Source organism: Trachurus trachurus (genome assembly GCF_905171665.1).
Source record: "Trachurus trachurus genome assembly, chromosome: 10".
NCBI classification, from domain to species: Eukaryota; Metazoa; Chordata; class Actinopteri; order Carangiformes; family Carangidae; genus Trachurus; species Trachurus trachurus.
Window position 1 is genome coordinate 12668622 of NC_139894.1, and position 72089 is coordinate 12740710.

General features: G+C 40.2%; 1 protein-coding gene across 1 annotated transcript; it reads left to right on the forward strand.

The window, feature by feature from the left end:
• Positions 1-14995: 14995 nt before the first annotated feature.
• On the forward strand, positions 14996-35171 carry LOC310993056 (solute carrier family 4 member 11-like). Its single transcript, XM_083981322.1, has 20 exons — positions 14996-15174; positions 20526-20576; positions 21386-21472; positions 21934-21977; positions 22371-22590; positions 22689-22770; positions 23017-23140; positions 23524-23733; positions 27101-27185; positions 27344-27469; positions 27622-27735; positions 28409-28541; positions 28841-28914; positions 29590-29833; positions 31343-31449; positions 31776-31941; positions 32189-32362; positions 33069-33264; positions 33647-33816; positions 34856-35171. The coding sequence occupies exons 1-20, from the start codon at positions 15138-15140 to the stop codon at positions 34920-34922; spliced, it is 2511 nt and encodes an 836-aa protein (XP_083837448.1). The 5' UTR covers positions 14996-15137; the 3' UTR covers positions 34923-35171.
• Positions 35172-72089: the final 36918 nt, after the last annotated feature.

The following is a 72089-nucleotide window of genomic DNA, read 5'->3' on the forward strand; positions in this document are numbered from 1 at the left end:
TGCCGTCTTGCTGCTGGATAAAAAAAAAGCAGTGCTACTTTTATCTAAACGTGCAATTACGCCTCAAACAAAGGCTCAGTTTCTCTGACATTCTTCATTGTTTTCCCAACAGCAGCAGCAGGAAGCACTCACACCACTATCCCCTTGAACAAACCCATGAAATGAAATCTATATCCCTGATAGTGTGATACTACAGTACAGGGACTAACTACAGATAAGCCAGTTGGCAGCTCTGCACTTCTCACCCCTTTTGACATTTCAAAAATGCCATCCCCAATCATCCCTTGGCTTAAATCATGTCCCACTACCATGAAGTCACTGCCGCCCTCTAATCTCCACAGGACAGCTGTTTTACATAAGAGAATTATTGTGTAAGAACTGAATTTCAAAAATGTGTAAAAAATTTAATATATGGGCACTACAGGTTGCATTTAAACCATACATACATGATAAAAGCATCAGAAACAGCAGCTGACAATTCAAAATATGCAGCTGAGAAAATGGTGAGAGAGAGCCCTGAATGAATCTAAGATTTAACAACAATTAAATAGCTAATAATCAATTAAGATGCAAGTAAATAACCTAAAAAGCATCACTTATTTAAATGCAAAGTAAATTAAGGCAAATAGAGACTATGGGGATTACATTTTATCATTAATTGCTGCTTCTGTCTTCAACCACAGGGGCTTACAGTGAGTCACACAGTGTGTGCGCTGCTGGTGACGTCAAGACAGGAAATTGAGTCTAAGATATCAAGAAGTGAATATCAGGGGCTTCTACAAAACCAACCACATGCATCTTATGAGAAATAAAAACATTTTATATAATTGGCCTCATACTTTTCCCTTCGCGATTTAAGTGGAGCTATATTATCACATGCTCCTAAAAAATCTGTTCAGCAGAGATTGTTTTCTCTGAAGTAGCCTACCTGTACTCCTATGTTCAGTACGTGCAATTTCCTTGTCAGACTGAACTGTCCCACCCTTTCAGTATTAGTTAAGAGGATAATGGAGAGCAAAACATGTAAAGGCTGTGTTGGTACAGCTCGGTATGTTCACACAGACCAACAAAGTACATCCAGATTTTCTCCCTTTTACACTGAAAACGTAGAAAGGGGCTGTCAATTAAAATAAAAACAACACAATGTCAAGTTTAACAACAATAATTAAAACTTTCAGCCATGGTTATTTCTGTTCCTAGTGAATTTAATTAGTGGGTACTACGTTTTCAGCTGACAGAAAACAGAAGCACCAGAGGCAAAGCCGCTAGTGCAATTAGGTGGATTTGTGGAAAACGTACTCATGAGTGGAAATGTGTCGATTCCACGGCTGTTATCAGTTAAAGTACGTTATTGTACAAACATTTGCATGTGTTTTAACTCTTTTGCGACCACACAAATTTCTCATCACATCCGCTCAGGACCATATGTTTTTGGCTATTTTTTACCTTTTTTCTCACGTCGAACTGAACTCTGTACATCACCTAGAAACAAACGGTTTTCACGTGGTTGAAGAGTGACTTTACAACGTGCTCCTCGAAAAAACTGCAAGTTTTTCCGCCGTTTCGTTCGTGAGTACCAAGGAGAAGAAGAGAGCTCGGTTTCTCCAAAAACGGAGCTCCCGCTCTAGTTTCAGAGAAAAATGCACTTTTGTGTCAAGTGGCAATCGGCTCATTTTACCGGTACTCTGCAGTGTGGCATGTCTCCCAAATCATTTCTATGGCTAAATAAATATATTCAGAGGCAAATCTGGGGGGTGTGGCAGCGTGGAGTGCAGCGGTGCGGGTCTCTGGCCGCAGCGGAGCAGCTCCGTGACACTCCTGTGTGACTGGCCGGTCACAGCACCCGCTGCACGGGGAAAACAGCAGTGATAACGAGCTTTCAGATCCGAATCTCCAAACCAGAAATGTTTGTAACAGCACCGGAGAAAGTCACTAGATCTGTCGCTAGTCGCTTGACAAAAAAAGTCGCCAAGAGGGTTTGGAAAGTCGCCAGATTCAGCGAGAAAGTCGCAACACTGTAGCAGACAGATTACTCAAACAAAACCAAGATCACACAGTTTATAAAAAACATTATGTTTTGATTTTAGTTTAAAACAGTTTTTACATATCAGAGGACTACCATATTCACACACAGGGTACCTCAGAGTGTCTATTATCGTAATCTGTAAAAAAAAAACGGTTTTGACGAGTTAACTCGTCGATGGTCGTGAACGTTCGGCAGGCTGTGACGAGTTTACTCGTCAATGGTCGCGAAAGAGTTAATGGCTAGCCCATTGCTCGACATAACAGATGTAACTTGTTGAGACATTATACACCATACTACCCATATGCACACTAAAGATACCTCGACAATTGCACATTCAAATTTGCAAAACAACAACAATAACAAAAACATATTCCATAGTCTCGCCCTTGGACCAATTTGCTGACAGTAATCTCACAGAGCATTTCTGTCTATTTCTGCTCTACTGCTAAATGAGACGTTCTGGAGGCAACAGGCTGGTGGGTTGAGTGTATGGGGATGTCAGTTCACATCCACCTCTTAAACCAGCCATGTCCTCACTCAGTCACTATCATTGTACAAAAGCCGTTCAGACTAGACCAAGCAGCAATTCGCCCTCAAGAAAAGTCTCTGCATGGGCAAAGATATGGGCTAGAGGTTGGTGTGTTCTCCTTCTGTCTCCGTCTTTCTTGCAGACATCCACCAACTGCTGAACACCTTTTCCACGGGTTTAGTTCCAGATGTAAGTCAAGCCAGCACCTGCCCATTAGCCCCATATCACCTAATGCAGTCAGCCTTGATAAAACCACCTTTGCCTTCTTTCTCTCCTGAACATCAAAGGCTTTTTATGTACAAATTTTTGGATATGTTGTTGCCTTCACTCCTAGGTATTTTCCGTGTAACATTTTACACATGTAGGAAGAGGAAAAATGACAACGTTGGGGCTGCAATGATGATTATTTTCAATTTTCATTGCTGATTATTTTGACGCTTTTCCTCAATGAGTCAAAATGTCAGATAGCAGCTAACATTATCATTTCCAAGGGTCTATAAGGTGACATATTTAAATGTCTTGTTTGTCCAACCATCAGTCGATTACCACAAAAAAAAACAAGGCACGGAGAAAACGACTGCTCCTGCATAAAAAAAATAAAAAAAATTCAGTATATTTTTGGGGCTTTATCATGCCTTGAATGGATAGTACAGTTGAGATAGACAGGAAATGGGGGAGGCAGAGAGAGGAGGAATGACATGCAGTAAAGGGCCACCCGATGTGGGATTCGAACCGGGGCCGACTGCAGTGGGGTCTATAGCTTCTACATATGAGGTGCCCGCTCAACCTACCGCTCCTGCATTTTTGAGAATTGTGGAAAAATGAAACATGTCGAATTTTACTTGTAAAAGTGACTAAAATAAAACGAAAACAGTCACCAATTAATGTTTTCTCTGGATTAACTAATCATTCCAGGTCTAATAAGTGTCACTAATTATGAGACAATTTTCTTTTCTTGTTGTTTTTTTTTTTTTTGTTCCACGGAAAATTCAGTTCTCATGATATTCTACAATAATGATTGAGCGTGGCCGAAGCACACTCAGGTTAAGTGGAGGTATGCAAGACATGAAAACCAATGTGAAGCCAGCAATAAGCAATCAAATCACAAAGCATTGCAATCAGTGGAGGACCTGACACAATCAACCACACTTACTAGTCATTATGTGCCGGGCAAAGATGTTCAGTACCACTTGAGACCACGGCCTGTATTACCACAACAACCTTATTTGCACATGTTCTTATTCAGCTCAAAAATATTAATTATCTTCTGAACACAAAACAGTCATTTCTAGTTTGGAGCGCTTATGGGGGAACAGCCTGTTCTCAGAGACTCTGAGCTGAGGTTACACTGCCCCCTAATGTTTTACACAGGCAGTACAACACTTCTCCTGAGTTGAAAGCATGACTGCTTCATCACACTTTACACAAATAGCGTTTACAATATATCATCCACATCAATGTTGTTGTTCTCAAGGAAATCAAACTATTGCTCTTAGTGCACCGAGAGTAACTCAATGTCATTTGCACTGACATTTTTTTTAGCAGCCGTCTTCAGCTGGAGTCTGATATTCAGAGCTCTTGGAGCAACTTGCACTAACTGAAGCTCTCTGGAGTCATGGCAACCTCAGGGGACACACACCGAGTGTCTACACAAGTGCTCCTGCACACTTATAAAGGAAATGTCAAGCTTCATAGAGACCGAGGAGGAATGGCATTTATGGAGTTATCCAAACACACACACTATAACATTTTACAGACTGCAATCAAAAGTAAATGAACCTATAAAGCAGGGAGTTTCCTTCTCACAATTAAAGAAGAGCTGACACAGACTCAGACTGACTCTTCTTTGTTAAGCTTAATGTTAAATATTTTTGCTTTTATGGTATTTACAAACACAGCATATGCCAGTCTTGTCTATGCTTATTCATGCAAAATGTCACTGGTTGTCATTTTATTTAGGAGATTATTGATGTTTATAGATTAAAATGAATACAATTATATTTAATCACACTTTCGGCTCAGATTTAGTGCAGTTATATAAACAGACTTACATAACATCTTGCACGCTGTGTCTTATCTTGTGTCTCTTTGCCAGAAACTGTTAAAAAAGAAACCAAGGCACTAAATATAAAAATATAAAGCAAAAAATAATTAATGAAAGCCCAAAAGAGAGAAGCTGATGTACTTTACTTTGTTCTTTATAGACAAAATATCCAGGTGTCATGAAGCTGACAGGAACAACTTCTCAACTTCCCTGTGCCACAGAAATATTCACAGCCAAACTACCTTGATTCAAGTTTTCCCTGTCACCTTGTTAGTGCAGCTTCACTGCCTCAGGCCCGCTCAACCAGAAAATGTGTCATCTATCTGTATCATTATGCCCCCATTTTTGTGGAGCTCGCAGTTCACGCCTGTTCCAACTAGACGGCCCGAGACAGAGCGCTAACATCTCTGGCAGGGTCAACGGTGTCCAGGGTCACTGATTACCTAATTGTTGCTCATTAACTCCAAAGTACCAGTGACCTCTTCATAACACCCGTCCTTATCAGAATGCCCACATCCAACGTGATCCAAAAGATGCACACAGGCTGACTAATTAACACATCCAATTGGTCTGAGACTCATGGAAGAAAAGTATATGTATTTCCCCTGCAGGAACCTTTGCAGGGGAAGAGGAACCTGAGGAAACAGGGTCTGAATAAAGTTCAAGACAGATAGTTTTTATCTCAAGAGAAGTTCCTGCTGTGGGTAAAGTACTTAATGAAAGTTCAGGAACTTCCTGGGCGGAGTTTGCCAGCAGTGCCTGTTTTATCAACCAACAAGCAAGATCCTCAGTAGATCAGTATACAAACACTCAGGGAGAAGCTAAAACTGTATTGTGCTTTATCATAATATAGGCATTTGCAATTCAGAAACTAAAACTGGAGAATTCAAGTAATTTGCATCACTTAAAGCAACATAGCTACACAGAGTGCTTTCAAAGGAGCTGCAATAACTTTTAAGGCCTTTTAGGGCAAACACTTTTGTTTCCACAGCTTTTTCTAGTCCTGACAACCTGTCTTCTTTTTGTTTTGTTTTTCTCCCAAAACATCGCTGCTGCTGCTGCTGCAGCGTTCTCGCAGACTCAGACACATGATTGACCAAATGTATCTGCACACACAGTCTTGGATAACAGCTGACAGTTGCCACAGATAGTATAAAACAATGTTTGTGATATAACAACATAGATGAGTTTGATAAGAAGTTATTGCCTCTGGATTCATTTTGTGTTATGGAAACTGTTTGATTTGATCGTCACAACCACAGAAAAAAGTAAATGAGTAAAGATGGACATAGCCTACATGACATCACCCATAAGTTTCTAGAAAGCAGTAATGAAGCTCAGAGTGGGCTGTGCCATCATTGATATTCGCTATTATGCCAGTAACCTGGCTCGTCCACAAATGGGAAAAGAGGAGGGGCAGGCAGGAGCATAGGCTCAATTATGCAGGACTTTAAGCCTTAATAAAATCTTAACAAGTGAGTTATATGGAGCCTTTGAGTTATCAACAGCTGTCATGAAGGAGAAAGTAGGTCATAGACTGTTTTTTGGACCAGGCTGTAGACACGTTTCTGCTGTAAAGTTTGAATTTTTCCATTAACTAAACTGTACAGTGAAGACATTTAAAAAAAAAACAGATTACATAGCTACATAATCCAGGATTCTTAGCATGCACAAACCAACCAAGACAGTCCAAAGATCAGAGTCATCAAATGAATATCAGCTGAGTTCCTCAGTCTCAGTTCTGAGACAGAAAGCCAGTATTGAGTCCTGCTGCTTCAGAGCCCATACAAAATACCAGTTATGTTCCTATAGACTTAGTGTATGTTAGGTTTTCATAAATCACTACTTCTTTGCTGCTAGTCTGAGTACTGTGAAAGATCAGCAAGCATGACACTTTGTGGTCAGGTGCCACTAATCTGCCAATCTCAAATTGCCCCCTTCAACCCTCAGGGAATTATATTGTAATTTAGCCGCCCTGGGTGATTATTTTAGGCTATAACCTAGTCTAGATCATGTCAAACCACAAACTAAGACTAGACCCTAATGGGAAATCACTGCAGAGAAAGCTCTAATACATATCACATGCAGACTAACTTTTGTTTTGTAACCCAGGTGAGTTGAGCGAGTCCATCTGCCCACTTCAGCACTCAAAACAACTCCAGTTCACTCACAACGCTCAAACAGGAGTAACAGACTGTCAAGTAGAAGCCATACAAACCCACTACCAAGCAACAAGATGATATGTGACCAGTTACACTGATAAGTAACAGAACAAACAAAACTCGGATAGGCTACATGCAACACCTGTACTGTATCATCACACTCAAACACTCATCATAGCTCTTACCTTTAGGAGAGGATCCTCTGGGTAGTGGACTCAAACTTATCACTCAAGTCAATGGTAGTTTCCATGATAGCAATTTGCCAAAATGTCCGAAAAATGTTGATAGGATACAGTCTATCAATCTCAAATCTTCTTTGGATTACATAGAAGAGTCGCTGATGGAAAAATCAACACCAAAGCCCAGAAAAAACTAATCAGTGATTGTAGCCTCCATCTGAACGCCCGACATTTTTGTCCGGAGCTTCCACTTGTCGTGTTCCTCTCGGAAAACCGATTTGTCCGGTGCCAAGTAAATTGAACGTGGCCAAGTGTTTTCATCGATTTAAAAAAAGGCATATGGTGCGCATATCCCCATTGAATAGTCACAACCAAGCTTATATTGGGCTCGCCAGGGCAGCAACCCAACCTGTGCAAATTAAAGTTGCCAATTGGATAAACAAGTAGGCCTAAATTGCACACCAATCTACCAGAGAACAGGTGAGCATTTTAGCAACACTTCAGGGTATTTGATTTCCACGTCTGGCATGTGTAAGGTGAAAGAAACATGGTCCATTATGTGTTATGTGAAAAATCCCAGCCATGTAGGCTATGGCAAATTCCATGTGATTTTCTTCCTCTGCTTATACTTTGGACTGGTTGAGCTCAGTGCTGCCGCCTGTGGCCGAAAACCATACAGCAACGTGCATAGAATATTTTGGTAGCATTTAATAAGTGCCATTGTTTTTTTTGTTTTTTTTTTTTAATAAAGATGAATCATTTTTGAAATGCAAAAATAATCTGAAACACCAAATGATTTAAGAGTTAAAATTAAAGGGCACTCACAGGTCCATGCACCATACAAATCATCATGTTTTAACAGGAATTCCATTTATTCAGCTTGCTTATTGATTAAAAACCACAAGCTGATACTGGTGTTGAGTTTTGATACAATAACTTACCACTGCTCGAAAATTTACAATAAATGGGAAAGATGGTAGATGTGGTTTAAACCCCTCGCTGACAATTTCCTGTGCATCCAAAAGAAAAAACTGACATGCAGTTAAAAATTGCAATGTATCAAAACAGTGAATTAAAGCAATTCAATTAGAGAGAAAATCTGGCTCTATTCTTTTAAATCAGGTATTGCTGGTGTTCTATGATAACAAGGGTTGAAGAAAGTTTGTAGATGAATAAGTCAGTGCTTATCCTGGAACAATTAGATACAGATTAACTATTTTAGGCACCTGGTCTACTGTCTTGGCAGCTTGTCAAAAAGATATATTTTGTAAGGTGAAATACTGAAATTCACTGAAGTAATGTAAGTGTGTCTATGGATTAAAGGTACCAAAGGCCACCTCGATATGTGGAATTTCACTCATGGGAGGCAATTTGGAAGAAAAAAAGAAAAAGAATAATTTATGGTTTTGGAAACACTGTGTGGAAATCGCTGAATCTCTGTTGAGTTAGTAACAGAATAAAGTCAAAGTGAAATAGAATTATTTAATCCTATATGCGTCCATTGCAAATTAATCAAATAACAAGTTTGCTCATTATTATCTGACAGGCCAAGTCATTTGAAGCCAGGTTATTTCAATACCTAGAGACAGATTAAATGGATATCTGGTACAGTTGTCTGATTGTATTCCTGGGAGTCAATTGAGAAGGAAAACTCACTGTGACAGTTTTGAGCTAAGTAGGGATTGAAAGTTTGAAATGTATTGTAATAATTAGACATATGCAATTATACAATCAGAACTGACTGTATAATTGTAATAAAGGTCTTTATTAGTGTTAAAACTGTTTTACACTATATGTCATGATATGATACAAGATTTTGTAGAAGAGTGGTACAGATGGATATTCAGATTCTTAAACTTATGTGATGTGATGTGATATAATGTGTTTCTATTTTATGCATTCTTGCATGTCTTGCACTTTATTTCCTTTGGGGGATGCACTTTTAATATCTCCATTGGTATTCATATTATTTGTTTTTTGTTTCTTTGTTTTAAAGGTCTCTATTCCTGCTGCAACTCCTTTCACTAGTCCATGGTCAGGTTTCCCTAAACCCTTTTTTTCATTGTACTGGTAGTTTATATCTCTTGAGTGTCAGAGTCTTGGTGTGGTCCTCAACTTGAATGTGCAAATGTGATGGATGAAAGCCGGTGTCTGGGTGCAAAGAGGAAATTCACCAAACATAGTTCACTAGCATCTTAATTAGGGTTGACGCTGTTACTATTGCAATCAAAGCTGTTTTGGTAATTCATAAAATGGTCTGTGCCATGAACAGCCTGAGAGCTTTGTAAGATCTTGGATTTCTCTAAATGTCACTTGAACAATGTATATGTGTAGGTAAACTCTGTTTAAACTCTGGTAAATTTGTACTAAATATGAGGTGAGGCGAAGTAAAACAGTTCAGGGACAATAACGAGACAAAATATTCCCTGACACAATTTATTTCACAAGCGTCTACAGTGTATGTAGGATTTCAAATGAGCGGAAAAGATAAATTGTGCAATAGGTATACACTTACACTGATACATATGATGTTTGTCTGTGATACAATAAGCTGACAAAATAAGTGACAGATTACACGTGAAGGTAGATGATTGCTGTAAATTCCTGTGGACAGAATATGGGAGGAGCATCTGTAGACATGATCCATCTCATCTGCTGAAATCCTATTACCGATGTGAGCAGATGTTACCTCGCAGTAAAGCAAAGTGATGTTAAAATTAATAAGTGTAATAAAAGTGATCGCTCATTCATCACTGTTTCACTTGCTGTTTTAATAAGCGTGGAGGCTCCTCATCTGCCACTTCAATGTTGTCTGTCTCTCCCTCGCCTCCCTAACATTTACTCTGGAGTTGCCATTTAAAGAGCAGTTGAGGCAGCAGGGCAGTCTTGTAGATAGATACCCCTCGCACTTTCCTGACATTGGAATTGGGGGTCGCTGCATGTATTTCTGCATATTTTAGAGATTAACATCCAAGCATTCACACCCACTTCACACTTACACAGTTATTTCTAATGCTTTTGATATGTGTGAGTGTAACTTTATGAATGTGCCCCAATGGAAGTTGACTTTTGACCCCAAGACAATCAGGAAAGCTATAATGACTTCCAATGGAAAAGGACAACATGTCATAGAAAATAGTTCTTTTTGAGCATAATAAGAGTTTACGTGTATACAGTGTACTGTCCGTAATGTCACATTGTGTCCTTGTATTGTGATAAAAACAAAACAAGACTTCTGATCAGTGCTGGGGGACATACCTTTGAATAGAGATTGTTGTATGCAGCCATTCACATGAATAATCCAGCAAACAGCCAGGCACTTCTCTGGGAGATACATGGTGTATTCATGATTTAGCATCACAGTAAAGCGGCAAATGTCTACAAGACAATGACATTAAAATATCAATGAGCCCCAGCATGGGTTAAAAGCAGTTTCCTCACACCTTCCTCCCCCTTCCATATCGTCTCCTCATTCTCCAAAGCCGTCCTAAAGTCAGCTTCACTGTGATTGGCAGAGAGGACATTAAAGTGTTATTCATTGGCAGTGACCCAGTCCCATCTACCTGTGGGCCTGCCTGACTGCAAGGCCACTCATGCTGCAACTCACACACAGGAACCACATTATCCAGTCATATCCGAAATAGCACAGAGTCTTGGTTACATTACCAGAATCCTAATGAAAACTAAAACGGAAACCGAGGAGACATCAGGGGTCACTGTGAATCACTTTGCTGAAGGTAAGTAGTAAAAGCAAAATCTATCTGATCGTTAATGCCTGTTCTTTGCTTTGTGGGAGCCTCAGATGAAAGGGTTGTACCTTATCAGGAAAAGTTGGGCTTGTTTTACTGCCTTGTAACTGTTGCCTGTGACTGACAATATCTTCCAATCTCACACTGAAAAAAAAAACTGTAGCAAAGTTACGCATTTATTCACAAATATTTTATCAGAATATCATTAGTGGAGAATAAAATGTGAAATAAGTGGCCCTGTAATCTAGTCTGTGTATGTATTTGCATGCATTTTCATTATGCATGATGATATGCATTGAAAGCTATTGGTTGAAGATGTGATGACCTTCAAGGAGATAGGTCAAGAATATGGACATGATGGGCAGCAGATCAGTAAGAACAGTGAAACATGTAGATTCAGTGGTTAAATGAACCAGCATAGACAGCTGTAATACAATGGTGTCTAATTGTTTATTTTAGAATAAACAGAGAGATAAAAAATAGAGTGCTGTATATAAGAAATAACCATAAGATGCAATTTCTCCTGACTCTTCAGTAAGTATAATAATCACACTGAATGGTCTGTCTGCATATGTGCCCGTATTTAATGTTTGACTGCCATCCTTGACATGCACTCTGTTACACATTTATAGCTCCCAGGCAGTAAAATATTGTCAACAAATCCATTCAGTAGCTCCTGGAACTCATCTAACACTGAATTATGTAGCTACTGCTGAGTGATGAATATAATATTTATCATAAAGAGGCCTTATGTTTGTTGCTTTTATAACCAATAATGCAAACATCATGTGTGTGCTGTGCTTTCCCCTGATAAAGCCCCACAGTTTGTTCTTATGTTTGTGTTTCCCTCAGTTATGCCCCTCAGGCGCTCATGGAGTTAGATTAATGTTTCACAGCAGACTAAACCAAGCTCACCGTGCTCTTGCAGTGAACCCCTCGACCACAGAACATTAGTTTATTAATGTAACTTTTTATTGCTTTCCAGGCCTCTTTGTTAGCGATTGTGTGGTCACTGTTTCACTTACTGTTTTACTGACTATGAAAGTCTACAGCACATATCTATATTTCTGCTGATGAAAACAATCGATTACTCAAGAGAACAATGTGCTGACTATCTATGTCAGTTGATGAGACTTACTAGAAGATATAATCTTACTATAAGTGTCTGTAGGTGACTGTTGCAATGCTTTGTGTTAAAAAATAGCAACAAATCACTCAAAATATTAAACATCTGTTCTAGTGTATTAAAAAAAATACTGAGGTCATTAGACTTGCGATATATTTGGCTTAAATAAAGAAGGAAATAGCCAGTTTACAGTCACATATGATCTCCAAATACATATTTCAGACAATCAAAAAAAAGAAAAGAAAAAAAGAACATAACATCATGTTCACTACAAGTGGCACACTGGAGCAGAGGCCTACATTTCAACATAAAACTTGCTCAGTGATTAATTCCCTGACAGATCTGGCAGAAAATGTGTTTGTAACTGGCTGCAAAACATTTTCAATAAAACACTGAGGCCAGAGGATTGACACTTTTCCCACAAGTGTTGTTTTTGTCTCCATCAGCTCTTAAGCATTGAACAGGGACATAAAAATAGAAAAATAGGCTACAACCTGCTCTGACAAACCAGTGCAGACAGAAAAAAAAACATCTCAATTATGTGCAGTTTCACTGTCAAGTGTCAAGTATGAGAAACAAAGGGAGAAATACAGTTTTTCATTATTACACCCTCAACAGAGGCAGACTCATGGGGGCTGCCATGCTGCTTTTGAACAATAGACTGCGCTGCCATCTCATGGCAGCCGAGGGAACAGTCATGCCCACACTTCTTTTTGTTTGCTTTTTGTTTTTTGTTTGTTTTTTTGCCTTAGGCCAAGTAGTGATTGTTTTGGAAGTTGCCAGCTCACCCAGTGTCCCAGTTCTCATTTTGTTTGCATCCACCCACCCGTCACAACCAATGCTGCCCTGTTTGATAAAGAAATGTACCGAACACAGAAGGTTCACTGTACTTTCCTTTGAAGTCAATTAAAAAGAACCTGCAAAGTTGGTTCACAACTTTTTAGAAAAATAACAAGCAGGTACATTGTGAGCCTCTGTGTCTTGCATTTAGGAATTCAATGGAAGGAATCCACAGGGAGAAAGTCACTGGCTTATACAAGGACTATTTGTTGGATTCAAAATTACTCCTCTGCGGAAAGTCACACAGTCTTACATAGGTCATTTCTTTGTTCATATTAATATTCCACAGTAGCGATGAAGTTTGTCTCCCGAACTGTCAGATAAAAACACTGCATTACAATTCTTCCTCCATGTGCCTGCCAAAACAAACAAGTGGAGTTTGTTACTTCGGGCTAAACTGAGCATTCCTCTGGAGTCAGACTCCATCAAAAACATCACAGTCTGCATAAGCAAGTGATAGTTGGGTCACATTGCCTCCATCAGTCGAGTTTTATTCAGACAAATAAACTCTTGGGAGGATTTTTCAGGACATCTGTTGTTTGTCTGCCCACATGTGTGTGTGTGTGTGTGTGTGTATGTGTGAGAGAGAGGGAAAATCAAACAAACATTACATTTGTGATGTTTCATTTCTTGTTTTATCTTTGTTTAAATATTTCATTGTTATGATCACACTGTCTGGTTGTTATTTCTCTTCCTTATGGGAAAACACAATGTGCTTCTAATTAGTCACAACATAGAAACACGTATTATTATTATTGTTATATTTGTTATTATTATACCTGGAGCGGATATAAAATATGAAAGAGTGAGAGAAGAAGCTGGATTGAATAATAACTGAATCAAGGACTCTATAAGGCAGTGAGTGTGGGGTGTAATTATTGAGAAATATCCACAAATCTGTATACTGATCAGTTGATTGATCAATTGTTGTTATTGTTGTTGTTTTGAACAGTACACAACCAGCAACCAATTATTAGGCTACTTAACTGTGTTATTACTGTCTCAATTGACATTGAGTTGTGTCCAAAAATCGAAATCGTCAAAATCGAGTCATGTTATCTTCCTCCACCTTTGCAACAACTTAGCACCGTTAGCTCGGATGAAGGACACATGACAGAGATGCACATTCCCACTCAGCAGAGAGTCGCTGTCACCAGTGGAGTGAATTTATAGCTTCTCCAGTTTCCCTGCGCAGCGGTCTCACAGTGAGTTCACAGTCTAACTGCTGGGGGCAGTGTGTCTTCAGTTTGATCCTTGAACCAGGCTTCTGTTTCATGCACTGCTCTCACTAGAGCTGTTTTTTTTTGTGTCATTGCACCTGGTTTGCATCAGGCTATACTTCCTTGTAGTCTATCCTTGACAAAGTCTGACAGGGTAGAGCGATGCGTGCTCCTCACACAGAGCGCCTATCTGGCTTTAGGCGTTGTAGCAGTTATTAGGATTCCACAGATCTCTGCCTACATGGTATCAAAGGGAAGAGAGAATTACTGAACTAAATATCTATGTACGCAGACAAGAGGCAAGGAGTGACCTTTGCCCCCCTCAGACTCAACCTTGAAAATCACTGAGCTGATATTTATAGTTATGAGTATTCTTGTGGAGTTTTTGACCACTAGTTGTGCTACTGAGCAACATTTTACATTCACATTTTAAGACTTGGTTGCTGTTTTTTCTTAGTATCTTGATGCTTTATGCTATTCCACTGAACAACAACGTTTCAGTGACATGCAGGAGCTCTAGGAACAAAAGCAAGAAAGGAGAACGTTATAGAGAAATTGTTGTACATGCAATTCATTTAGCATGGAGAATGAACTGAAAGCATCCGAGTGCAAAAAAAAAGAATAGAAAAGAAAAACACCATTGCCGAAGCACAACACCTTAATCTCAGTGGGTTTAGGACTGATATCTGGTTGTTTTGATAGATTTTCTTCTATGAAATAAAGCAGTGAGATGCAGAACTTTTATCCACCTGTGAAACAACATGTGCACTGCAGAAACAAAACACTCCCATACACATACAGTACTGTTGTAGAATAAACACTGTGCAAAGTTTCACAAAAAAGAAAAAGAAAAACTTTCCAACAAAACCAAACTTTTTACATTTTTTCATTACATTAAGAGAGGAAGTGCCAACAAGTTTAAAACCTAATCCACAATTCCTATTTACTTATTCAATTACTTTAAGTTACTTCCAGTCTACTCTGGTTCATAGGCACAAGGACCCAGCAGAAACAAAAACCCCTCTCACCCTCCACGCCTCCTTTTCCTGCCCTCCCTCTTCCCTCCCCCCAAACCCATGTGCTTTCTGGAGGAGGTGCAGGGAGGTAATTCAACCTCTACCATGAGTGTGTGTGAAAGTATATTGAGAAGGGATCACCAGTGAGTACAGGGTGTTAGGGAACAGAGAGCGAATGATGATGGGTTGAACTTTGGAAAGTGTCTCTCACCTATAAAACAAAACCAAAACAACTAACTGGAGAACATGGAAGACAAAAAGGTCCTCCATTTTGTGCCATCTGGTAAGTTTTACAGGGGTGGAGTGGGGGTGAGAAGGTCTTTCATGGTGCAACCTGAGCCAAATGTGTCAAGCATGTGGAGAGACCCTGTGTGAAGAGTGTGTGTGAGTGTGTACTGATACAATAGTTACAAGATGTTGATAGCATATGTATTGCTGGCATTTGTCTTTAGGCGTGCAATAACTTCGTAATGTTATCGTTTTCTTTTATTTGGTCGCCTCTGTGGGTGCTATTTGAATGTTTAATCTCTTTATATCATTGAAAATGGAAACCACAGAATGTGAGCAAGATGCTTTTATTGCCAGGAGAGCCAGAAAGTTGGTCAATATTTACAATATGGCAGTAAATGGTAGCAGTCATTGCCTGTTTTTACAACAGATCTGAGTTTCTGCATCTGTTTGAAAGCTGTTATAGTAGGTACAGCATCAGTATTGTTGTATTAAATAGGAAAGTTAATCATTTTAAAAACCGTAATGTGTCATGTTAATTCTAAAAGCCTAGTTTGCGCTATGAAACTTATTCTTTTATTGCTGCAAAGTAATCTCCATGTCTTTCCAACACAGAAACTAAATGAAAATGAATTTATACAAATTAACTGTCAAACACTTTAACCCTAATCCTACAGGGCAGTCTTTGTGTTCAGTTTCTCAGTTGTGAGGATTTTTCTTTGTCTCAGTTTCTGACAGTAAATTGAATGTGTTGAACTGTTGGTTTAACCCAAACTATCAATCAATCATTTTAATCGGCAGTTAAGCCATCGCAGCCTCATAATACAAAATACAAATGTATTTCTCTACACTCAGTGCCTTTAAAGGGTTAAAACAGTTCTGCTTGAATTTTCTCAGGTCAGAGATTAAGAAGATTATCTTGCAGAAAAATGTCCAATGTTCTAATCTGGCAAATTTCAAAGCTTCTCACTCTTGTTAAATACATTTTTCTGGTTGAAGTTGATGATAATGAGATTTCAGTAACAACGCTCTCATCACAGATGCTGCATCAAACCTAAAATTTCTCTGTTTGTTGTTACTATTTTCTTCACATTAAGAACTGATTTTTATCCACTAAGGCCTTAATATGATTAACAAGAATTAAACTATTTGAGCCTCTGAAGGATCTTTGTATAGCGACCAAGCACAACAATGTAATTACGAAACCAGATCACCGTTTTTCAGAAACATTATTGATAACAACTCAACTAAAAATGATTTAAAATGTACAGTAGCTGATCTCTACACCCCTGAAAATTGTGAATAATTTGCAGTGTTTTTCCACAACAGAACTTAACACATACAATATTTCTACACTTAATTCAGATCATTGCCCCAATGCCCCACAGCTGGTCTGGTCAACCTCAGCAGATCATAAACCCACATCTTTTGCACTCTGGCATCTTTCTTTGGCCCCCAATTAGTGGCCGATCTTCAAGTATCCATTTTTTATTGACCAACCGACTCTGAACAACCTCCATGATTGACTCAGACCTACTGAAGGTAGTTTATGAACTATGAGCTGACAATGACAATGCTGTTTCTAGGTTAGATAGCACTAACCACCATGATGTGTTTTGAGAAGTAGCTTGGGCTTGGTTGGTTTGCATTTTAATAAAAGGAACAGAAGTTTCTGGTGTCTATAATAATGTCGACACTGTATGTGTGACCTCCTCAGGGATCACTCTCATGTCCATTGCTCTTTAGACTGTGTGTGCCGTCTCACACAAAGCTATCATCATTATACTGATGACACACAGTTGCACCTTTCCCCAGGAGACTTCAGCTCAGTTAAATCACTGCCTGAGGGACATAAACACTTGGATGCCCCCCAATGTCCTCCAGCTTAATTATAATAAGTCAGGTCCTTGCTTTTCATCACTTCAAGACTACCCAGAATAAGCGGTGCCTTGTCTCAGACATGCATTTATAACTTGTTGGTTGGTCTATAAGACCTGGGCAGAGAATAGCTAATCAAATTAAAGGTTTCAGAGCTGACAACTAAATTTTACCGCCAGCTACTCTCTGACATTGTCATTCAGTATGAACCCTTGGTCCTCAGGCTCAGGCCTTTTGCTATGGCAGATAATAGTGCCTCTTTCCTGTTTTCATTAGTCATACCATTTTAAAGACACATTTATTCTCCACTAGAATGAAATGTGCTACAGGAATAGATGTGGCAGTGCTTTCTTTTTTCAAAACATGACTGGTTCTCAGAGGATTAGAGCCATGTCACAGAAATGTCTTTAACGTCTGAATGAAAAGATGTGTACTTTAGCTAGTAAAACACAAGTTGTGTGACTGTGGTTACTGTTGGTCCGGTAATCATATCCACCATGGTGGATAAACAAACACCAGGCCGTCTTTGAGGTCTTGAAGTGGAATGAGCTGTGGTTCCTCCTTCCTGTTATTTGCTTTATTTCGATACATGAATGTGTACATTGTGACCTACAGTGTATACACTGTTCATGGTACAGCTGTGCACACCCTGCAAATTAGGTCTTGATAAGACTGACTGAGCTTAAACGTTAGATACAAGTGAAACGTATTTCATATCAAAGAACACAACAGGCACAAACATGAAATGCAGGCCTTAGTATTTAAAAGAAAAACTTCAGTGACCCTTGACTATTATGGACACCATGTCCCTTTCTCCTGTCTGCCAGTTTGACCTTGTACAGTTCAACAGTTTAACAAAGTTTCAGATTTGTAGCTCAGAGCAGTTGTTTCCAAAGACCCAACAAGGATTCTTCTGTTTCCTATTGCTCAAGGACATCCTCTGCCAACAGATAGCAGGATGGCAGGGATTAATAAAACATCCCTTAGGCTTAAAGTCAGCTCAAGAGGAGGATAATGGGAAAATGAATACATTTAAAATATGACCGTGCTCTTTTGGAAATGTAAACAGATACATTTTTGCCAACTGATATCCAAACACACACATTTGACAAACTAGATTGCTACTATAACCCAAGCTGACAGTGAAGAGCTGCTATATAGGTAGAGTGGGCTCAGCTTGTGACTGATGTTCAACATGAGGCATCACAATCTTATAGAGAAGAGAAAAAAGACGGATATTGGTATAAAAATCCCAAATGTATGTCCTATAAATTCGATGATAACTTGTCTAGAACTGCATCAGAAATTCAACAAAGCACGTAGAGGGAAATTAGAGTATTTTGAGGGGTAGCTTCAGTGTCAAAGTTTCCGGTGTGGGGAAACCTGAGGCATGACTTACACCGCTGTAACTGTCAACACCATCAGACTGCACTGTAAGCACGAGGAAGTGAGGAAACAGGAAACCCACCAGGAGCCATGGTAACCATACTGGCCTGCAAAAAAGACTATAAAATATGATGTCTGACAGATTTCACTGTAACTCTCAGTAGTGAGTGAACAGTGATGGCTGGAGAAGAGCAGGTGAATGCTGGCAGACTGACTCTCCTGTCAGATTTCGAAGCACATGTGTCAGTTATCTCTTCACGCAACTTCACATCTGGAACTGATGAGAAAAGTGTGTGGTGTTCAGAGGCATCCAGGGTATGATATCATCGATCCTGTTCATGATAAGATACAGTCGAAAGGATTCACAGTAAACTTGACATTTGTCTTTATGAGACAGGACTGTTAAGCAGACTAAATCATCCTCCTCACACCCGGCTCTGGCACAAACAGCTCGCTGCACAAGCTGCGCGGCACCCTGTTGTCTGTACTGACTCTTGCAAAGAGGGGGAGGCCTGGGAATGTTTCGTTTAATCTGCTTTGAGATATATCCTTGCCCAGGAGCCCCTGGAGCCAAACTCTGCCTGAGGCAAGGAAAAGCTCATCCGTATAGCCACAGCAGTGTCTCAGAGATACATGACCGCCTATACAAACATCAGACACAGCTGGTGTCAGATTTTTGTCTCAACTGAGCGTGAAGGGGGTTGTTATATTTTACTGTCTACTTCAGTATCTCCATATGGCATCTGCGCTCTTAGTTTTACGCCACACAGTGTGTCACATCACTTTAAAAAGGTCTTTAAAGTCTAATGAGAGTCAACAAACTGTTATGGATGATTATTCTACTTTTTAGCATTTTATTTCTGTTTACACAATCTCCGTTTGTGACAGGAGGAGTGGATATTTTTCCTGCAGGCTACAAACCTGCTGCTGAAAGCTCCCTGGCTTTGTCGTGTGAAGCTGTTAAGTAGAGAAGAAGAAACAGGGTCATACTGTGTCGGTCCTCATGGAGTCCAGTTTCACACAGTTTTATCGCCATGTGCTGGCCAATTTAACTGTGTCAAACATATCCATGCAAACATATTATTAAACAGCAGTTCTGCAATGGAGGAACTTGTGCTCTTTCATTCATGTGCTAATATTTAAGATGGATGGTGTAAGTGTGCCAAGGTGGACTAAGGGTCTGAAGCACGGGAATATGTCTGATTTAACTTGACATTCGCTGCGTTTCTTTTCCCATCTCTTTACTCTTTACTCTACAATGGACACAAAATCAATCAGTCAGTTAAACACTCACCATATGTATGGTTTTACGTCCAGAACAAACACTTTGAGTCACTCACTGTTGAGGACGACAAGGACAGAAAAAAAAGCATTAGCATCCTGAATTAAATCTCAAAATTAAAGCTGCAACTACCAACATTTTCATATTAAAAATGGGTTGACGAGAGGGGCGGTGCGTGGCGCAGTGGTTAGAGCAGCCGCCCCATGTTGAGGCTACAGTCCTCACCGCAGGCGGCCCCGGTTCGAATCCCGCGTCGGGCAGACCTTTCCTGCGTGTCATTCCCCCTCTCTCTGCCTCCCCCTTTCCTGTCTATCTCTACTGTGTACTATCAAAAAAAGCCAAAAAATATACTTAAAAAAAATGGGTTGACGTGACAGAAGTACAAATAAATATCACCAGCTCTGTGGAGCATTTTAACATCTTTAAGTAGATTGTTTTGGTTTTATTTCCCCTCTGCAAATGAACTGTCCTGATCTGTGTTGCTTCAGTGTTACAGATGTTCAGCAGCACATATCTCAAAACTCACCGCCCAGCATGGAACAGCAGACACAGTTATCAACGAGCAATGACTACAGATGCTAATGTTGCCCCAAATCTGCTCCATGTGTAAATAAGCCAGTGTTTGCCAACATGTCCTGCCATGTCTGCTTTAGACAGTGATACTATATTAGCATGTTTTTTTTTTTTTACCACTCTTACTGCATCCTCCATGTGGTGAGGTGTTCATGAATACTGCTTAGAAAGTTTTCTTTCCTGTTCAGTCCTAATTTGCTTTTAAGATGCTAACCTTTCTGTAAAGTGATTGATAATTTAGCAAGTCAATAAATCTGAGTTAATCTGTCTTTTCTCCTCGCCCACAGAAGATCCATCTAAAGGGAGGTCCAAGAATGGATATGTTTTCCAGGAGATGGGTGCGTAGCTGCAAAAACACATATATAATTTACTTGCTTTTTCTCAGCATAGATCTTTTACTCTTTCATGTACTTGATATGATCAGTGTTGGAAAACATGAATCAGTTTTATTTCCCTTCAGGAATCTGGAGATAACGCACGTTAATTTATTACTGCAGTTATTTATGCTAATGCCAATGTTTCTTGCAGCTCACTGATGACCCATTTCACATGCTGGTGAGCACAGCCAGTCCCATCGCTGTGTGTTGAGAGGTTAATTAATGGGTAAATAACGAACCAGATGATCTCAGAGTCAATGATGGGGAGAGGGAATATTCATAGCTCAAAGCTTCGCTCATGAAGGGTTAAGGTTAATTCTCCGATTCCACGGGCTGGTTCCTCTCAGTTCATAAAACTCATACTCAAGGTGGCATATTTATCTTTTATACAATGAAGGAATTTACGAGGGGCTGCTATTGTTATATTGCTGCATGTCTGGTTTAAGGTTTTTTTTTATTGCGCATCTCTCCCTCCCTCTTGCTGTGTTCTTGTCAACAGATGGCCTCCCTTACTGGAGACACTGTTAATGTGGCTAGCATCGCATCATAACCTTGACACAAAGAACAGTTTTATCTCAGTGTGCCTTATCGCTATCAGGCCATAACTGAGGCTGCGAAATGGTCTTTATTATTTTCTGTTTATGTTATGTGGTTCGCTTGGCTGTAAGTGAATTTGAACAAAGCACAGAGCGGTTTCTCCAACACGGAAAGTTCTCGGTTGAATTCAGAGTGCTGTATGTTGTAGAAAAACACTTGTGTTTTCTCCACAGAGCTGCAGGATGGGGAGCAGGAGAACTGTGGCCCAGAGCCGGCTGCCACTCACATCTATGAGACCCCGATCCAGATCAGTCTGTCTGGTATGTAGTGTGTGTTGTTAAGTATTATGCTTAAACATGTGTGGGACTTGTTCTGAGAATAAATATAAGTCTCGGTCTTTCATCTGTTGAAATTAACAACTCATCACATTGGTTTGCTGTTTGGTAATATCCTCCTCTAGTGACTTTCATCGTCTGAGTGTAATTTAAAGCCTCTGCAATTAGGAAACCCTGAGTGCCAGCTCTGATTCACTGAGCCAGGATAACTGAGACATGAACTTCATGGAAATGAACTGGCAGCCAGTGCTCCCTATTAACCGTTAATACTCGAGAGAACTACTACTGTGTTTTACTTAGCGCCGGTGCTAACATTAGAAATGCTAAGAAATTAGGGGAGTAGGGATTAGGGTGAAAGATTTGGTGTTGAAAATTTAAGCAGTGTGTGCGAGTAAATATTTACTTAGCTGAGTTCATTGTGTTTCTCTCTCTCTCTTTATTTGCAGATCCTGAGGGCTCTGGATTTGGGCTTTTAAACACAACAAGAAAAGTGAGGCACCGTTATGTGTTATGCCACAATCATCCTTGAAGAAAACCTGCATTTTTATTGCTTCCTTTGCATTTTATTGAACCACTGATTATGCAGCCTAGAAAATATTATACTTGCCGTCTACTTTATGTTAAAGAAACCACCTCCTGGTTTAGTTATAGCTCCCAGCAGTGCCTCATATCCCTATAATTACGAGCCAGACCTCAGTTGCTAGATGAGACCTGTGCTACATTTCAAAGCATCAGTTTTGCAATGAGAAGGATGCAGAGGTTTTGAGCAACTGCTGGGCACTGGACTAAATCAGAAGGCGAGCCTTTAACATTTCACCTATTATTTGCACCAGGACGTAATTACACCATCAATCATATTCACTTTGTTCTTGGCTCCTACCAGTATGTGAAGCCAATGAACTTCCAGGAGGAAGTGCGCGCCCACAGAGACCTGGACAGCTTCCTGGCCCAGGCGAGCATCCTTCTGGACGAGAGGGCTGCCACACTAGACGAGGTCCTGAGGCGAATGTTAACCCATGTGGTAGAGGACGGTCTCGGGAGCTGCGACGTAGACGAAGTCATGAACTCATTGTTCACAGATGCTGGGGGAAAGGAGTTTAATGGTGAGCAAAAGACTGTAGAAATACATTTAAAGTCACCTTTACATAAAATGTGTGTTACTTGATGTAACACACACAGTCTACATTTTTATGCTTCACAGTTCACCTTCTGTCTGAGACCATTCAGGGTGTGACTGCTACTTCCACTGGCATTCGATACCAGCAGTCCTGGCTTTGTATTCTGTGAGTTTACCTCCAATAATATTGATGTGAAAGGAGCTACTTTAACCAGTTCTTTAAGCTTCTGCATCAGTGCCTCCCGATGAGTTCATTTGACTGTGCAGGGACAAAACACGAAAACTATTTTCATTGGAAAAGTAATTTTGTCAAAGGGAGTCTCTAACATACACCTGCCAATACAAAAATGCTGCAGAATCAATCATTTATGCAACATCGATGAAAAAATGAACAGATTTACTTTCAATTCAGCTCCAACGTGAGGTCCCTGCAGAGGCGTCATGTCTGTGTCGCCCGCCTGGACAGACCGCAAAACTGGGGGGTCAACTGCTGCGAGGCTCGCTACGTCATCCTCATCCTGGCTCCTCCCAGAACGGTAACTCTGTTCAAAACATTTAAACCAATCTGCAGAAAATTAAGTAGCATTTATTCTGACAAACTAATTTTTAAAAACTAAAAACGAGAAGTTCACTGTTTCCAGACTGTCAAATATAAATATGAGCTTGTTTGTTGATCCTTCTATAATATATTGTGTTTGCATTTTACTCTTTTTCTAAGTTAGAACAAACTATAAGCAGTTAATCAGAACAATAACTGAGAATTAAAATAATCAGGTCTTCTGAAGTGTATTCTGGGAGACTGAATGACTGTTTGGGGTTTGGATCTGGCTCCATCAGCTTTAACCATAAGCTTTCTGTAGGATCAAATGTGACTGAGACTGGTGAAAAATACGTCAACCTTTTCTTCATTTGTGTTTAGAAAAGCACCAAGACGGCCATCGAGCTGGGTAGAACATTTGCCACGATGTTCTCAGACATTTCCTTCAGACAGAAACTCCTGGAGGCCAAGACCCAGGAGGAGTTCAAACAGGAGCTGGTCTACCAGCGACAGCAGCTCTCCGTTGTCAGCGAGAAGCCGGTCGAGGAGGAAGTGGACAATTCAGATCCACGCAAAGGCAAATCACTTGAGGTGTGAAAGTAGAGCAAAGTTGCAGATGTAAAACAGACACAGGCTCTGGGTCGTGATCAGAGCTGAATTCATTCATTCAAGCTGCCATAAAACACGGGTTATTAGTCACATATAAGAACATCGGTGATGCCAAAAAGCATTAACCTAGAAAAGTGAACATAACACAATACACAAACGTAACAAAGCATACCTACTTATAAAACAAGCATTTATACTCTCTACTGACTGCTAAGCACATGTGGAGACCACCCTTGTGTTTTCCCACTCCATCCAGGCACATAAAGACGCGGTGCAGTAAAGTAAAAGTAGTTGAGCATTATTATCCTGTTTCCACACTTTATCAGTCAGGCCGGAGGAATGAGAAGCAGGTGGGCAACAGATGACACGCTGCCAAGGCTGCCATGGTTCTTCTGGCGGCAGAATGTGCGCAGCTCCATGTAATGATAAAAGTACTTCATTATGTGCAGTGTTTAAATAAAGGGGAGATGTGTGTGTTCTGCAGGGGGGGGGGGCAGACAAATACTGCCTGACACAGAGAGCGTCATGTATCAGGGCTGTAAAAGACTCAAGTTAACAACAGGTTGTGGCTACACCTGATATTTAAAAACAACATTCAAGTGTAATTGACTGCAGCCTTAAAGAGATAGTTCAACATTTTGGCAAATTGGCCCACTGCCATAATCCCTATATAGTCCAGTAATTTTAGGCCAAAAAAGGGGTCAACGTTAAACAAACTGCAACAGAAGCAAACTCAACTTATTTTGTATCCTCAACATGTCCTGATTGAGGGAAAAAAAAGCCCCGAAGAATCCCATTAGGGGAAAGTTTTGAAAAACACCCAAACATATCCCATTTATACGCATATAAAAAAAAATTTCACATGAATAGGGTAAAATTTTTAACCTTTAGATATCTCCATGAAAATGACTGTTTTTTTGAAGTTTTTTGAAATTCTTTGTTAACATGAGCAAATTTGCATAAATCTGCATACATTTGCATAAATTGCACCGTTTTGACGGCGCATGTATATATGAAGTTGCTGTGGTGGTACCGGCATGGAAATTGGAGTGAGTTGACTCCATCGGTCAACCGACAAGTTGACCACTTTAAATTTCAAGATGACTGTAATTTTTCAAGACAGCCACATCCTTAGTAGAGCAGGTATGACATGCTCCATCTCTATTAATGCTCATGGGCCTAAATTGGTTCCATTCCTTAAGCTTTTTAACTGTAATATTAACAAGATTGAACAAGACATTTTCACCTGCTCTACCCAATGTTTAGATCAGGTGCTGTATATGCAAATTATCCATACGTAATTGGATTATGCACTGTTGGCTCATGTCATACCTGCTCTACTAAGGATGTGGCTGTCTTGAAAAATCAACCAAAACCCGGCCATAGCAGCGTATTTCAGTTTGTGCGAATCAGGGGATTTTACAGTCATCTTGAAATTTAAAGTGGTCAACTTGTCGGTTGACCGATGGAGTCAACTCACTCCAATTTTCATGCCGGTACCACCACAGCAACTTCATATATACATGTGCCGTTAAAACGGTGCGATTTATGCAAATTTATGCAGATTTATGCAAATTTGCTCATGTTAACAAAGAATTTCATAAAACTTGTAATACATTTTTTGTTTGTCTTAATGTAAGTAATCAACTCAGTAATTTTCATGGAGATATCTAAAGGTTAAAAAATTTACCCTACTCATGTGAAAAAAATGTTTTATATGCGTATAAATGGGATATGTTTGGGTGTTTTTCAAAACTTTCCCCTAATAGGATTCTTCGGGGCTTTTTTTCCCTCAATCAGGACATGCTGAGGATACAAAATCAGTTGAGTTTGCTTCTGTTGCAATTTGTTTAACCTTTTCTCATAAAATGACTGGACTAATAGTCATAGCAGTAGGTTTGTTACCTTTAATTGTCGGTGCAAGCTATTTTTAGAACGGCGGAGCAGAGCTACGAGCTAATGGGATTTCTTGGTTTCCCTCATCACATCAAATACACAATCCAACAACTCCAAAACGCTCTGGTGGACAAGTTGTGATCTGCACATTCACCACGCTATGAGATAATAACGGAACGTCATGAGACAGAGTTGTTTTTGAGGTAAATTCATGCAAAACCGCTGATGCGTGTTCCTGTCGGGGACAGTTTTTCAGCAAGCAGTCTTTGCATTTACTTCTAAAACAACTCTGTCTCGTAACGTTCTGTTATCTCATAGCGTGGTGAATGTGCAGGTCACAACTTGTCCACCAGAGCGTTTTGGAGTTGTTGGATTGTGTATTTGATGAGTTTGATGAGTGAAACCAAAAAATCCCATGAGCCTCCGTAGCGTAGCTCTGAGCAGCTCGTGGCTCTGCTCCGCCGTTCTAAAAATAGCTTGCACTGACAATTAAAGGTAACAAACCTACTGCTAAAACTATAGGGATTATGGCAATGGGCCAATTTGCTAAAATGTTGCACTATCCCTTTAACTTTTAGTCTATGCTGCTGGTTCAAAATTGTATAATATGAAAAAAAGTGAATATAGGCCAGTTTCTTTAATTTAAAAAAAGAATTATTAAATGCATTCAAATGTATGAAAATGAATGCATTTTCTCAGGTTGTGGAGTCTTTTCCCAACTTTTTCTTACTCTCAAAAGTTTTGAGTCAGATGAATATTTCAACACAAGGTTGCGCTCAGACCACCTTCAGCACCGTGGGAGGAAAAAGGTCCCACAGTCACTTCAACGGGGGCCGCTGCGTCAGCACAGCGGGGGTCTTAAGGCTGATTCCAGCAGACTCTCTACTCCAGCAAAAAAGTTGGAAGCTCCCTCGACTTAGTGTCAGCTCAGCTGCTCTTAACTTTGATGTTTTCATTACCACAAATTAAAAAAAAAAAATTGTGTGGTGTATGAAAATCAGGATGAGAATGTTAAGTGGAGCTGTTTTGTAATGGACCAGTTTGGATTTGAAGGTTTGGCTGATGCGCTGTGAGACTTAGGTCTGCTGCAGTGCACTTTGAGAGCACATAACAACCGTCTGAGGGTGTTTTATTACTCTGATTAAATCTTGTACAGTAAGGACAAAGCCGAGTCGTCTGCTTTGTTGAAACATTGGCTCTCTGGCAATGAGAAGAGGCCTCTGTCACTTCTGTTGCTCTTTAGCTCATCCTGACACAGATTTATGCAAATTCATGTGCACAGACAAAAGACGGAAATGTTTTTGATTCCATGCTTGCACTGCAGAGCTCTCCAACCAGTCACAGTGACACCACTTGAGTTTTTAGTATTGTGACTCCCAGAGCTAAGTACAGTCCTTCCCACTGACTGACACATCCCAGTGGCCCTGACTAAATTCTGTCTTTTCCCTCTCAGTGCAAAGATTTCTTCAAAGCCGGTAAAGGTGTTTATGATGACCTCCGCCGCAGACTCCCCCTCTACCCGTCAGACTTCACAGATGGTATTAACAATATCTTGTAATCCTGCTTCCTAAGTGAACATATGTCTCTTTGGCTGATTTTTTTTTTACTGCTACAAAATCATGAAATGTCTTATTTAAAGCCTTACACTTTATGTTGGTTGTTAAATCTTTAATAACCCTTTAAATAATCCATCAAGGTATAACTGGGAAGGATCGCTGCCTGCTGAAGTACACCACCACCGCTATTTTCCTCTACATTGCCATTCTGCTGCCTGCTATTGCCTTTGGCTCATTGAACGATGAAAGCACAAGAGGGGAGATAGGTATGAAAGTATAGAAGTCTGTCTTCATTGTTTTAATCTGTAACAGCCATCCTACGGCTGCAGGATCACACAACCACTTCACACAAGTATGTGGAATAGGTTGGCGATAGAGAAAAACAAATATCAATAACACTTAATATATTTCTTGACAGATGTTCAGAAGACCATTGTTGGCCAGAGCATCGGAGGAGTTATCTACTCTTTGTTTGCTGGCTCGCCGCTCGTCATCCCACTGACCACTGCGCCACTGGCCATCTTCATAAGTGGTGTGTATTGCGTGCTATTATTTAATAAGGAGAGAATGGAAGCTGCATTATAAAAGTGTTTTCTATTTGCTAATGGGAATTAGTTTCCAAAGAATGTGAATGGAAACATTACAGTACATGCAACTCAACTCAAATCTTAATGATAGTCATTAGGCAACATCAACTCACTCAAGGGAGATCAGGCAACAGGTCACTCTACCTCTGCAACCCTCCCCTGGTTTTCTGATGGCGCCTAATAAGATCTGAATTAACATTTAATCAAATTTCTCTCATTAAGACAGAACTGAGAAGTTTCTCAGCAGCTTTTTTCTTGTTTTTGTTTGGTTTAGCAACATGAAGTATTTACTCGCTGGAAGTGAATAATGGATTTGCATTGATCACAACGCAGCCTTTAAATGAATGATGCAGCTTTGTGTCTACCGCTGTTGTGTATTAAGGCAACAGTCTGTTGACGTTGTACATGATAGCTGGTAATGTTATATAAACTTATATCTGAAAAGAGTTAAGATTTCATTGTAAAAACGTAGGTGTGATTTGGTTCTTTTCTTCTGCCTGTGAGAAGATATTTACAATAGCGCCCTGAAGAATGATTCATCAGTCATTGGCAGCACTTAAGAAGTAAATTTACTGCGAAACTGTTATTGGTGATGATATGGGTGTGTATATTTTAAAGTCATCAGGGGCATCTGTGACGACTACGACCTTGACTTCGACGCTTTCTACGCCTGCATCGGTTTATGGAACAGTTTGTTCCTCATCCTCGGAGGCTTATTCAATGTCAGTCTGCTGATGAAGCTCTTTAAACGGTGAATACACAACACGCACATTCATTACCGTGACATATCACAGACAGAATACTACGTACTGCATTATATATGAAACGAAATACTGAGCTGTGTGGCTGGGCACTGAGGTGAGGTCACTGATAAGACACATGTTATCCTCCTGTGTTCAGCCATAATCATCAATATTGTTTGTATGTACTCCACTGCTATTGTATCCGTCTCTTTGCCTTGAATGAAATGTTATGTCTGTGGCTATTTTTACCAAACACATAACACATGAGTGATCACGCCATGCTTGTTTTCTTGCCATTATCTCCCAGCTCAACAGAAGAAGTCATTGCATTGTTCATCTCCATAGCATTTGTCGGGGATGCAGTGAAAGGCACCGTTAAAAGTAAGTAAAGCCAAGGTCAGACTGCATGAGACGGGTTTTAAACGCTCCTGCAGCAAAGCCATCCCTCCACACTGCAGGGGAAACATCCTGTCTGTCAGTTGTTATTGTTAATGCAGCCCTGCAAACACACATATCCATCACAGGGTCTTTAGAGAGAAGGCAAGCATGAATTCAAACTACCCCTCCCTCCGCTCCCTGTGTGTTGCATTGTAATTTTAATATGGTTCACTCTGTTTAGAGCTTTTTTCACCAGGGCTTATCAGCAGAGAGTAAATTAATGAATGAGCATATGGTGGATTCTTTAGAGCTTTCTGCCTTTCTCTCTTTCCGCCTCAGGCTATTGTAGTTTTCTGCCAAACTACAGCAAACTGAGTAAAGCTTGAATACCGTGCACTGCTCGCCATGCATGACTGCCTGGAAATACACAGTGTAAGAGGGAATTATATTGATGAGGCGCTATAATATGTATGAAGATACCCAGTGTAGTGTGAAATGGACATAAAAGTGTTTTTATATTATATTCGTAAGACCTGATTGTAGTGTAGGTTATGCTAAATGTGCCAAAGGCAAGAATTAATAATAATATGTATATAATAATTCATTAATGAATATATATGGCATATTGAGCTTTCTAGTTTGTGCCTGGTGTCATCTCCTTTTCTTCCCCCTTTCCAGTTTTTGAGCACTTCTACTACGGGCCCGTACTGGCGACAACAAACAGCACGGCGGTGCTTCAGCAGATAAATGAAATTCTAGAGAAGGCAAAGAACCAGACGAATCAAAATGAGACCGAAGGACACATGTCGGTCTTCCTGCCCGAGTCTTTGGTGATATGCACAAGAGAAAGGCCCATCCTCTGCCTGCTGCTCATGTTGGGGACTCTGTGGTTGGGTTACGCCCTCTACCTTATTAAAAGGAGGTATGCTCATTTATTACACCTCACAGGAACAGTTTGTCATTTTTGGAAATATGCATGCTCCATCTACTGCCAAAAGTTAATGAGAATATTGATGACACTAATATCAGTTGTTGGAGAGGTCGTTGCCCCTGGATGAGGAGTCTTTGTGCTACACTGAGCTGAACAGCTGCTGACTGTGGCTGCACATTTACCATGAACAATTACAACAGGAGCGTCCATCTTCTCATCTAATTCTCTGCAAGAAAGCAATCACCGTTTTCTTTACTTTTACTTAAGAGGAAAGTAGCAATACCACAGTGTAAAATTACCTCATTACCGCCAGCAGAAAGTCAGCCTTTGAGAGCAGCATTATCGAGAAACTTATCAAGAAACTCATTCTGTGAATTTCAAACATGATGGAAAACCCTCAAAACTTCAGAGAACTGTGAATAAAGTTCAATTTATAGGAACAGAGCATATATAGAAAACCGGCATTATTAAAGCACTGAAGAACATTAAATGTCAATGTCTAATTATTCTAAATGGACGATGAATTAGGCATTTTTACTGATCACACTGTTGGGACTGTTCACCACATACATATCAAAATGCATATTTTCTTAACTACTCATTTGTTTTGAATATAAAATCATAATCTGCAACGGAGCTAGCAACTGTCAGAGATGACTAGAAGAATAAAGATTATAATATTTCCCTTTGAAATGCATTGCAATCACTGCTGAAAAATAACATTTTACTCCAGTTGAACTGAATGTGCTTGTACTTGTAGTTTAATTTTGTGCTACTTTATACTAGTACTCATCTGGAAGATTGTTATTACAATTCATTCACATTTACATCTGATGTGTATACAACAAATTCAAAGACTACACAGTGAATAAACAAATTACAATCAGTTCCAGCTCAGCCAGCTACATCTAAATGCTGCTGACATGTTGATGCAACAATGCAACAGTAATGTAAGGACCAGTTTTGCTTAATGAGAACAAGCAATGAAAACATTTATAGTCTTTTCCTCATGTAAACATCTCAAAGAAATACTTACATTACATTGTAGAGCTGCTTCTTTAACTACAGTTAAGGATCTGAGTATTTCACCCAACAGTGAGTTTTATTATAAAGTATACTATTAGATGAAAGTGATTTGATATTAGTAGTACTCCCCATCTGTGCCTATTACCTACATATTTACTCATATGAAGGTAGGAGAAAAAAAAAAATCACATCCCAGGAGTCAGAGTGAAGGTTACAAATCACGCACAATGATTTCCCCCCTTAAGGTATAATAATGTAATACACGAGGTAGATAAATGTGACTATGTGTATTCCCATGTCTGACTCCTTCGATGTCATTGCTCTTTCCCCCTCAGTGGCAAACCTTCAGTGCCAGACATGGATAATTTTCAAAAAGAGAGAAAACCCACTGTAAATACTGTAGTTGAACTTGCAGAATTTATTACATCAGAGTTGCAAAAGAGAGGAAATAAGCGTCTCTCTGTTTTCCCACAGCCCGTATCTGAATGACAAGATCAGAGAGGTGGTGTCTGACTGTGCTCTACCCATCTCGGTGGTGATATTCTCCTTCATTGGCTCCTACCTTTTCCTTGACATACAGCGTGAGTACAGAGCTTTCAAAATAAAACAATTGACAGAAGACTACCCTTGAGACTCAAAGTCACAACCTTGGTGGGGAACAACTTACATTGTTCATAAAATCCTTTCTTAAAGTGGAAATATTTGTTTCCAGTGTGTGCTGTTGTTTAGAGTGGGTCAAGGACAAAGAGTTGAAATACTTTGAAAAACTTAGCTTCCTAGCAGGGGTGATTATGATTCAAGGATTTATTTTATCATTGTAGGTGCATCTGTTTCTTTCTTTTGCAAAAGGTATTAAAAAACAATGTTTTAAATGTTTACATTCTTCTGTGTTGTATGTTCCTATTAGTGCCTGTGTTCAGTGTCCACAATGGCCCAATCTTCAGATTCCCTCCATTTGACAAGCTGTCTGGGATGAACACACTGAGTGCGGTCGGTCTGGGTTTCCTACTTGCTTTGCTCATCTTTATCGACCAGAACATCGTCATCTCACTCACACATGTACCAGAACACAAGTAAGACTCGATGATTTTATTTTTGCCGGTCGATAACAATACATTTAACCTGAATTGTGCCGTAACAAGTTTCATTCACAGCAATTCTTGTTTATCTGACAACTGTCTAAGTGGTTCTATTGTATCTTTGTGTCCACTTTTATTGGCAAACACATCCAGTCGTAGCTCATGATTAAGAATAGAAGTGCTGCTGCAGTCTTTCATCGACAAACCACTTGACGCTCGTGTCTGTGAACGTCTGTACCAGGTTGCTAAAAGGCACAGCGTTCCACTGGGACTTAATGCTGACTGGATTCATCAACATCCTCATGTCCTGTCTGGGGTTGCCATGGATGCATGCTGCCTTCCCACATTCCTCCCTGCACGCCCGTCAGCTGGCCAAAGTGGAACAGCACGTAGAGAACGGACACCTCTACACGACGTGAGTAAAGTTAACAAGGACAAAAGGCGAGCAGGGCACTGAAAGGCAGCAGTGAGTCTACACAGCCTTTTTAGCCTCCGTTTAAAAGTTTGGTAAAGATACTGGGCAAGTAAAGTAAAGTGACCTTATCAGAAACACAAGTGTAGTCCACAAAACCTCATCATAAAACAATTTCAGTGTAATCTGTAAGACACTTTACATTCATATAACAAAACAACTTTAACTCAAGGCCCTTTGACAATATCACATACTTTAACTTCGTCTGTATCAAGTCCAATACATACATATATTTATAAGAATGTGAAAAGTTTGACTTAGTTGCTAACTATTCAAATATACTCAAGAGCAGGGTTAATAAATCCTTCATGGATGCGGTTCCTAACCTACAGGTTGTGATTCTGCAGTGCAGTGGCTCCCAAGCCACATCTATGGGGTCAAATTCTTACAGGGATAAGAAAGAATACATTTCTGTCTTTCCTTTGAAGAACTGACCCCCGAACAAATCCTTCAACAGACCATTAAAAGACGGGGGGGGAGGGGATACAGTTGGGTTGTCAGTCATGTCCACACTGAGGCCATTATCTCTGATTAGGGGGTACAAATAGCCATCGCTTCATTTTAAGTGGGTTCTAACCTCTGCAGTGATGAAACACACGCCCTCTCTTACCACATAACAAGTGTACTTTCATCCGCCCGCCTGCCGCAGAATCGTGAGTGTGAAGGAAACGCGACTGACCTCGCTGGTGGCCAACATCCTGATCGGCCTGTCTGCCTTCATGCTGCCCGTTCCTCTGCAGTGGATCCCCAAGCCCGTCCTCTACGGCCTCTTCCTCTACATCGCAGCCACGTCGCTCGATGGGAACCAGATGGTGGACCGCATGGCCCTGCTGCTTAAGGAACAGGTGAGCAGAGAAGAAATACAGACACTGTTGTATGATTGGTCGCTCAGTCTGCTAATAGTAAATGCTCCTGTTTGTATCTTGTTCAATAGTTGTGGGTTAAACTTCAAATTTTAGCAGCAACATCAATGGCAACCAGAGGCAGTTTGAAAGTCAATTTCTTATTAAAACTTTTCTCATAGAAATTTCAAATTTTACCTAGAAAAAAAACAACAAAAAAACAGCTGTTGGACACATTCTTCATCTTGTAATGACCCATTGAGCTAGTGAATTAAGTAGAAAATACACACAATAACAATATATTATGAAAATGAGCTGATTAAAAAACAATGTACATTTTATTTGCAAGTCTTCTTACAACCAAGTGTCCCACCTCTCTGTCTAGACGTCGTATCCTCCCACCCACTACGTCCGCCGTGTGCCTCAGAGGAAGGTCCACTACTTCACAGCGCTGCAGATGATCCAGCTCATCATCCTGTGTGCGTTTGGGATGTATCCTCTTCCCTACATGAAGATGGTCTTCCCCCTTCTCATGATCCTGCTCGTCCCTATCAGGTGAGTTGACCCACACCAACAGGGGGCAGAGTGGGACCAGGGAAAAACCAGCACAGCGCTACAACGTCTGACATTAATCTGACATTCATGCTGAGCTGTTTTTAGAGGGCCACTCCACTGCTCTAGTCACAGGAGGGGCTCTCAGCGTGAACCCCGCTGAATAATGCACTATGAGGCTTTGGTAGGAGCCTTCTGACGTCTGAGAAAATAACCCAAGTAATATCATCAGTGTTACCTCAGATCCAGCTCAGAGAAATGTTCAAATGGAAAGAACGTGTCTCAAAGTGTGAGAGTGGAGTTTGAAACGGGTCGCTGTGGAGAGATACTGTCAGGCTGCATTAACCTGATGTGAGCCAGGGCCTCAGACTTTAATGCATCAACCTTTCATTATAAACAAATGTGTGTCTTTCAAGTCCCCGAATCTATAGATGTGAAATAATAAATGGCTAGCTGACCACTTCATTGAATATAGTCCAGTAATTGTCTCCATGGGGATTTACATTGTTGAGCACAGACATGAAGTACTTTTTCAGTACGGGATATTTTCATATGTATATTTCTACATTCATTCAGCTGCTCTATAGGATTGTACAACATGTTGCATTGTTAAGGATAAAAGAATCCAACAGGATATTAAATATTTAAATGATTAACTCCACCCCAGCAACTTTAAAATGTTAATTAGACATTACTGCATTACCATTAATGATCAAATAGTTTTATATAATACTATAACACTCACACGGCTCATTATTCTGCATGGGGCACTTTAACTTTTAATCATTTAATCATTTTACGTTCACTTGGGGAAACTTTCAGTGCAGGACTTCAAGTATTTTTAGAGCTGCTGAATAAACAATCTGAACATTGGGAGGATCTTCTGTGTGGTCGTTTTGCGGTTGCTTAAAAACTGCCTAAACTGCTGTTTTGTTTTGGGTTTTTCTTATTTTTTTCCAAGGAGATTTATCCTTTTAGCTTCTGTTTCCATGTAAATAATGCATGTGACTTTATCATGTATTATCTCTGTGTTTTATCTCAGGACCAGCTTGCTTCCCAGAGTAATCGACGCCAAGTATCTGGATATCATGGATGCGCAGCACATGTAGAACAACACAAACCGCAGCGACAGGGAAACAGACTCAGAACTCAAAGATGGTGTTAACAACTGAATGAAATGCATTTGGACTGCAAGACTTCAATGCAAGCACTCTGCTGGTAACCAGACCACCATGTACACTGCTCGTTTCCGTTCTCACTGTTGAACACAAATGCACCATCTGATTTTAATATGTTACATTCCAACATCTTGTATGGTATTGAGTGATTTCCACTGTTTAGCTTCTCTTTTTCACACACACACACACACACACACACACACACACACACACACACACACACACACACACACACACACACACACACACACACACACACACACACACACACACACACACACACACACACACACACACACACACACACACACACACACACACACAGAGAGAGGTCTGTGGTAACTGAAAGGTGCAGGACGTAATGTCAAAGAGTTTTTTGTATATTAAAAAAATGTTAATCATTTCATTTAATTTAAGCAACATCTTGTTTATTATCTGAGAGCTGCTTGGCTGGTGTCCGACCTGAGTTTAAAGTGGGTTTGAACAGGGATGCGAAAATCAGTGTAAGTAATTTTTACCACTGTAGAGAATCCACTTATCACTTAACTGAGAGAAAATAACTTCTCACTGTTGACAAGATGCCAAGTGAAGTGTCACCTCACACTGGAAAGGTTTTATGAATTAATTACATATTGTAAATAAACAAATATCAATATCAATTAATGACACTAAAGCCAGATGTAATAAAGATACATGTTACAATAGGTCAGAGAAAGACATACAACATGATGTATGTCATTATAAATATAACTGGTTTTGTGCATTGCAGTGTTGGGATTGAATCAAACTTGTGAAACAAATAAACGCCATTTAAAGGAAACAATGAATGAAGAATTATCATTAAGTCAAGTGAATCTCTTAGATATGACAGTGGTTTCAGTGAGTATATGGAGGCACATTTAGTTTTTGTTGTTTTGTAAACTTGAATGTGTATGGATGAAGTTGCTGTGCAGTGATTAGTAGAAGCCCCTTTGGAAGCAATTACAACTCTGAGCCTCTTTCGGCGAGTCTCTAGAAGCTCTGCACACCTGGATTTGTGCAGTTTATCTGTTCCTTCCTGGCACATTCTCTGAAGCGTCATCAAATTGATTAGGAAACGACATCGAACGGCCTCGTTTAAGTCTCTCCATCAATCAATATTCAATGGAGTTTAGGTCAGGACAGTCAGAGGCCGCTCCAGCTTTATCTTGGTTCTGTGCTTGGGGTCACTGCATCTCATAGCATCATGCTGCTACACTGCTTCACTGTAGGGATGGCATTATCCAGGTAATGATGAGCAGTGTCTGACTTCACCTCCCTAAACCCCTTCTTGCCCAGTTACTCAGTTTTGGCCGGATCGCCCTCTGTAGAAAAGTCGTAAGTCTTCATTTCTTCCACTGTGATCATGGAAACACTCAAAACTTTAGAAATGGTTGTATGTGTGTCCTTGTCCTGGCCTACACCTCACCACAATGAACATGAAGTCAACATGAAGGCCTCCAGAGAGTTCCTTAGACTTCAAGGTTTAGCTTTTGCCCTGACATGCAGTGTGAATTGAGGGACGTTGCTTTTCAAGGCGACGTCCAACAAGTTGAATCTGCCACATATCCACTAGAGAAACCGTCGGGGTGAACGAAGCAAACTGGACTGTATCATTTTTGTTTTAGTGAGTTATTGAGCACAGATATAAATGCCAGTTTGATCAATTTTATCCATTCAACTCATCTGCAAAAATACTTTAACATGCAAATCAAAATATTGAACATGCACTAATAGTGTTAACTTCATTGATACTGTAGGTAACAATGCAGCACCTCACACACAGCATCAGCACAGTGTCGTCCGCCGAGGGTGAGGAGGAATGGCAGCTGTGTTGGAGTCCTTCAGTAGATGGCAGTAGAGGCTCATCTTCTGCTGTGAGACAGGGCTTGGCTGATGATAGAGGTGCACTCACCCCAGATTTCTGTCATTTTGTAGAAGAAACAAGGTAGATGGACCGAAGGAGATTAGATAGTTATAAAACAAAGGTCGTCACCTTTAGACGTTTTGTCTTGTAATGTTGTTTCACTTGTTACTTCCAGGAAAGCCTCTTTTCTCTGAGCCATCAAAAACAACCAGACTCACAGATTTCAGATAACATTTTACCTTTTCTCCTGTATTCATGATTGTTTTTTTCTGTTATTAATGTATCAACTAGTATGGCCGAGTGTTTTCCAGGCTTGCACTGAATGTCTGTATCGAGTGGCTTGAACATATTTCCAGGAAACAAAGACACTTTGTTTCTAGCCCAGTGAGAAACAAAAGTAAGTTCCACTTTTCGCATAGTGCTCCAATAAAGTGGTGAACATGTTTATTGTCTGCAGATGGTTGACTGAAAATATAATCATTAACACAGCAGAAGAGAAGCTTTTGTTCACATTCAATCATTTAGAATTAGTTTGCACAAAGAAATATGCTGTTTGTAAAATTAACCAGACCTGGAAGGCACTCTGTAAATTTCCCCTGATAGGCAAATATGCGCTGTTTTTTAATTTTCAATACACAGAAACAACAGAAAAACACACTGGTATCATGAGATTGAAATTAAAAAAACATTAAAAACAAGCATTTCAGGTTCCCACTCTGGTCTGATCATTTCATACAATTTCTGTGCACATGAAAAAAGAAGGACATTTAATTTAAGAGGTTGGCCTTTCAAGTTATGACCTTCAAGTTATATAGACCTTGATGATGTTGACATGAAGCCCTTACAATCAACCTAATGTATAAAAATGAATCCAATCCCTTGACTCTGCTAAATGTGTCTCACTGAAGAGACTTTTTGTTGAATCCCATGGGTAAAAAAAAGAATGAGAAATGATGCAACAGTCACCATAGAGATGCATCCACCTCTTGGTCACCATAGAGATGCTGCCAATTAATTTCCCATGACAAAAACCTGCATATTTATCTCTCTGCCACCTACACAGCTTTCTTGATCTGAGATCTGTGGTGAATAATTTGTGCCTTTTCTGGACAGGTGGAGCCCCGACTCTCCGTTGAGCTGTGGGCTACTTCCACATCTTTACACCAGGGCATTTGTTATAACCTGTGTTGCCTTGTCATACCTCTTTGTTTCTTTCGCGTCCCAGAAGTGTCACCAGCAGAGTTTATGTTTCTCTTGACGCCCTAGCGATTCTCCAGACTCGCTCCGACCCCAGTCCGCCTCTGTCTGAAGGTGCAGGACAGCCGAGAAAATAGAGCATCCACCTCTGCAGGTTAAACTATAGATAACAAGAAACACAAACAAACACACAGGCAGGAGTTAGATGCCACACAAAACTACTTTCACACACAAATTGACCCGGACACTGTCACACCTCCAGTGTTCACAACTCTTTCGGTATGCTCACACTCAGCTCTCCCACCTTTGCTTAAACCCCATCAACAGGCCAATCATCAAGACAACGCGGGCTACAGTACATGACAGGATTTGCGCCATGCAGCTCACACCAACTGGGTGGGCTGAGGAGAAGCACAAAGGCTAAGGTGACAGTGGCGCGACAGAAATCCAATGTACGAGCCACCGTAGACAACCCACAATGTCTTGCATTAATGTCTGGGATGTTGAAGCCCTGCGCTGATGTCGGGATGCATTAAGGTCCATCATGGAGATAGGACTGGTGTGTCATCACGGACAATGGAGCCGCGTGAGTGTGGGGCCGCCAGATAAGCAGAGAGGATTGAGCTTGTTGTTGAAGAGTCCAGCCGGCGGTATTGACAAAACTCTGTGGGCTGCTTGATGTGCAGAGTCAGTGTTGAAACAACAGATAGACGGGCAAACAGCCGCATGCGGACATTGACAAAAAACTCACACACAAAAGTCTTACACACATGTGAGCTAAACATAAACAAAACAGACACATGCATGACACACACAAGTTTGAAGCAGTAGGAGAAGATGAATAGATGGATGGAGTCTGAGCAGTAAACATGGAGCTTGAGTCAAAACCTGCCAAAAACAGCTTTAAAGCTCATTAATTAACACAGTACATAATTTGCTTAATATGTAGAAAACTTTAGCATAAAGCTGGGGAGATGTTGATGGAAAGCTGGAATTATTTGTCCATTCATAAATTCATTGATTAAATCTAATGAATTATTGTATGAAAGGTTGCTCTACTGTCTTAAGTCGTTCAGCGTACACAGGTGAGAAATCAAATGCTCAAACCAAATATTGCTGTTTAGTCATTCTTTTGAGACGTCAAAGATTTGCTGGTTACGGCTTTTCAAATGTAGGATTTTCTGATTTTGTTTGATATGACTATGAATAAAATACCGTCAGATTTTGAAATGTTGGTTGGACAAAACAAGCAATTTGGTTCTGAGGGGATTGGGGTAAAGACTGGCAACCTGTACTACCCCACACTCGCTCTATGACAGCTGGGACTAGTGGATAAGCGGTATAGACAATGGATGGATGGATGGAAGAGTGAGGAAATACTGCAACAAAGAAAAACTATGTAAATAAACAGGCTGACCCCAGTCTGCTACAGAGTGATAAAAATGAGGTCTTTGCAAGTTCAATTCCTGTATTTAAATCAGACCAGTTTGTTTGTACAGTAAATAAGAGGGCAGTAGAGCTATCAGATCCAACACAATGACAGTGAGTGTCTTTAATACCACACAATGCTGGTCGAGTGTCTGACTGTGATTAGTTACATCAATAGAAACAAGAATCTTGCAGATCAGCACTTTGACAAAATCATATCAGCTGGACGCTCTCGTCATGGACGTGTCAGATTTAGTTTGATGTGATAGAAAGAGTGACAGGAGGAGAAAAATCAAAAACCTGTCTTGGAGGGACGGTGATGACAAAACCCGGCTCATTCATGAACCATGAATCAGGTCAGACATGTTGCCTTGTTCACAGAAATGGAGTTGACAAACAGCTTTAGACTGGAAGTGGCAGGCAGCAGCAGAACATGCATTTATTTATCAAAAAGCTGAACACGTGGGGAGGTGTGATAAAATGACAAAGCCATGACTGTAACAGGACAGAAAGAGAGAGAATCTGATGGAGCAAAGACAAAGATGCTCTATAAGTGTTGAGATGCATTATATTCTGTTTATTTATTTTTTCCTCACGGTGAGGATGTGGTAATTGGTATAGTGTGTGTGGGACATGTGCCAGAGAGGGCAGTAGTGGGTCTGAATGTTCACTTTCACAGAGCGAGTGAGAAGCACCAGGGTGATAAGGCTTGGGTGGTGTGAATAGAAGAAGCACAGAGACGCTGTTGGTATGTATGGTTATTTCATTCACATTAAAGCAGAAGTAAGCGATCCGGTCATTTTGGCTAATGCTGCGTTCCAGGCAGGCTTTTGAAGCCGTAAATTACAGCTTCAAGTCACGACTTACGACTTTGTAGCGTTCCAGGCAACCCGTAGCTCGTGTTTTTCCGGCCTGTTTTACCTGTGAAAGTCACTATAACGGCCACTCGTAACTTCCGACCCGTGAACTCGTACCAGATCGAACTGGTACGACTTCACAGGTCGGAAAAACACGAGTTACGGGCTGCCTTGAACGCACCATAACGTCTTGTCAGCCGATGGAGTTAGCAGCCCCCGCCCTCGTCATGGATCTATTGGTCCTCGTCCCTACGTCACCACATTCTCTCTCCTCATTGGATAAAACTTGTAGGATACGAGAAAAGTTTTCTCCTCGGCTCAGAGCAGAGCAGAGTGACTGACTGACCCGTGTTTCGGTCCAAACACTCTATGTAAGTGATTGCTGTCGGAAGATATAACTATTTAAGACTTATATTAACACAAAAATATCGCTTACTTCTGCTTTAAGTATATGTTAGGTCACTTCTTACTTTATTTCTCTCTTAAGATATGAAATTGTAAGATTAATTTGATTGAATTCAATTCAGTTCAATTCAAACAACTTTATTAATCGCACAAGGGGCAATTAGTTTTGAGCACAGGTTGTCGCGGTTCATATACTGTAGCCTACATGGCCCACAATAAATAGTCAATAAATAAATAGTCAATACAACACATCAGACAACATGGATCTTAGAATGGATAATAAATATAAAAGCTTGTGATGACCTACTGTATAAGTAGAAATAATTTACAAACCATATTGCTTTAAGAATTAAGAAATAAAGAATAATAAAACCTTATGTAGAAATTAAAGAAGATCTAAATGTATTTAAAACAGAACTGATGGTGTGTATGATCCTGATTATGATTTACAATGTTGAAACTAATTTCTATTTTTCTCTTTTGAGGTTATTAACCTGACTGATTCAACAACAAACAAAAATCAAATAAATGGAAATAAGTTCAATTGAGTTGACTCCTGAGTCCTCTGTGTCAAGCCTGGTCGAGTTCAGACAGATGAAGTCGAAATAACTCGACAATAAGTTTCATTCTCACCATTAACAAGTCAACACTTAAAGGTATATCCATACATTTAGCAGCAAAGTGAATAAATCAAATAAAGTCATGACTGGTATATGGACCCCAAGAAAACCCAAACCATCACACTGTGTCGAGGAAAAAAAAACTGTTATTGGTTTTGGTGTAAATCAATAGGTTGGTGAAAAATACATGTCCGGAGAGCTGCACTGAGCCAGATGTTTTGATTTTCTTCCAAACCTAAAGGATGTGGGCTCAGATGAATGCCGGTCTCAAGTGTCCATGAAAAAAAAAAAGAAGAGAGAATGCTATTGACGAAAAAAAAAAACAGGCCATAACAGCTCTTCAGGCCTTATTCCACCTTTTTTTTCTCTTTTTGAGGAAAAAACGAGATTGTGAGCAGTGCAATGAGAGGAGGTTCAGATGAAAATCAATCCTGCTGAAAATGTCTGTTTGAGACCTGCTTCAGCCCGTCAGCTTCCTGTCTGCTGTGAAGTCAGGCTCATGGCTCATGATGTAAAAAATTACACCTGTTGAACGTTAAGTCGAGCTTTACACCGCACCGAACGCCTAATCTGATTTATTGAGGATGAGCTTTACTAAACGCGGCTGGCTGGGTAATGGAGCTTAGCATAAGTTCAGCCAGGAACACTATCAATATTCCTCCCCCATTCACAATTCTCCCGTTTTCTCCCTCCGTCAGCCGACTCCTCGTAATCAACTGGCTCCATCAGATTTATCCAGTAGCTCAACCAGCCAGTCATACTGTCCATATCACACTTCAAAACCTGTTCTCCTCTCTCCAGTCCCCATATCTACAGCGACTTGCCGCGACCCCCCTCCACTTCATCCACCTCCAACCTTCACATCCAGTCGGGCCGAGCTCATCATGACCACTCATCACATTCAGGTCTCCTGTTTGTCCTCTTCCAACATCCTCATCCACTTCTCAGATATGATGACACCAATAACTCACATCTCTCACCTTGTTTCATACAAGGCAATGATAGTTCATCCCTTTATGCAAATGAAGTGTCTCCTGACTGAATTGAGGGCACCTCTCTGTTTTTAACCTATAACCTGTTTGTTCATGTACAACCCTGCTGAAGCCGAGCAGCTCTGAGTGGATGTGTGTGTGTGTGTGTGTGTGTGTGTGTGTGTGTGTGTGTGTGTGTGTGTGTGTGTGTGTGTGTGTGTGTGTGTGTGTGTGTGTGTGTGTGTGTGTGTGTGTGTGTGTGTGTGTGTGTGTGTGTTGACCAACCTTTGCTTTGATAAATAAAGACTTTATATAATAAAGTTTCGGAGTGAACTGATGGCTCTTTCCTGCTCTTTGGGCTCGTTTGCGTGTCAGGAATTTAAAATGGCACAGCAGGTTCCTGGCTCACCGCCGGCCAATATGTCAGCACTGCAGGGAGATTTAATCTGTGTCACTATGTCTAGGACGTGTGTGTGTGTATGTGTGTGTGTCTGCTTGTTACCTTAGTGTCCAAACACTGCAGGTAGGAACAGATGTACTCGATACTGGCTCCAAGTTGGTGGACGTGTGGGAAGGTTGAAATGATCCCTGGGGTTTAACACATAGGTCACACAGCCATGTTAATTAAACTGTCAAAATGCAAAGACACCTTGTCACAAACCTCCAGGCTTGTGGGTTTCTATTACTTGTCAAACATGACTTTAAACCACAGCTGGATGTTTGAGACACCAGCTTGTGTTATATGTCCTCTTGTCTGACTGAAAAACAAGGGAGGATGCATCAAGTGGCTTTTCTCAGAGCTCCCAATGCTGTTAAGAGCCTCTTGTATGTTGTGGCTCCAGATTAGAGGGAGTGTTTAATAGCGGCTTTGATGCTGTTGTCTCTCATCAAAGCCGCGTGTGACTGAAACTCTCCACAAGCTCACCCAAACCATCTGCTTTCAGCTCTTAAGACAAGGCCGGGAGAGCGATAATCCTCCACCTCTGCTTGTCGTCAGAGCGCCACGGGGCCGATGGAGGAAACAAAAAAAGTTCCACAAAAGGAGCTGAGATGTGGGGAGTCTCACAATGATCTGACCTCCGTGTGCACATCCACAAGAGCCAAAGCTTTAAATCTTATAAAAATCATTGTATTATGATTCAGATTCTTCAGCAGCCTGGTGCTGGCCTGTGAGCTGGAAATGGGAAATGGTCACAATAGAAAATATTTCAGTATTGCCTTTGTTTTATGGCTAACCTGGATATTTTTTTAAATATATTATATATTCCTTTAGTTTGACAATCAATTTAAGCTACTAATGACAAAGTCACATCCTTGGCAATATTTCTGGTATTTGGCTCCATGACATGCAATGAAGTTTAGACTGGATATTTTGCAATTTTTCAATGATTTTTGGCATCAAACTTCAAAACTTGCACACCTCAAATGATGGCCAACAAAAATACAATATGCAGTCCTTTTATACATCAAGTCTCACTAGTCTGCACTAGCTAGTGAGACTTGTTGCGTACGAACTGATGAAGCCCCTTGGATAAGAGGTGAAACGTCTTCCCAGACAAATACAAGTCCAGTTGCCTATACGATTCAATTTGCCCAGAAAAGAACAATGACCTGGATGAATGAGAATATCCATAGACAATATACAATCCTATACAATCCTACCTGATGAAGGTCTTATTGACCAAAACATTGAAACTTCAGTGCAGACAGTGTGAGGGAGATTTTCTTTGGGCAAAAAACAGAATTAAATTAAATTAATTCAGCTAGAATATCTCCCTTGCAGTTGTTTGCCTCCACCAACCAGCCAAGTTGTAGGAAATATGGTCACAATCTCCCCCCTCCTGAGTTAAACTGTTTATACTGGGAAGAAAAACACAACTAATCCTGTAAAGGTCTCTGCTGCAGCTCAGCAATACAAACATAAACCATTTTCTTCTTATATACTTTTACTTCTCACTTTCCTTGGGAGGAGCAGTTCAAAGATTATCACACCTCTGTTCATCCACATTCACACTGGAAGCAGAGAAAAGGCAAAGAGATTCAGCCCTTTGTTTTCCAATGAAAGGGTTTCCTCCAGGAGCAGAGAGGCCTCCCTTGTTTTTTTCTTTTTTTTTCTTGTAGTTCTCATTTCAACTTGGCATCAAACAAGACGTCAAGAAGGGTAATTCTGACAAAAGTAGGTGCTGCTAGGATCTTTAACTGTGGCTTGACACTGCCTCAGCAAACAGCCAGAGTGAGCATGAACAAAGGACAAGCACCATTGACTGCCTAACTACCTGTAAGCCAATCACACAGTCACGCCGCTAAGAGACAGTGGACGCGGGCGTTTCTGTCGCCGTGAGAACTGAACCCAAACCGACAGATACTGAAACTGCCATAATTTCGTAAACTCCAATAGAATAATTTTGCATTTCTATTTCACTCCTTAAAGGAGATATCAGTGAAATGTTTTTGTTAATATAAGTCCTAATTAGTCATATTTTCCGTCAGCAATCACTTACATAGAGTGTTTCGACCGGAACACGAGTCTCTCCGTCACTCTGCTCTGCTGTAACCCGAGGAGAAAACATTTCTTCTGGGATACAAGTGTTATCCAATGAGGAGAGAGAACGGCATGAAGGGCTGTGTGTGCAGCCAAGGGATGCGCGTGAATGTGGTGACGTAGCACGAGGACCAATTGATGCCTGACAAGGGCGGGGGCTGCTAACTCATGGTGCGTTCAAGGAAACTCGTACTTTGTGTTTTTCCTTCCTGTGAAGTCATACCAGTTCGATCTGGTACGAGTTCACGGGTCGGAAGTTACGAGTGGCCGTTATAGGGAACTTTCACAGACAACAGGATGGTAAAAACACGAGCTACGGGTTACCTGGAACGCTACCAAGTCGTAGTTGTGACTTGAAGCTGTAACTTACGGTTTCAAAAGCCTGCCTTGAACGCAGCATTAGCCGAAACGGCCGTGAAGCTGATATCTGCTTTAACAAGATGCAACAAGTTTTAATCTCTCATGCTTTGAGCCGGCAGATGTGCTCGACAATTAACACGTGAAAATTCAGCGTGCTGGAAAACAAGCAGCAAAATAGGACAAGGCTTTGTTTACGTCTATAAATAATGTAGTCTATTATACACGTGGGAGATAAATGTTGGCCATATCTTCCATTATCATAAAGTCACATTGCGTTATGTAATCTAATGAGTAAAGGGCTCTTTCTCTCTTCATATCTTCCTCCTCTCTTGCTCTAATGGCTACATAATTATGCAAAGTCATTACCTCACAGCGACTGAAGCAAATCAGAAAAATCCAGCTTGTAGAGGTGGCGCTGGTAGTGCAAGTAGTAGTCATGCTCGACAAGGGATGGACAGTGAAAATGAACAACACAATATGATATGATGCAATCCCACTCAATAGAGTCATAATCAGTTGCGAAACTAATGATATTCAATTTCTGTGCACATAATTTTTCAGCACACAGTCGTTGGCATGGTGGATTTCCTTATTCTGCAAGGTGTTCTTGTTGTTTTGTTTACTTTTTCTGTGCCCTTTTCTCTATCATCATCATCATCATCATCATCATCATCATCATCATCATCATCATCATCATCATCATCATCATCATCATCATCATCATCATCATCCTTATTGGTAACACTTTGTAGCAACTGTATTCAGCACTCGTCAGGGATTATTAAAAACGTTTCATAAAGTTCTTTACTAAAATGATGAGCTGGATTAACCATGAATTGCAGTATTAATAAGTGTTAATAAAACATCTAGCAAAACACACTCACTAACCATCATGCCGAATCCAGCATTTTTAAGTATAAAAGTTTAATAAACACATTACAAGTGAGCTCATTAAGCAAGAGCTGAAAGCATCATTTTAGGACGAAAGCTTTGATTTTTGAATTATTTAATGTTTTGCTAAGGTACAGTGAGCGAGTAAAAGTTGAAAACAGCCTGTAAGGACATTAATGGTTTTACCCATGTAATTTTAGACTAACTGTAATATAAGTCATTCAGGTTCATTCTGCAGACTCTCAGCTGAGAACTGTCAGAGTGAAGCTCAACTCTCAAAGCAGAATCAGTTTAGTCTTTGCAGAACACCCGTCACCAGCTGGATATGTAAAGTGCTAAGATGAATGTCTGTGCGTGCGGTTCTCATGTGATTAATGTTTTATGTTCTGCCATATTGTTGAGGTGTGGTCAGAAAGATAGATTGCCACTGTGATATGTAGCACAGCGCATTTACTTAGCAGTATATCCCTCCCACAGTGAATAGTACTGAACCACTCCTTCCCTCTTCTGACTGCAGGTCACTGATGTACTATCACAGAAAAACACGTAAAAAAAAAAATTTAAAAAACCTTCTGCGTTAAAATATTAAACAGCCCATAACTTTCATTAAACACTGCTGCTGCTGAAAACTCTGCACAGGAACATATTAGAGAGTGTGCATTCATTTATTTGGCAATGCAAATGCACACACATTTATAAATAAGCATGAAAAAGGTCAGACAAAAATAGATAATAAATAAACACAAAATAATCTACATAAAAACAAGGACAAGGCAACAAACAAAGGAAGACGAGGTAAGAGAATGAAGCCAGCAGCTAGAGAAATCTGTGTGTTTGTGGCAGTAAAAGACATCGGCCTCCTCTCCCCAGTGTCATCCAGATGAAACGTGACAAAGTGGCCTTGTGTTCAAGGTCCGGTCCAATGCCAGAGCATGCAGGTATACTGTCTGTATTTGAATGTGCACATCACCTTAACTGTATACGTATATGTTTTTTCTGTATTGTCTGTGTGCCAGTCGCAGGTCCTTCATTTTCTAACCCAGTGGTGTCTGAGTGATTTATTCAGTGACAAGCGCAGTCCCTGTGAAGATTGGCCTGTAATGATGTGTCATGTCAGTGGAAGAGTTAAGGAAGGAGAGCAGGGGAGAAAGAAAAAAGTAAAAAAAAAAAAAAAAAAAAAAAAGGAAAGAGGAAGGTGGGGTGGGGGCAAACATTTATCACAGAGTGGAGAGGGCTTTTTCCCACTTACATTGACTTGATTAGCACTCTGCTGGCTCCCTCTGTCATCTCGCTTTAACATCTCCAACTGTAGTCAATTAGAAAAATGAGAGGAAACGTCAATGAGAAACAAGTCACCCACTAATACAATCTGACACACACAAAACTCACTCTCCATCCCTCTCTGGCTCTCTCATACATACACATACACACACACACACACGGGATGACACATTCGCACAAACACGAATAGCATCAGCAGAGGTATGAACCAGACCTAGTTTCAGAGGGAATTTTCTGTTCAGGAGACGAAGTCACATAAGAAGAAACACCCAAAGAGTTCATGTGAATGTACAGCTACACATCCCAGAATAGCACGCAGTACGCACAGTGATTAGTCATTTCCTCTGCAGCGCTGCGTGGAAAGTCGCTGGTTTATTTAATCAAAGTTTGATCCACAACACAGGACACGTTCAAAGAATACCTCTTTAATTGCATTTGAATGGAAACATGCTGGTTTCAGACGACACTTTGGCGCACTGTTTAAGATGATTAAAGGAGCTTCTCTTCCATGGTTGAAGGCGGTGATAACATGACAACAGTGCTGACAGGTGTATGATGAAAGATGACATCTTGAGAGAGGATTTAAGAAAAGTATGGGACCGATACGATGACTGCATTATTCAACAGACCCACGGTATCAAGAAACGATGCGCCGACAGCTACAATCCTGCATGAACTGTACAAAGCAAAGAAAATGTTTGCATGGTTTTACACGTAATCTACATCAGCATTGACCCTGTCACGCTGTGTGAGAGCAGCTTAGGTGGTATAAGTCTGAGTGCATGTATGTTAATGCTTTCATGTACAGCACCTTCTGTGTGATGAGAAGAAACTACCTGGTTGCAGGATCCTTTGTGCCTGTTCAAAGTAATTTTTTTCCCCTTCTAGATGATGAAATAGTATCACAGATGCACACACATGTAAGCAGTATCTATACATTCATTATATATTACAGATACAGTCACATTAATTATATTCTAGTGGCTTTTGCTTTTAAGCTACAAAGATGTATCTCCAATTGTGCGTTTTATTTTTGTACTTTATTTGATAATTAATACCATTTTGAACTTTACTCAATGAAGCCGTATTCTGTGTTAACCTCTGCTTGTTGTGAAATAAATGGTTTTTGACTGTTCCCGATTAACATTGTATGGATTTCTCTATTGTGTGAGAATTTCAGTTTAAGGACACATCATTGCATCAGAACAAACCAATCATTTCTATGGTCTTAAAGTTTTCAATAAGGCATCTTTCAAATAAGCATCTGGGTGCAGGACACAGTCACAAGGATAAAGTCCAAAACAAACAGTGCGCTAAAGAGCAAACTGATAAAAAAAAATAGAAGCTCTTTACTAGTTACACAGCTCATTCATGACAATCACTGCATGAAGCTGCAGGTTTTGACCTTGAAACAAACCACCAGTTCATCTCAAAGAACCAACTAATATTTATATATTGGTTGTGCATTAAAACATGAACTAACTCAAAATCTGTTGCTATTTGTGACACATTTGGATGCATAATCAACCTTATATCATTTAGAAGTCAGTCTCAGGGCTTCGCTTTTTCACATCAGGAGCTTTTTGTTTAGCACATCTTCTGTTTAAGAAAACATGAAAGTACACCACTGCCTGCAGCAATGTATAGTCCCATACTGATGCCTTAGTGGAGATACTGTGATAAGTGATCATACCAGCCTGATCAATTAATCGCTCAAGGTTTAATTACAACTGCCCTGATATGCTGTGAATATAATATAAGCATCGTCATTTAGGATGTGGAAACTGTGCTGGAGGAAGTTTGAGCATTTTCTCTTTCACCACTCTTTGTTTTGGTAATGGGAGACTCTTAATGCAAAAACAATTTTTGAAAGTCATTGTCTCTGTTATGGGTGTTACATTTCCAAGGAGATTCAGAGAATACAAACACTTTCAAAGAAGTGGGGTTGGGGCACATTTAAAGTGACAATAGAGGGATTGGCTGGAGTGTTCGCTGTGGTGTAAATAACCAGGGTTGAGTTGCATCTAGAGGCTGACCTGAGTGGGATGGTTGTGCTGAAGGCTGCACAGTGTGTGTGTGTGTGTGTGTTTGTGCTGTACATGTGTAGCTGTGTTTCTACTGGGGGCTCAGGTGCGAGGTGCAGTTCCCTCCTGTGGAAACACTTCCTGAAGAGGAGTGAAGGAGTGTGATCAATTTGTAGCTCAACAAATTCAAGATGAAACTGAACATATTCTCCTTTGTCTCTGTTGGCCATATTGTTCATGTTACTACATGTCAGTCGCTCCTTGATACAGGGCTCATGGAAAGTTGCTGCCGTTTCCACAAGCTGAGTAAATTTCTCCTTTACACATCTGTCTCGTCCTTCTGTATTTGTGTATAGAGATGAATTATTTGAATATTAGAAAATATCCATCACTTAAATAAGGATACAGCGACAAGTTTGCTTCTGTCCACACGGAACTGCTATAACCTGCCTCATTTGCATCTTATTACTTGGGGAACAGACTATTTATTGCAGCCGCTGGCAGCGGCCACAAAGGTCAGTCAAGTGCGGTTACAGCGTTTAACGAATATGAACCCTTTAAGGGATTGCAGGAGAAAAAAAAACACACCACATCCAAAATAACAGTGCATACCAACACTGTATTTTGCAATAATGTGAAGGCATCTTAAGGCTAGAGGGGAGATGGTGATGCTTTCTCCAATTACATAAAAAGCTCACAGTTGAAAGATTTTCTCATGGGAAAGTCCAGGAATAGCCGGACATGAGGTGCTGTCATCTCCTTAACGTCACCCGAGGACAATATCCTCACTGAGGTCCAGATGATAAAGTATCTCCGCTGCTGTACACCTCTGCTTGTCTTGGGAGCTAATCCTCCCGAGACCCAGGAAGAGATGAAGATGGAAGAAGTGAAGAGAAATCCTCTCCAGGAGAAGAGTGAAAAAGTTGAGATATTAAAACAAAAATCTATTGCCTCTGGTGCGCGTCCTGAGAGAAAAGCGTCTTTTCCTCTACAGCTGCAGTCTATGAGACACTGGTAGGACAATCTATCAAATCAAATCAAATCAAATCAAACCGTGTGCGTGAAAAACACTGATGATGCTTCATTTATTTAATAATTTCGGAGGAAGACCATAGTAACAGTTTCAGTATTTATCATTTTCAATTAAAGCCCATTATTCATTGAACAGTCTGAACTAACTATCCGTATTCAGTAGAAGCATGTTGTGTATTGAATCCCTAGAGGAATATTCTTTATCTTACAGTAGCAGGTAATTAGTACTGATTAATTTTAAGTGAACTTATTAAACACTGTCTCTGCTTAGAGTATCAATAGTAGGTGAAAACACTGCAGCCACACCGCTCTGAATGGAACCAGAGTAAATGAGCTCCATTAGTAGATGAGAAAATGCTCCTCTCAGGGCGACATCAGTGTTCAACAAAACAACAGTTGTTGTCCGAGTCCTGCTGAAGCTGCAGCCATCTGTGGCACCACCAGCACAGAGCTTTTGAGAAAAGCTTCAAAAGCACTTCTGGACCTGGAACATGAAGGCAGCCGTGCAGGGAAACCATGCAATGAAAAAATGTAGCGATGGTTGTGCTGCAAATGTATTCTGAGCATGAAAGGGAAGCAAATTTGACTCTTTTATAAAATATTCCAGCACCCTTTTGTGCAGGGAGTGCATAGATCTGTGCACAGATCTGTCTTACAGCACGGTGGGCACAAAAGCAAATACAATAGTGAATACAACACAGTTCAAACTGCAGCTCGGTGAGTGACTGTCGACTCGCAGCAGAACAACTCGCTCGAGCTCTGCGGATCAAAAAAGATGACCTGGGAGGCAGAGAGCAAACCACAAGAGTCATCAGATACCACTTGACAGGACCATTTTATTATCATCGCTATCCAATTACATAGCTGATTGAACCTGGAGCTCTTTCTCATGTCAGCTCTGAGCCAAACGAGGCTGGCAAGAAATGAAGAGTGGAGATCACATGCACTTGAGTTAAGAGTCTTTGTATTTCAGTAGGTCACCTGCGATGAAATGCTATCTTTGTGGTATAATGACAAATGTTCTCGTTTCACATGGAGAACTTTATTTCACTGTTTTTTTTCCCAGTTAGGTCCCCTCATAAGTTTTCTCTATGTTGCAGTTCAGGAGCAGCAGCAGCACACACACTGACAAACCGCCTCACATCTGCACACACTGTAAATTTCAGTTGCTCTGTATATTACCACAGGTTTTTTGCTGGCAGCCTCATTAGAGTTGTTTATCACAGGCACCTTGATGTTAAACAAAGGAGGTCACAGACATTTTTTCTCTCTCTCCTTATACCAGCCTGTCCAGATATATCCTCCTACTGTTGGCTCCCAATAACCAGGAGGGAAATTATATGTCCCATCTCTTCTTTTACGACCTGGCATCAGCATACAGTATAACAATACAGGAGCTAAATGGAAGAGAGAGGGTGTTGTGATGGAAACAAATGCACAAGGCATATTTTTCCCCTGCTCCATGACTGTAGATAGAAAAAAATAAATCTCATCTGGGTGTAAAAGTTCATTCAGGGATTTTCATGTGCCCTCAAACAGCAGTTTCACTCTTGATAGTTGTCTTGATTTGAATCTGAAATTGCCCCACAATGTAACCACAGGAAAAGGTTTAATTGTTATTCCTTCTCAACATTTCACTCCTATCATTAATAATAACATCAAACACTAATATTAATGTTTTAATTCTTCTCTGCAATATCCCTTCAGTGTATTTAACACTCAGTAATTACCCCTTGATATCGTTTTATAATTGTTGGAGGAAACCAGAGTTCCTGCCTCATGGTCGGATGCCGTTACCAAACAGCCACAATCGCTCATGGCGTTTTTGAGGACACAATGATGTCACAGTGAAGTTGGCCTTTTACTATTTGGATATAAAATGTCATCATCTGATAATTTGATAATTTGGTTTTGATTTCTGTCTCTTCCTCTGCTCTTGTATTTTCTGTATCGTCTATGTGGAGTTACGTGACCGAGTCTTCAGGTTCTTCGATGTTTTTTTTTTCAGTTCTTCATTTACAAAGTCATGATTAACAGCAAAGATCTTGATTACTCATTCTTTATTACAGACGTTGGGGCATCTTTCATTCACTGGGTTGTTTCAGGGACAAGTCATTATATGGCACTTTAATTTAAAATCTTCACTTAAAATGCCGAACCATTTCCCACTATGCAATATTCGCCACGCACTGAAACTCATTATGAAGTAATTTTGTTCTAACTAGTTCACAAACAAAGCACTTTTTTTTTTTTTTAGATTTTTTAGATTCATTGTGTGTGTATGTGTATGTTTATCTCTGACCTGTTTGTGTGTGGTTTGCAGGCTGGAGGTGATGGATTTTGGTTCTCGAGCTGTTGTTTGTCCTCCACGCTCCTCTCAAGCTCGGCCTCCTGCTTCTTCAGCCCCTATCTCATGCTCAGAAGTTGCTAAACATAAAACACATGTTAGCCATTGAAGATTGTGTCAACAGTGTGAAGGCTTTGACTCTGCTGAATCAAAGGAAAAAAAAACAAAAAAAAAACAAAGTCAGGGCTCCCTCTTAGGCTTCTTCTTTTAATTCGATGCTGAACAATTCATCAGTTATGGTGGTGCTTTGCAGTGCAAGTCAAGTGAGGTGAACACCAAGCACTGGTCTGGAGACAGGGAGCTAAGAGTGATTCAGCCGGTCAGTACGTAATGAGCTCCTCTGCATATCTAGGGCCTCATTCACACTGAGTATCATAAATATGTTTTCTGCATATTCTGGCGAGATAATGAATGATCCAATTACAGCCCAATATTTTTACATTACAGAGGAGGCTGCAGAGGAGGTGTGCGGATAGTGCAGGTGGCAAACTGCACAAATCTAGTGATCACATCTAGCAACAAGGTGGTGGCCGAGGCAGAAATTGGCGGAGCCGACATTATGGAAATATATTACTGGAACTGACAAAGAGAAGAAAATGTGACGCACATTTCACACAACCCCCAGCTAACATGGGGCAGTTTTAAAGTGTTTTACATGACATTATTTGACAAGGATTAAAGAGGAAAACAGGCAAAAATATCTTTAAAATGTTGTTGTGTTACTTAACAATACAATAACGAGCAAAGTTTTTATAGCAGGTAGATCACAAAGAAGCTTCAGGGCTGAAAAATGGAAGCTAAACACTGTGAGGTCAAAAGAGGAGCTTTAATTCAGCACAAAACAGTGAAACCACAACAATGAGCACGGGAGGAGCACAGCTTGTTGTCATCACACCAGAGGCGAACTTCCACGTAGTTTTCTTTTTCCCCGCTCCACAGAGACTCAACCTCATCGTCACAGAGATAAACAGACGATTGCCGTTGCACTTTGCAGCTCTCTGATGAAAACGTGATGTTTTGATGTTCGGTACTTGGGAACATGCAGCGTCAAAACAACCGCAGATGAGCTCACACAACCTTTCATGGGTAAACATCTTGAAAATGCTAACATTTGAACTTTAAGTATGTATTTAGTTCAAGGAAAATTGTTGGTGAAATTATTTTCTTCTTCTTTCCCCCCTGTAATGACCCCTTGACACCGGCAGAATGTTTTGGATGTATTCACTGTAGTTAACTAGAGTGACATGTGCGCTTCATCATCTGGGAAACAAGGCTGTGGCAAAGAGAAGTTAACTTTATAGGGCGTAAACGCAGAGGCACAAGGGAAAAGGATGATATAAAGACAATTTAAATGTCTTTTAGGTTTCAAGGTGAACATCAATTCTCTCCTGCAGATCACTGAAGTGGAGCCGTGGATGTGCACACAGGGTAAATGTATCTGCTGATAAAACTTCAACCTTTCAAAAAGCCAGAGAAACTGAATCTCAAATGGGGGGGAAATAGGTAGAGTCAGCTGATGTTTTTCCTGTAGGTGCTGGAGTAACATTCATGAAGGTAATTATAACGTTCTTTGTTAAATGAGAAGGAAGTGGGGAAATGCCCTTCTGCTGTAATGACAATACAACTATATTTTCCACGACATCTCTTTGCTTAAGGGAGAGTAACTGCAAACTGGGGCTATTTGACGACACAGCGGGCGATCAGAAAAGTGGATTGCCGCCTGAGGAAATGTTTTCTTTTTTAATGTCTAAATGTTCCTGTGGGTAATATTCTATTAAATATGGCCTGCGGATGTGGCTCTCAATGCTGGTCCCCAGGACACAAAGGCTTACTGCTTTATTCTTTATTTTCACCATTTAAAGGATCTGGTTTCTCTCCAAATGCCAAACTCTATTGTTCAATCAAACAATAACAAATTGATCTATGACGCATGAACCTTCTGCTGTCAAACATTGGTCCAGATCAAAAGTGTCTTACTGTAAGTAAATGCTGTATGAAAGGTGCCATTCATGGTTTTCCCACAGTAAAAAAAACACTTTTATGTATGGCTCAGATGACACAATGGTGGAGTGTGGATGATTTACTGAAGCAAAACAGCAGAGTGACAAATCTGCAGCGCATGCAGCAGAGTGTGTGAGGCATCTGCAGCCAAAGTGCCAAATGTCTCATCACCCTGCAAGCTAAAGGTGAATATAACCACGATCCAGCATTACAGATCTGAGCCTGAAATTACGTGAGTCTAAAGCATAAATATATCTATACAGCATGGGGTGCTTTTGTCAGTGTTGTGGGAGTTAAGAGTATGAATGTGTGTGCTTCATGATGGAAGCACAGTAAAGAAAACAGAACCCCCTGTGGAGCGACATGAAGCATTCATCAACACAAAGGCTGTAACCAACAATTTTTCATTATAGAATAACTTGATGGTGATTTTCTTAGTCAATCATGTACAAAATACCTTTTTATTGTTCTGTTTTATCTGAACAACTAAAAACAAATGCAAGAATTGTTATTGTTTGTTTCAGTTTAAAATATATGAACAAGGAGGAAGAAAGGAAATGTTTCATGTTCCTGCTTGAAAAAATATTGATTTATAAAACGTTTGGCGCTCAGCTATAATAAACCCCACCTGCTGTGGACAGAGGGTTAAAGGATGTTTATTTAAAGCCCTGACAGTCAATCTCCACCCTCACAGGTGTTTTCAGTTATCTACCTGAGCAAATCTTGTCTCAGAACTGTGTCTGTACACAATGAACCTGACATCCTCATGACTTGTTCCTTAGCTCTGTTGTGCGTCAGGGCTGGATAAATTAACACCTTTGTCATCCTAATACGTGGGTTGAGTTTGCTGACCCCACGTATCTCCCAGCATGCAACAGCCCTGTGTCAGACTGAGCAGAGGTCTAATCAGACAGAATGACTGAAGACACCCGTGGGGGGAGCACAGAGCCTTTAAAAACACCTGGAATCCAGGTGTGCAGCATCACCACTAATGATCTGTCCTACCTGCCTGACAGGCTCCTGGAAAAAAAAACACGGTGAGGAGAAAACCTGAGGGGCACCACCAGAAAAGTAATAAGTTTCACTATCTTTCACATAGCTCTCTCTTTTTTTAAAAACAGAGTATATAAGTTAAATTGTAACCTTGGCAGGACCACAGCTCTAACCTCTGACATCTCTGAGATCCAATTTAGCAAACCTTGACTTTGCCTGCCAGGAGAACATTTCCTTCCCTTCCCCATCTTGAACATTTCATGCTAATCCAATTTAAACTTTATCTTTGCAAAGGGCTCAGTAGCAAAGTCGGTAAAACTGTTCTATTTGCTTAACAGAAAAGTTCAAGAGGTCATTTATTCATTCCATAATAGCGACCTTTCTACTTCAGCTGTAGTTTCTTTTTTTTTTTTTTTGGTGCACTTAAAAAATGGGCCAGTACATCGATGTGTCTGGAAACAATCTCTGTCTTTACATCCAGCTCAAGATGATCTGTAATTTCCCACATCACTGAAGTAAAGGCTGATTTTACCTTACACTGAATCACAGTCAGCCTCAGCTGCAGGAGGATGTTTAAAGTTGGGGGTGTTGTTGTGGAGGGAGCGTTTATTTTGTAAAAGTTAAATATATGAATACGACACGTTCGACACTGTGCAGCTCCAGTGTGCATTTACTTTACTTACCTTCCTGCTATAAGAGGCTGAGCTACTGTGTTGACCTCCTCATTCCTGATTGGTTGGTTCTCGCCTTGTTCCCATTAGAGCGGCTCCACCTCCTTCCTGTAGGCGTCCAGCTGTCAGCGCAGCCAATCGTTTAAGTCTTTAAGGTTTCTGCAGATTCACACACAATGACACATCATTAAAGTGCCTGAGAGAGAGAGAGAGAGAGAGAGAGAGAGAGAGAGAGAGAGAGAGAGAGAGAGAGAGAGAGAGAGAGAGAGAGAGAGAGAGAGAGAGAGAGAGAGAGACCATCTCTGTGTGTCTCATGTTCAAGCAAATTTCAGCAGTTTTAAGGAGGGCCAATTAAAGTTTATTCATAAATGCTGGCAATCTTTCATGTTTCGGTTGGAATTTCACTAACAGGTGAACATCTGAATATCCATCCACTGCTACTCACATGTCCACAAACCTTACACTTTAACTCAATTTATCATCGTTTTTTCTTGTTCTTCTTCTACCTCACACAGAAGCATCAAACGTACGTGAAAGTTTTCATAATGCCGCCGCAAAATTAATGTTGTTTAATCTCACTGACGGTGTAGTGCAGGAAACCCCCCCAAGAGACTTTTAGACAAAGAATCGCTCTCCTCCCTCAACATTTCCGAGCCAAATGCAGGAGTATGAGAGCCTTTAAGAAATGATGTTCCCATGCAGGCGCTGAAATACAATCCCTTTTGAAAAATGGCAAAAGTGCTTTTTATCTCTAAATAGGCTTTTGACTTCAATAGAATTCCTCTTTTTCCAATTCTCTTTTTTCCCTTTCTCTTTCAAGAAATTTAATTCACTCTGACTTCAGTGCAAATGGAAGCGTGGCAAAGCAGATTTATTGATTTTTGACCTTAAAGCCACTCCTAATGTATTGATAAATACCCTCAAATCTGATTCTTTCGTCCACTGACAGACATAGGCTTGAAAGTCTAATATGGACCCAACTCTGAATAATAAACTACAATAAAGGCCCAGACAGTGTGTGCAGGATATGTGGATAAGATTATACATGAAATTAGAGGAATTCAACCTCGATAATTTTCACGCAGCACATTGCACCCATCTGGATGCTGCCTATTAATAATCACACCCGCTCCAGTTAATCTTTTAATAACTGAATGAAAGTTGAATTAACTACTGACCCTGAACCACTGTGTTAAAACACTCTGTGCAAAGCCTCGGAGCCCTCAGGATTAAACAGACAGACCAGCATGCGTCTGTGCTCTCGTGAACAGAGCTTGTGTCAAGAGCTACGACTGAAATCAAAATTATTACACTGGCCGCACTCGGAGCTGAGCTCACCAGCCGCTGCTTCAATCAAATCCATTGTTTTGTAATCACACAGTCTTCCCAGTTTTTCCCTCAGTTCATTTAATGGCTGTAACAGTGCCCTGCCCTCCACCTGTGGTGCTCAAGTGATCGTTGTAAACAACAACTAATCTGAAACAGCAGATGTATTAGGCAATTTGCAAAATATGTTGATGCTGAACACTCAGATGTTAATTTTCTGCCAAAATATCTATCATGCAGCAAAATATCTGCTGATAGCGAGAAACACATGGTTCATTCCTCTCATTCAGACACTTACAGCACATGATTGAGGTTTGGGGCAACACCGTCTGGTTTAAATAAAGACAACGTTCACAGCTCCACAGACGCAGAATGGTTTATTAACATTTAACTGAAGCCATGTTATAGTCCTATTGTGCCAACCACAGACAGGAATACGAACCACAGTCTCTTGTATGAAGGTCATGCGGAGAGCATTCAAAAAGCTGCACTCTGATACCAGAGCAGTGTTTTGCATGTTCCCCACCCGACCTTGACACCCTCCTCTGCGTCTCCCCCCGAGGCTGCAAATACAAGTAGCGCTTCATTTGCTCAAAAAGAAACTTTCCTCTGAACATAATCGAGGCTGCGATCGTTTTGTTCAACTTCAGACGTGAACTTTTAAACTGCTTTTTATTCATACACTGTTTCTCCTCTTCTTATACAGTTAACAACTTTAGGAACATCCTTCCTTGCCAATTATACTCCAATCACTTTAACATTTCAAACACGGCTTATGTATTGAGGCCTCCTTTGCTGTGCTGTATCTTCTCATTTGTGGTCTTTGTTTTCACACAGCCCTTAATTCAGCGGGCCACTTTTGGGGTTTCCTAGGGACTGAATTAAAATCAGAGGAGACGCACAGTTTGCATTCATTGATGCATATTTCATGAAGCCAAAGTTGTTTTAGTTCAAGCACAATTTAGACTTGAAGAAAAGTTTTTAAGAAAATCATCTGAGAACAGTGTGGATAAGTCTGGGCCTACGCAGCACTGCAGTAAAGTAAACTTTAAAATACGCTGCCAACACTACAGTTGATTCCTTCACAAGGTGCAGAGAGAGATGTAGCAACATCATTCACGTTTTCTATTATGACTCCCATTATTCTCACTGCGAGCCTGCTGTTACAATGACTGTCAGTAAAATCAGAAAGACACCCAGTATTAAGACGTGTAACATTTCATCCAGAATGATGCCAATTATACTGAAGACTGTATGGAAGATGGTGGTGAAGTGATGATATGGATGGTGACAATATCCTTAATTGTGTCCAATTTCACAACCTACAATTAACATCTGAATCACATTAAGATGGTACAGCAGTGGATTTCAAACACACATTTTAAATATATTCATATAAAGATGGACATGGAGACTGAGAATTGTGTTGTGTTGAGTGTGTTTGTTTGTTTTCTCACTGCAGTGTTGAGCAAGGCATAGACTGTGTGAGGAAACCACTGATTATCAAGTCTTATTAACTTCCTGCCCAGGGAGAGCAAACAGTTTGGTCTGATTCTGTGCAATTTCCCCTGTATTTGCCCTGAATTTCCCCAGTGAGGAGTCTTATCAACAGTAAGAAACACATGCACCTCTACCTGCACACACACACAAACACATACACATACACACACGGAGTAGGAGAGTTCATTCTCTCATTACTTTGTGTGCTGTGACAGAAAAACCCTCGGCCATAACTTGGGATTTCTTTGTCTCTCTGTTTGTGTCCCTGTGTGTACGCTCTGTTCTGAACAGGCCGCTGCATAATTTATCAAATTTATCAAATTCCACAAAGAACATCCTACACTTTTTTTTTTAATCAGAGCAAGCATCAGTAATACTTGCGTTATTCCCTGTTTAATTTCACTTTTTTGTTGTTGTTGCGTATCAGATTCATCAGTTCAGACATTCACTGTAGCCTAGTAATAATAACATGGTGTCTCTCAATATGAAGCCTAAAGGGCATGACTTTCCTTTAGAAACCAGAGCTCAGAAGATTAGCTCCATTTCCTGTTCTGCACAGCTTATTTATCTTGTATTGTGTCACCTTTTTCTGATATGAGATTACAGGCTCTTTTCAGGTCTGTGTGTGTGTGTGTCTAGGTTAGGATTTGTGTGTATTTCCTTCAGGCTCCTTTGCAACAAATAGTTGTAATCAAATTTTTCTGAAGCCAATTTGTACTTTTTCTGTAACAACAGCTACTACACTACTACTCCGGGACTTCCTGCTGCAAAAACACATATAACAGTAGTGCCATAGTCAATTAGACCTTTCAACACCGATTACAATACACTGCCTCTAACTGTGTTTTGACATAGTTATTTAACACACTAAAAAACACAAAAGCTAAAATTGCTAGATTTTTGAATGCGGTGTTGACATTGATGGCCACAACTGTCATGTAATTTAATGCACAACCAAATAAATGACAGCGCCAGGGACAATAATAAAGAGGAAAATATGATGTAGGTGTTGCAGAGACTCTGATCACAGCTCAGTTTGCTATTTGTGGGGTTTTCAGATCATAAAATTTGGTGTAGTCTCCCACAGTTGCTGGATGATTGATGTCTACCAGTGCACTGTTATTAGCTTGTTAACACAATGCGTTGTCTCTTACAAAGAAAATCAAGGCTTAAAGAGGTATTATTGATGGCTCTTTGGTATAAAATGTCTTAAGTGAAACGTCAGAATATACATACCCTTTAAACAATCAAATGACTCATGTTCAGCAAACGTATAGTACAAGTATTAGTTGAATTATCTTCACCGATGCTCATCAGCTGCTCGATGTGCATGTTTCTGATCTCCTGATAGACACAAACCAAACACCATCTTAATATCTACACCTGCTCATTCAGGAAAACAATTAGACCTTTTCCACCACAAATCATGCGCAAACCAATGCACACACACGCACAGACATCTGCTCTGTGTGTTTGGGATTTCAGTTCAAGGTGAACAGAAGCCAGACACGTAGACATGTAATCTTTGAATACACACACACATATGGTGGAGCGAATAGCGCCATTACATGCACACAACACATAACACACACACACACACACACGCTGCTGGTTTTATCTGCAATGAGAAGTGACAAGAGGGTAAAGTGTCACCTGCTAACTTCAGCAACCATGGAGGGAAAACATCTGCAGGGATTGTTCGGTTTTATCACAACCGCTGCTTGAGATGCAAAATTGTTCTCCTCCAGACTACCTTGTCAGATGTCACCAGTCAAGTGTGTACACTTAAGTATTTCCTGTTTGGACTCACTTTACTCAAGATGGTGGAAACCACATGGTCTTTTGTTCCCCAGACAGAATAACTCACTTCCCACACATATTTATTTTTCACACCTGAGGTCAACCCCCCAGCTCAGGGACCTTAATATCACCGAGTGTCGGTCACTGTGTGACCTCCAGAGCCCCGGAGGTGTCACCAAACCAGCTGTTTGCTCTTTGCTCCCCACTCTTCTTCCCAACATCTCTCTCACTCCACTGCTCAGCCTCTCCAGCAGCACCAGGCTCCCAGCACCATGCAGGTCAACACTGCAGCTCCCTGAAACAACACCTCAACACCACTCCTCAACAGCAGCAGTGAGTGTCTGCCTATGATTAACTAAGAGAACGTAACAATAGCAACAGCAATGGTAATTTTGTTTATGGTAATTAAATTGATTATCGATCACTATAAAGTCCAACTTAATTGTTTTTTTGTTGTATATTTTTTTGCTTTCCCCCCATAGAAAACAACAACAGAAAATAGAGGTCTGACGATGTTTTCACTCGGTTTTGTGGGGCTCCTGGGCATTTATTTTCATTTTCTTTTGTGAGTAACTGTATATTTGAATTGCAACAGGAACCGAATTAAGAATGAAGTGTAATATGAGGTCTGTGAGGGTGAACTAATGTGTTTTATGTGAATGTTCATGCTAAAGTAGGCAGTTAAAAGAGTATGCCAACACGTTGCTCATATTGTTGTTTACATCTGTAGGATGTGGTTGGACGGGCAGTAGTGTAGTAGAGTCTACAAGAGGGATATTAAAAGTGTTAAAAACACAAGCAAAAAATGATTAGTTTGGTTAAAAACAGTGGAAATGTAACATTTTTTCTGTTTTGTGATTTCATCCCGTGTTGGGAATGTGATGCAGTTCAATGAGTTTTGATAGCTTATGGAGTATGTTTAGTGAATGAAACTATTAAGTGAAAAACTGACCATGTAAAGAAAAAGCTTTATGTAAATTGATGCCAAGTGTTGTGGTTAAGATTATCTAGGAGATGGTACATTGAATTTCACTTAAATTGAGGAGAATGACTTTATCGTGACACATTATGTATAAATATAGCACATACACATAAATGATGCTCTTCAGTAGCCTATATCAGTGGCAGTCACTTATCTTCCAGCTCAAGGTCCAAATATTTGTTCTTTTTAACCTTTTCTGATACAAAACACAAAGCAAAAGCCATGGGCAAGTACAATTGCCCATGGCAAAGAATTATGTGTTAAAGTGACTTTCTTTGGTGCTCTAAGGAGGATGAAATTATTTTAAATAATGTGAAAATACTCTGACCTTCACTGTGTACCCTTTTAGACTGTTACAGTTACATGCAGAATGATAATATTGTCCTGTCAGCCACTTACCTTGCTATTATTGCCTCACACACACATGTGCATAAATACACACCCACACATACAAACACACACACAGTGGGATTAATTCATGTTACAAGGTAGTTATTGTGAAAAAAAAACATAAAGCCACTAACTTTCTGATGTGTGCTTGTTATACTATATGTGATCTGCAACTGAGAAAAAACAAAAGAAGAAAACCAGCACAGAAGAGCGGCGTGCAGTAACCACAGTTGCTTTGGTGGTTGCATCTCAATGTTTATTTTCCTCAGCCTTCTACTTTTCAATTTGTCCACTTCAATTTCCCGTGTCGTGTCAAAGGGGAGGAAAAACTGGTGTCCCTCAAGAGACATAACAGGTTTCACCTTCATGACAGCAAGCAGGGACGTGACACTGTGCCTGTGCAGATGATTTCCCCTGCAGTGGAAGCCTGTACTCTGATAACACTATAATGGTTTTCAGCACATTAAGTCTTAAACAAAATGTTTTATTCAAAATAAGATTTGAAAAGAAAGAATATGAGACATAGCCTAAATTCCCACTCTAAAAAACAAAACAACAACAAAAAAATCTGTTCTATGAGTGCCATTTTAGGCCTATTTGCCAACAACATTTAAGTTTCACTTGAACGTTGCAAATGTAAGCCCCTTATCATTAGCTACCACGTTCACCAACTTAATGTAACTTTAGCTTGCTGACATTTGCTAAATAGCACTAAACATGGAGTAGTATAGCTGAGGCTAAATGTGGATGTCGTTTGATTATTATTGATTGAATATTGCCACATAGCCAATGTTAGCATCAACAGCTGTTTGCATCCTGTTCTCACAGGAGCTTCAGCTGTTGGATTTACAAGACAAGAGTTGCCTAATAGGCTATGCCCTCTGAGCAGAGCCAGTTATTCGGGGAAGACGATACAATGACTCGGTATTGGAAAAAACGTCTGACTGGGCCGAGGCTAGCTGGTTAGCATGATAACTTAAATAGACGAAAATAGAAGCAAAACAAGAGACTTATTTTATGGTGAATGCATTTGGTGAGTAAAATAGTCACGTTTAGTACAAAACTCGCAACAACTCAAATATGCTAACTTTGGCTAGCAACAGAAAAACAAATCTCTTACAAATCTGTTTGTCTTATAACCATTAGACACTATGATGGAAACAATACCCAGCTGACTGAAGCACAAAGAATAATTCAGGAGCTCATATTGGCTATACAAGGCAGCAACGGAAACAAACATCAGGGTGTGAACATACGCTCCCCCTGTGAGCTACAATATTCGTAGGTTAAAGTGTAAAGTGTGATTAATGTATCAAGACTTTAATGTGGACAGCTCCCAGCAGCAGTTCTGAATGCTTGCCTAGATCTATTTCAGGAAAGTTATTTGCATTTTCATAGGTCTGCAGGGGATGGCGCAGAATGAACGCTATTCTCTTTTGATACTGTACATGAATATTCACAAAGAATAGGGCCTCATTGACATTCAACAGGGAAAATATTTCAGCAACATCCTCCCATGACAAAGCTTGGTTTGCAATGATGTGTGTTTCCTATGCGTGGGAATACAACATTATACACCGTGTTTGTGTGAGTGCGTGAATACGTGTGTGTCTGTGTGTAAAATATTGTTGATTGATTGCATCCCAAATTCAAATGTCTCAACACTGAGCCATTAACAGACTTGATGCAGATGCAAACTCTGACAATCAGATCTCCAGCACAGACTACATTAACAACACAAGTCTTCAGCATAATTAATGTGACATCGGTCTGACAGTAAATACTGATGAAAAAAGAAAAGCCCTGTCAATTTCTAAAAAGTGATGAAATGGATAACCTCAATTCCATGCCCAAGCAAAACAAGGCAACATGTATTTTAATTTGTTTGTGCATATATGGCCACAATTTCAGCAAATAATGAAGTAGTTCAAAGCAGCAGAGACACATCAAAACAACCTAAAGTCATCCATGTTGAACCGATCACAACTGTAAGACCACATCTAAACCTGGATTTAACACGTGACCTGCACCAATAAATGTTTAGGTCTTATCATAAATTTGTTTATACATATTATTAATACAATTCTTATTATTTTGATTCTAACTACATCATGATCGCATTATGAATCCCTATGCACTATAGCACTATGAGTACATTCCCACCTACATAAGATCTTCAGATCTTTTCTCAGTCGGAAAAACAACAAGAAACATGAATGGACAATATTAACTGAAAATACACACATTCCCAAGTTGTCACTATGGAAACAGCTCCCAACAACATGAACTTCCTCTTTTGGAGGTACCTCAGGGTTCAACTTAAGGTCCCCTGCTCTTATTCTTTGTACTTAACTATCACGAAATAGAAAAGGCCAGATTCTGTTTGTTTTTCTCTTAACTTAAACCAACACTAAGTAACTTTTCAACCTTCATATAATATTTTCATAACTTTTGTGATGGTACATCCATCGACTTACAACAGGTTGAATGACACCTCTGTCATGGCCTGAGGGGGTCTGTATCATCTTCACTGGCACACTGAGGAGCATGGTAGGAAACCGGCTCTCACTTAAGTTTCACTTTCACTTTCGCGAGTCACGACGAAGAGGGAGCAGGCAGTGTGGCACCTTTCCGTCGGATTGTGTATGTGTGTTTACTGTGAAATGATCCGCTGGTAACAGAAACTTAGTTTGGACGTCTTCTGTTCATTTCCATGCACCGGGAGATCAGGATGTTTACGGCGCTACGCGCTAGTGCTCATGGGAAATGGAGTCTTCCTTCGGGCAAAACACTACCGCTTTGGGCCACTGGCGCCGCCAAACTCAACCAAAACTGAAAGTTCTTTAGTACTGCTTTAAATGCAAAAAGCTTGCAACAAGTACTAAAGGCACTGACAACTGCCACAGTGACCCTTACTGAAATAGTAATGGTAATTCCAGTAGGCTACATGCAGTAAATGTGATGCCAACTACAGACAAAAAGGTCTGCAATAGTGTATACAGTCCTTCGTTAAATATTGATGCACTCTGATCAATGGATGTCGCCACATGCATTTCTAATCTAAACCATTAACCACTTAATCCAAATATATTGTCCTAATCTTGTTTGGATTTGGTGTGAATCCTTTTATTCTGATCATCGTAATCTAATGTAGGATGTTTGTTTTATTTAAACTTAAAGGCATTTGATAATTAAAAGAAGAGCCAGGCATTAAAGAAAAGAGCAGCAGCTAATATGTTTGACAGCGATTTGCTTCTAGGTTTCTTTCAAACACCACGTACATGTATTGGCACAGGGATTTGCTATTCTTGTCACCTACTAGTCTGCACACACCACTAATTAGTACTCAGTCTGACAGATTCCGACACAGCCCTTATTATCTTAAAACAGTTGTTCTCAAACTATTTCTGGCAAACTCCCCTCCAGAAGCCGAAAAAAAGGTTCACGCCCCATGAATGCCACCCAACAATTATTATCAATCATTAACAATGATAGGGGAATCAACCAATAATAAAAGGGTCCAAGTAAAGTTTTATTAAAATAAAGGTCAGCACAGTAGCTTCAGCAAACTCTTGTTTGTTTTTCTCTGCATAAATTCAACTTTCATTCCATATTCCTCCCCTGGTCATGCACTTTGCAACTGCAGGGATCGAAACCACTGTCTTAAAAGGATTCAATCAGTGTCGACATGGAGATGGTTGTTTCCCCATGAAATTGGTTGTAATAGTTGGACTCCACTGCTTAGAAAGTGTGACAAGTGCAAAAAAAGAGAGAGGATGCTGTCCTCTTGAAATTGTTTTGCAGGGAATTTTTCAGATACACCATACTCTGGGATTCAGTTGTTTTAAATACACAGCATCAAAAATGAAATATTAAGTAATGTCAAATATTATGTTTCACTGAGTCCAGATTCTCAGAAGACACTGCTGCCTGGCATGAAATTGGCAATATGGATGTTGTTCTTCCAGTGTACGTTATATTAAAGCTTATGAAATGTTTTAGCAGATGGTAGGTTGAGTCACAACAGATAACAAAATAAAAAAACAAAACATTTCCGTCATGTTTATTGTCTTTTCTAGGGAGATGGAGAACAACTTTAATCAAAGTAGCAAAATCCTCAGTCTGACACAGAGCAATAGGTTGATAGATATCAGATTCTAACTTTATGAGAGTTTTACGACATAGGAAATACACTAATAATCAAAGATCTTTACCAACCAAAATTGCTCATGTGAATCATCTCATTCTCTAATAATGCTCACAAAGACAATTGTAGATATTATTTGTCGTATAAAAGAAAGAGGCAAAGATCCCATATATTGTTATTTGGGAAAACGTGCTTTGTCAGATTAAGTCCATAATAATGTGGTTTACAGAGAAGACGGGAGAAACCACAGGAGACATAAGTGACTGATGAGAAAATCAAATAATACTCTGAAGAACAGATATTTTAGACACAAAGGCAGTTGACATATTTGAATATTTTTGACAGAATTGCTTATGTCTGATAACTGATACATTTTACATGATCAAAATGGGGTGGACCAAAGCAAATATAAATAAATGCACATACAGTCAGTTTATTTCTTATTATTTACACTTGCTTCAATTATTATGCAAATCACACTAATATCTGTTGTTTACACTGTTTTTGGTTCAGAGGTCCCTTTCAAGAAAACCTAGCAGCAACAAAGCAGTGACAACAGTTTGTGTTTATAGATATTCAGCTGTTGTTTGGCAGCAAACTAATTCTGAGTCCTTGTGCTGTCAGTTTTTAATCTACTTACCTGTAACAATTGCCAGTGCAGACCTCTGTGATAGCTGTCCAGGCCACTATAGGCTTTAATTTACAACCATAAATATGCAGCTTTCATATGATGCCAAGATAGACTCTTTTATGTTGTTTTGCTGACTGGCTGCCTCCTTCCCCATCCAGGTGACTGGGAGACTGAAGACAGTGAACTCAGCATTTCATCTGTACAGATTCCCTCCATCGCTCAATGCAATAACATTATAAACAACAAGCTGGCTGTAGATCCATGTACCTTGTCTCCATCCTCTCTGCTCTTATGTTATGGTCGGGGCGGGGGCTCAGACTGCATCAGCTCAGATTTAGATTATGGTATATTGATATTGCAATTTCCCTCTAAGGTGTCTGCTTTTATGTTACGGTTGTATATTGCAGCTCATATATTGGACAGTACAGTTTAGCCTTGGAATAATGGACGTGTGCAAGTGTGTGTGTGTCCGTGTCTATTAGATGTTGGTATTAATAATACATTTATTCTCGGGCTCTCATACTTCAGTTTTACTTAAGTCTTACATGGCATCGACTGCTTTGCGTCTGGCAGTCACGACATTTGGATGAGGCAGTAATACCTGCACCCTAAGATATAGTGGTGTTATATAACAGAAAATTAGTCCAAAAATAATCTACAGAACATAATTGAAGATATCAAAGTGTGTTTCTAGGCGACCACATGTTGGTGCTCAATACATTTAAGCCTTCACACATTTATGTGTTATTATTTGGACAAAGGGTTTTACTTTCTCTGCACTGCTGTGAGGCACTGTCACTTTTATCCACTAGAAATAACTGAATTTCTAGCCAAAATTTGATCTGAAGGGGTTCTTAAGCAATATCAGCCAATAGGAATGTTTTAAAGAACTTAAATCTGAAATCCTATATTTAAAACCCAACATTATTAGAAAGAGTCTACAATGCCTGAAAACAACAACAGCATGAACAATAAAAGAAAAACTGCCACATAACTATAACACTAACGATCAAAACTGTTACACAATGTTTATACGACAATCACAACTTTAAAAAAAAATCAATAACACACACCACTACAAACAAAACAATTAAGTTCGACAATTGAAACTGTTGCACATCACGTTGCCTCAAGAATCCAGCAGGTCCTATATGAGTCCTACTCTACAGAAACGTCCTCTCAATTGGCCCTGTATCTCCACTGCAAAGTTCCTGCCTCCTAAATTATGTGATGTTTTCATGCCTGTGGAGAGATCAATCAGTTGATGAGTAGAAATCAAAATCTCACATTTTTTACTGTGTACAAAGCCTGGAACTAATCCACAGCAAATGAATTAGTAAGTATGTCGGCAGAACACGGGGGAATTTGCTCTGGAAAAATGTCCATTTTATTAATCACAACCGACAAAACTACTTTAGAAAGACACCATTTAGTTGTAAGAGGCCAGAAAACATTCTGGCATCAATTAAAATAATTTCATTTGAGGGCTTGAAGTGGGCCAAAACATTGGCAGAAAACACAAGAACCCAGCTGCAACAAATTGCAGATTTTAGTTGTACTAATAATGTTGTCTTGGTCCAGAGTTCAACCAAAAGAGGGCGTACAGGCAAGACCCAAGATAGAGCACTTTCTCCTTTAAAGTAGACAGATGGCAGGAAGACTCAGACAGCAGAGGAAGATGATGCTCTTTCCTCCTCCTCTCCGAAAGCACTGAGAGGTGAAACTATCTCTCTGGTGAGAGTGAAGCACCCAGGAGATTGCGCCTATGTTTTTGATGGAAGGCAGTCGTGCTTAGCAAGACATGTCAGAAACGAGCTGTGGTTAGAATCAAGACACAGCCCATGGTAGTAGCCTGGTCAGGTTTTTCATTTCCCCTGCTAAAAAGCACATAACCATAAGGTCTCATATTCCCGGACCAGTTAACAGCGTTCAGCTGCTCTTCTCTGGCTACGCAGGGTGAAAATCCAGCTGTCATAGCGAGTTGGGATAATCATTTAAATGCAGAGATAATGGAGCACATTTCTAGTCAGTCTCTTGTCAAAGGTATTCATGGTGCTGCACCTGGATCTACACAGAGAAAGTGACCGGAAAAATGGAAAATGGCTGTGTCACAGTATTCATGTTCAAGTTGTGGAAATATTCCTACCCTGCAGCATTCCTCCTCCTTCTCAAGGTGACAAAAAGTCAGCCGGTTTTACCATGTAGCCTATGGATGGAAAGCATGATTGTATATTAATTTCCTAACGATTACCTATGGTAAATGGTAAACGGACCACTCAAAGCGCTTTGTCATGTTCACCCTTTCACACAGCACTAGATACAATGCTTGAAAGCTAACCATTCACACACCCAATGCACACATCAGGGGATCAAGGCCCAAGGACACTTCGACATGCAGCCTGGAGCCACTGACCTTCCGGCTAGTGAATGACCCACTCTACCTTCTGAGCCATGCTGCCCACCTATGAATATACTGTAGGCATTCATATACAGTACACTCAAAAGTGAATTTTGTGCTTTGGTTAAAACACACCAGGCACATGAAGAAAATGTGGATGGTCAGCAGTGACACATGAGACACAAGCAAGACCCTCCTCTGCCCACAAGTCCGGCTACAATGACACCAGAATATGGACGATCTCTGGGGCTTTTCAATAAAGGTAATTCTATTCAAGGTGACAGAAGTGTGAATGGCTGTAATACTGTGTCCTTGGATGGCAGAGTGAAGCTCTGACAAAAGCAGAGCCTGGTAAATATGGATGTGTCTTTTGTTCACAGGTGTGGTGTGTAACACGGCCTCATGGGAGACCAATCTCTGTGTTGACATTTGGATGGGTGGAACTACGGTGAGCGGAAGACAAACTCATGAATAGAAATAAGTGTTTGTATGGATTATTGTGTTGGATGTGGATGGCCTTTAATGAGAGAGGAAGACACAAAGAATGACCAGAGTGAACGAGCGCGAGTGACGGAGGCGTATGAAGACGTATGATGAGGGAAAGAAGGCAAAGAAAGAGGAAGTCTGAGGAGGTGGTAACACACATCAAACTGTCCTTTTGAGAACGATACGACGTGATGGGTATCAATACAACTTTTGAGTGCAGGTTTGCATCAAGCAGAGAAGCAACATGACAATGTGATGCCAGGTGACAAATCCTCACCGCTGCTGCTTCCGGCCATCCGGCTCAGCCGTTCACTGTTACACATTGTAGTGTATCACTGTTTTCACTGGGCTGCAGTAAGAAACCTGAATAAATGTAAGAGATAGACGGTAAACATACTTCCAATCAAGACTTCCTCATACTGGACACAGTAGCATGCTAAAATAAAATAAAGTAAAATAAAGAATGTATAACAAAAGTGAACAAAACATAGTATGATAGAAGGCTATAAACAGGTTGAGCAGTTGGGTTTTGATTGCAACTGTAATACTGTAATACTGTTTACTTATTTATTTAATTTATTTTTTGGCTTCATTTGTTAATTATTGGATACTTGCTTCTTTCTGTTACTCTGAAACCATGACGAGCTCTAATGGTTTTACTGAAATAATGAATTAAAGGGTAGGCATTTATAAGCTGGATATAGCTTCAGTCTACAACTTTTCGATCTACTTATGAACTAGTTGAACTGACTGTGATTGATGCTCGACTGTAAACAATATATGCACAAGATTGAATAAACAAACTACTACTACTACAATATAGTAATATATATACATAAATAAATGCCTTTCCAAGTAAGCTTTACACATGCAGCAGATGTCTTCTTTTGTGGTAATTTTATTGTCATTAATTGCCAGACCGTTTTATTTTGGTTCAGCCTTCAGTCTATAGCAGCTGAACACCTTATGAGGCCGTGTCCTTCGAAGACCCCTGGATTAGCTCACAGCTTGAGGGGGAGATTGATGTGAATTGGCACAAGACCAGACCAGTTGTTGAACAAATCTGATGTGTGGATGCTCATACAGGGAGTCAAGAACCAGGCTCATTATCAATAACAAGCTGATGATTGATTAATCAATGAGTACATTTTTTTCGGTCTGGTTTTGTTTTGATTTGAACCGGCAGCACGAGATGTTGTAACGGAGCATTGCAGATGTTGCACAAGTCTTTCCTCCATAGTTGAATTAAAACATTTTGCTAAAAAAACAAAAAAACAGGCCGTGTTACGTCAGCCATCGCAAGGATAGAATCAGCTTCAAGTTTATTTCTGTCTTACAGTAGCTTTGAAACACTGGCTCGGGGATCATTTTTCACTTGCAACAAAACTTATTTTTTTATGATTAATGTTAAGTGTTGCTTGCTTTCTCTGTGTATATGTGTGCGTGAGGGAGAGAAAGAGGGAGAAAAAGAGACAGAGGGAGAGAGAGAAGAGGAGGGGAGGGGTGGGGGGAGGCTGTGCGTGTTGCTAAGTGTACGTGTGAAATGTGTGGGTTAGAGCGTATTTATGTCATGGTATTTCTCACTGGATATCTGAGCATTTGATATGCTGTGTATAGGGTGGTGACCTGTGATAGTACAGCAGACTGCAGAGTGTCAGGGGAATTACTGCAGCATAGCGTGGTCGATTGCACCTGTTACCCAAGTACAGCCCTAACTGAATGGTAAATTCTGTAGGTGGATGGCGCGCCATTCTCCAGGGGCCGTGACATAGGATAAATTGTTTACCAAGTGCTTGTACGGTATATGTGACCAAGAGAGACACCAGAGCCCACATGTTGCTTACCCTGTAAATACTCTCATCACATTCTGCTTCCCTGTCTGGTGGTCAGGGGCCTGAGCCAATTTTCCATGTTAAGACCCACTTTGCCAAGT

What these genes read in the sequence shown, in the direction of transcription:
- LOC310993056 (XM_083981322.1), top strand. Translation starts at nt 15,138, where the DNA reads ATGGAAGACAAAAAGGTCCTCCATTTTGTGCCATCTG. An exon ending in CCCGTCAGACTTCACAGATG is followed by an intron (nt 27,186 to 27,343) that starts GTATTAACAATA and finishes TAATCCATCAAG; the next exon opens with GTATAACTGGGAAGGATCGC. An exon ending in CTCTACCTTATTAAAAGGAG is followed by an intron (nt 29,834 to 31,342) that starts GTATGCTCATTT and finishes GTTTTCCCACAG; the next exon opens with CCCGTATCTGAATGACAAGA.